Source organism: Rhinoraja longicauda, chromosome 28, assembly GCF_053455715.1.
Source record: "Rhinoraja longicauda isolate Sanriku21f chromosome 28, sRhiLon1.1, whole genome shotgun sequence".
NCBI classification, from domain to species: Eukaryota; Metazoa; Chordata; class Chondrichthyes; order Rajiformes; family Arhynchobatidae; genus Rhinoraja; species Rhinoraja longicauda.
The window spans coordinates 29005508-29061484 of NC_135980.1; the positions used below are offsets into that span (position 1 = coordinate 29005508).

Genomic DNA, 55977 nt, shown 5'->3' on the forward strand with positions numbered 1-55977 from the left:
GTACTGAACTGTAATACGCAAAGGTGTAGCGACCATGGAGAATGGTCTAGGTCGTCGAACCCTCGGATTGGCCAGCGAGGTCACGTGGGAACGCGACCATGGGGATTGGTCCAGGGAAGGACATCGCTGATTGGTCAGCGATGTCATGGGTGCGTTTGGCGCCCGATTGAGTTAGTTCGTTTGAGTCTTCAAGGAAGACAGTAAGTTTATATTGGTTGTCCTGCGACTTGTTGTTTTGATTCTGTATTCGTGTATTGCGGTTGCAATAAACTTCATCCACAACTACAAGTCTCGGACTCGCCATATTGGTGACCCCGAACGTGATCTGGACGATCACCGACTGAGAAAAACCCGACGCCTCGTTGACGATGACTGAGCAGGGCACACCGGAGTCAAGCGCGGCGGACGTTCATCTTCCGTTATTTTGGACGTACGCTCCGCAAGCTTGGTTTATCCACGCCGAGGCCCATTTCCATATAAAGAAGGTGTCGGATGATTCCACGAAGTATTTCTACCTCGTCAGCGCGCTATCGCCGGACACAACCAAGCGCGTGATGCGGTTCATAATAAATTCACCTGCGGAAGACAAGTATGAAACCATGAAGAAGGTATTACTGCGGACCTTCGGGTTAAAAAAGCATGGTGGTGCGGCAAAACTTCTGCACCTACCGGAGCTTGGAGACAAACTGCCTTCCGTCCTCATGGCCGAAATGATGGTGCTAGCCGGTGAGCATACGGATTGCCCGATGTTTGAGCAGGCATTCCGCGAAAAACTCCCCGAGGATGTCCGATTGCTGCTTACGGATTGTTCTTTTAAGGACCCTGAAGCATATGCAGCGAAAGCGGACGCGCTCATAGCGGGAAAAAACAAGGCAGGGGATTCCATCAACAAAGTCTCGACCTCGGCGACCACGCCACAGCGACGGCAAGATGGCGCCACGTCTCCCGCCAATTCTCCGAAAGCCCGCCAAAAAGATCCGCACAAGCGCGGCTGGTGCTATTATCACCTACGATGGGGTAACGAATCCCGCAACTGCCGTTTGCCTTGTACCTTCGCGGGAAATGCCTCGGCCGATCGTACATAGGGGCAGTTACGATTGGCCAGAACCGGCGCCTCTATGTCCATGATCGATTCACGGACACAGAATTTTTGGTAGACACGGGAGCCATCGTCAGCATAGTGCCGCCGACCGACCTCGAAACCAGATCGGGTAAGACAGGTCCCACCCTCATCGCGGTGAACGGCAGCCCAATTCGCACGTTCGGTACACGGAAAATGTCCCTGGGTTTAGGCCTCCGCACGTACGAATGGCCATTCATCATAGCTGACGTCAAACAAGCGATCCTGGGCGCAGATTTTCTCTGGGCTTTTTCACTGGTTCCTGATGTCCGCGGTAACGACCTCCGACCTTCCGCCGGAGAGGAGCCCGTCGCTCCGACAATCGCCTCCTCGCTCAGCCCTACTGTCCAGGCCGTCGTCGCGGCCCCCGACTCATATGCTGCGATTCTGGCCGAGTTCCCGGAGCTGCTCGTTCAACGTTTCGACGCACCTTCGGCTAAACACGGTGTGGTCCATCACATCCACACCGAAGGCCCTCCCGTTTTCGCTCGGGCCAGGAGACTGCCGCCCGACAAACTGGTGGTGGCAAAGGAGGAGTTCAGGAAGATGGAGGAAATGGGAATTGTCCGTCAGTCTGACAGCCCGTGGGCCTCGCCGTTACACATGGTCTCCAAGGCATCTGGGGGGTGGAGGCCATGTGGAGATTATCGGCGTCTCAATGCTGTCACCACGGCTGATCGCTACCCCATACCGCACCTACAGGACTTTTCATCTGGGCTGGAAGGTGCGGTAGTGTTTTCCAAAATCGATTTGGTGCGAGGATATCATCAGATTCCGGTGCGACCGGAGGACATACAAAAAACTGCAACTATAACTCCGTTCGGGTTGTTTGAATGGTTGCGTATGCCTTTCGGTTTAAAGAACGCGGCACAGGCTTTCCAGCGACTGATGGACCGCGTGGGCCGGGGTTTACCCTTTTTGTTTATCTATCTAGACGACATCCTGGTAGCTAGCCCCTCAGTGCAGGAACACCAGGCCCATTTGCGGACCGTGTTCCAGCGGCTCCAAGACCACGGGCTCATTATTCAACCTTCCAAATGTCAATTTGGCCTCCCTGCTCTCGATTTTCTAGGGCACAGAATTACCTCTGCCGGCGCTGCCCCTTTGCCAGAGAAGGTGGAGGCTATTCGGGCTTTCCCCAGGCCCACCACAGTAAAAGGGCTGCAGGAGTTCGTTGGCATGGTTAATTTCTACCATAGATTCGTTCCGGCAGCGGCGCGAGTCCTGCGCCCGCTTTTCCAATGCCTTGCAGGTAATCCAGTAGAATTGTTGTGGTCCCCGGCCGCAGAGTTGGCTTTTACGGCAGCTAAGGCAGCCTTGGCAGACGCCACCATGTTGGTCCATCCGAGCCCCTCAGCCCCCACGGCCCTGACGGTCGACGCCTCTGACGTGGCGGTGGGTGGAGTTCTGGAGCAGCAGGTTGGTGGCCGTTGGCAGCCTTTAGCGTTTTTCAGCCGGCAACTAAATTCGGCCGAGCTGAAATATAGCGCATTTGACCGAGAGCTTCTAGCTCTCCATTTAGCTGTCCGTCATTTCAGGTATTTCCTCGAGGGCCGCCCATTTGTGGCATTTACGGACCACAAGCCATTAACATTCGCTTTTTTGAAATTGTCTGACCCATGGTCGGCCCGCCAGCAGCGGCACCTCACGGCTATCTCAGAATTTACCACAGATGTCCGTCATATCGCGGGTAAGCTGAATGCCGTTGCTGACGCCCTGTCTAGACCTGCTTTTCCCCCTATTTCGGCGGTGGACTGCGAAGTGGATCCCCAGGAGCTTGCGGAGGCACAGGAACCATTTTAGTAAGCAAAACCCGCCGTTCGCTATGCCTCTCACAGTGTAATCAGTGTTTTGGGGGAACAGTATGTGTGATGATACCATTAAAATGCAGAATATATCTCATCCATCAACTCACAGATTTTTGTTATTTTTCTTTTTAAATGTTTCTGCAAGTTTCTGCCTACTAAAATGGCGCCGTGACGTACTATGGTTTTTAGGGTCGAGTGGTCTGTCTTGCTCCTCTAGTATCTTTGGGTTGGGCAAAGCGTGAATTACGTTGGGTTACGTTGAGGGCTGACGTGATCACGTTGGGGGCTGACTTGATCACGTTGGGTTCGTTGGGGGCTGACGCTGGGTTTCGTTGGGAGCTGACGCGATCACGTTGGGAGCTGACGTGCGTTACGTTGGGGGTTGACGTGATTACGTTGGGTTCTGACGTGATCACGTTGGGAGCCGGCCTGCTCTCCCCGGGTCAACATGTCCTCTGCCGGCGCCGACAAGGGATTCGACAGCTACTGGGACTCGACCGATGGCGACCAGTGTCCGACCAAAACCTGGCAGATGACGCGGCTCGGGGCTGGCCTCGGTAGGTGCGGGCCCAGGCAATGGCGGGCGGGGGGGGGAAGTCAGAGGATGGACAAGGGCAGGCAGGGAGGGGGCGAGGGAGAGAGAGAGGAGGAAGAGGGAGAGAGGAGGGGGAGATAGGGGGAGGGTGTGAGAGAGGGGAGGGAGGAGAGAGGGGGAGGGAGGGAGAGAGGGGAGGGAGATAGAGGAGGGGGGAGAGAGGGAGGAGGAAGAGGCAGAGGGGGAGGGAGAAGAAGAGGGGGAGGGAGAAGGAGGGGGAGAGAGAGAGGGAGACAGGGAGGGAGAGAGAGAAGGAGGGGGAGAAGGAGAAAGAGGAGGAGAGGGGGAAGATTGCAGCTGAAGCGTGTAATTTGTTTAGAAGCAAAACACAGTGATTTTGGAGTATAGTGATTTGCTAAATATGTCCTTGCCGGTAATTCACCGATTTGACAGATCCAATAGACAATAGGTGCAGGAGGAGGTTGTTCGGCCCTTCGAGCCAGCACCGCCATTCAATGTGATCATGGCTGATCATTCTCAATCAGTACCCCGTTCCTGCCTTCTCCCCATACCCCCTGACTCCGCTTATCTGAAGAAGGGTCTCGACCCGAAACGTCACCCATTCCTTCTCTCCCGAGATGCTGCCTGACCTGCTGAGTTACTCCAGCATTTTGTGAATAAACCGCTATCCTTAAGTCAAGTCAAGTCAATTTTATTTGTATAGCACATTTAAAAACAACCCACGTTGACCAAAGTGCTGTACATCTGATTAGGTACTAAGGAAAAAAAATGAAACATACAGTAGCACGCAAACAGTTCACAGCGCCTCCTCAATGAGCCTCAAACGCTAGGGAGTAGAAATAGGTTTTGAGCCTGGACTTAAAGGAGTCGATGGAGGGGGCAGTTCTGATGGGGAGAGGGATGCTGTTCCACAGTCTAGGAGCTGCAACCGCAAAAGCGCGGTCACCCCTGAGCTTAAGCCTATACCGCGGGATAGTGAGTAGCCCCAAGTCGGCCGACCTGAGGGACCTGGAGTTAGAGAGGGGGGTTAGAAGATTTTTGATGTAGGGGGGGGGGGAATGTCCATTTAGGGCTTTATACGTGAATAGGAGGAGCTTGAAGTTGATTCTGTACCGTACAGGGAGCCAGTGGAGAGAGGCCAGAATCGGGGTGATGTGCTCCCTTTTACGGGTACCCGTCAGGAGTCTCGCTGCGGCATTTTGGACCAGTTGCAGGCGGGACAGGGAAGATTGGCTGATCCCAGTGTATAGGGAGTTGCAGTAGTCTAGGCGGGAGGAAATGAAAGCGTGAATGATTTTTTCTGTGTCGTCGAATTGGAGGAAAGGTTTGATTTTAGCAATGGTTCGAAGTTGGAAGAAGCTGGCTTTTACCACAGCGTTGACTTGCTTATCAAATTTTAATGCCGAGTCAAATATCATGCCGAGGTTTTTGACATGCGGTTTGACTAGGCAGGATAGACTTCCAAGACTGCCTGTTATCGATTTGATGGAGTCGGGGGGGCCGAATAGGATGACCTCAGAAGGATGGGGGAGTCCGGAACCAGGGTGCTTGGATGCTTTCAAGAGAGAGCTGGATAGAGCTCTTAAGGATAGCGGAGTGAGGGGGTATGGGGAGAAGGCAGGAACGGGGTACTGATTGAGAGTGATCAGCCATGATCGCATTGAATGGCGGTGCTGGCTCGAAGGGCTGAATGGCCTACTCCTGCACCTATTGTCTATTGTCTATTGCTCTCATTAAGAGCTTAAGAGCTCTTAAGAGCTCTATCTTGCTCTCTCTGGAATGCATTCAGAGAATTGGCCTCCACTGCCTTCTGAGGCAGAGAATTCCACAGATTCACAACTCTCTGACTGAAAAAGTTTTTCCTCATCTCCGTTCTAAATGGCCTACCCCATACTCTTAAACTGTGGCCCCTGGTTCTGGACTCCCCCAACATTGGGAACATGTTTCCTGCCTCTGCCTCTTAATAATCTTATACGTTTCGATAAGATCTCCTCTCATCCTTCTAAATTCCAGTGTATACAAGCCTAGTCGCTCCAGTCTTTCAACATATGACAGTCCCGCCATTCCGGGAATTAACCTAGTAAACCTACGCTGCACGCCCTCAATAGCAAGAATACCCTTCCTCAAATTTGAAGACCAAAACTGCGCACAGTACTCCAGGTGAGGTCACACTAGGGCCCTGTACAACTGCAGAAGGACCTCTTTGCTCCTATACTCAACTCCTCTTGTTATGAAGGCCAACATTCCATTGGCTTTCTTCACTGCCTGCTGTACCTGCATGCTTCCTTTCAGTGACTGATGTACTAGGACACCCAGATCTCGTTGAACATCCCCTCTTCCTAACTTGACACCATTCAGATAATAATCTGCCTTTCTATTCTTACTTCCAAAGTGAATAACCTCACACTTATCTACATTAAACTGCATCTGCCATACATCCGCCCACTCACACAACCTGTCCAAGTCACCCTGCAACCTCATAGCATCTTCCACACAGTTCGCACTGCCACCCAGCTTTGTATCATCTGCAAATTTGCTAATGGTACTTTTAATCCCTTCATCCAAGTCATTGATGTATATTACAAATAGCTGCGGTCCCAGCACCGAGCCTTGCGGTACCCCACTAGTCACTGCCTGCCATTCTGAAAGGGACCCATTTATCCCCACTCTTTGCGTTCTGTCTGTCAACCAATTTTCTATCCATGTCTGTACCCTACCTCCATCCATTTGTGATGAATGAATAAATCTGTTTCCTGGCATTGGACATAGGTGTGACTTTCTCCTGTCTCTGTACAAGCTTCTGTGCCTAACTCTGTGTGTATTCTACCCCCTATAAATACGATAGAACATTATTTATTCCAGGAGGGAAATTATTTATCCCATGAGGGAAATAATATTTCAATCCATTATCATTTCTAGCTGTTTTTTTTATAACCAGCACCTCAGGGATGCCTTTAATGTTCTCTAAACACAGAATGTAATCTCTTGCTGCTTCTCTGATGGCACCCCATTTGACCAATACAAATATAGTTGTTCGTAACAGGTAATACATTTTTATTTGCAATAGGAAGCACAAAGTGTTTTTCATATTTGTGCATGCAAATTTCAGTGCACAGAATGTCAAAAATAAGGTTAATCTCTGTTTACACTTTAATACATATTTGGAGTTTGATAATTAATTCTCACTCAAAGATGTCAGGTGGAATGAAGTAAACTTGGAATTATGTTGTATAGTGGTTAGTGATGGGAGTGTCTGTCAGTATTTAAACAAAAAAGTTTAATAAAAATAAATAAACTGGATTATCTCTCATATTTCCACATTATATTCTGTTTAATATGTCCATATCTATTAACTTAGCCTGTTAGAAGCGCCCCATAACCCTTCTAAGAAATAATACGTCTACTTAGCTTCTTATCATAAGGTCATATTATATTACGTATATATAAATAAATAATATCGATATCACAGGAGCAGAATTAGGCCATTCGGCTCATGAAGTCTAATCCGCCAATCGATCATGGCTGATCTATCTCTCCCTCCTAACCCCATTCTCCTGGCTTCTCCCCGTAACCACTGACACCCGTACTAATCAAGAATCTATCTATCTCTGCCGTAAAAATATCCACTGACTTGGCCTCCACAGCCTTCTGTGGCAAAGAATTCCATAGATTCACCACCCTCTGACTAATGTAATTTCTCCTCATCTCCTTCCTAAAAGGAATTTAGAAGGATGAGGGGATCTTATTGAAATGTGTAAGATTATTAAGGGGTTGGACACGTTAGAGGCAGGAAACATGTTCCCAATGTTGGGGGGAGTCCAGAACAAGGGGCCACAGTTTAAGAATAAGGGGTAGGCCGTTTAGAACGGAGATGTGGAAAAACTTTTTCAGTCAGAGAGTTGTGAATCTGGAATTCTCTGCCTCAGAAGGCAGTGGAGGCCAATTCTCTGAATGCATTCAAGAGAGAGCTAGATAGAGCTCTTAAGGATAGCGGAGTCAGGGGGTATGGGGAGAAGGCAGGAATGGGGTACTGATTGAGAATGATCAGCCATGATCACATTGAATGGCGGTAGTGGCTCGAAGGGCTGAATGGCCTCCTCCTGCACCTATTGTCTAATGTGTTGGCCGCAACCATTGTGCTGCCTACATTCGCTCTGCCTGAAGTGAGTGATAAAGTGACACTCTAACAAGTAGAACACAAATGACAACCTGCCATTTAAATAGGTCTGTCCCAGGAGAGTAAAAGGCAGTTGTTAATAGCCTCCAAGCCCCCAAATCACATGAACAGCCAAAACCTGGAGCATGAGGGACTATTTCAGGAGCGCAGGAAATGTTAACACTGCCACTCATTGAGTGTGACTAGAGTAACATACTACACTGTTAATTTATTTCATTTCCATACATTGGATGCATCCCAAAGTCATCAACTGTGTGTATCTGACCTAAACTCTGAAACTCTCTCGCACCCATTCTTTACTCTCCATTACCACACATTAAGCCGATACTTCGTTTTGTTAGTTAGATCATAAGGTCATAAGTGATAGGAGTAGAATTGGACCATTCGGTCAATCATGGCTGATCTATTTCTCCCTCCGAACCCCCTTCTCCTGCCTTCTCCCCATAGATGGCATGCAGTATCTAGTTTTTCCCCCTCTTTGTTGCACAGACAATTTAGTAGACCATCCAAAAATGTTATTTTAGGAGAAAATAAAACTTAAAAGCGATGCTGTTTTGGATATTACCACAGATAGGTTGTGAGAGATATTTATATCCTGTGGAATTACGTTGAGCTTAGAGATACAGCGTGGAAACAATAGGTGCAGGAGTAGGCCATTTGGCCCTTCGAGCCAGCACCACCATTCAATGTGATCATGGCTGATCATTCTCAATCAGTACCCCGTTCCTGCCTTCTCCCCATACCCCCTGACTCCGCTATCCTTAAGAGCTCTATCTAGCTCTCTCTAGAATGCATTCAGAGACTTGGCCTCCACTGCCTTCGGCCCACCGAGTCCGCGCCGACCAGCGATCACCCTGTACTCCAGCACTGTCCTACACACACTAGGGGCAATTTACAATTTTTACCGAAGCCAATTAACCTACAAACCTGCACGTCTTTGTAGTGTGGGAGGAAATCAGAGCACCCGGAGAAAACCCATGTGGTCTCAGGGAGAACGTACAAACTCCGTACTGACGGTACATGCAGTCAGGATGGAACCCTGAGGCAGCAACTCTACCGCTGCGCCACCGTATTATTTTAATTCAGTTTTCTGGGAACAATAGCTGTTAAGACGAAACTCTCAGGCAGTACCACAGAATGACAAACTTTGATGTGATTATCTTTTCAGGACTTGTTGGGTCAGCATATCATATTGTGGCATTGCCTCCTAATAATGTCATTGATGCCGTTCAACGAGGGGTCAATGGCACCTTGACAATGGGTGAGAACAGTTTTTGATATGATACATACTACTTTAATATTATTTGCAAAGACGAATGCTTTGCTCAGTTTGTTTCCTGAAAATCAAATTTTCAGTAATAACTTTTATTGCTTTAGTGCTGTAACTTTTGGGGTTGTGCGATCCTGGGGAAAATAGTTAAATTGAGGAGCTTTTATCTTTGGGAACCTGTGTCTCACAAGGTGCTTTAATCCCCAAACCATTGCGATTGGATTAATGATTAGTGTGGGTGATTAGTACGGGTGTCAGAGGTTATGGGTACAAGGCAGGAGAATTGGGGTTAGGAGGGAGAGATGGATCAGACATGATTGAATGGCATAGTCGACTTGATGGGCCGAATGGCCTAATTCTGTTCCTAATATGACATTAATGAGGGTATCATGGTTTTAACTGTATTGTAAAGAAGCAAGAATATCGGTTAAGCTGTTACAGTATTAAGAAAGGGAAGATGGACACAAAATGATGGAGTAACCCAGCGGGACAGACGGCATCTCTGGAAAGAAGGAATGGGTGACGTTTCAGTCTCGACCCGAAGCATCACCCATTCCTTCTCTCCGGAGATGCTGCCTGTTCTGCTGGATTACTCCAGCATTTTGTGTCAGACTTCCATTGCAAAAGAAAAATCCAAGCATTAAGAAATGTTTATCCAGGATTATGGTAGGATTAATTATTATGCAATGTTATTCCTGCACTGCCTTCCACGTGTGTTCAACTTTCAAGGATGCTATTTAATTTGTCTAATCGGTGTAAAGAATACGTTTAATTTTCTTAATGTGTATCTTAGTTTTTTGTAAAGTTTAGTTTTGGGATACAGTGTGGAAACAGGCCCTTCGGCACACTGAATCTGCGCCACCCAGCAATCCCCGTACACGAGCATTATACTACACACTAGGGTCAATTTACCGAATTCAATTAACCTACAAGCCTGCACGTCTTTGGAGTTTGGGAGGAAACTGGAGCACCCGGAGAAAACCCACGCGGTCACGGGGAGAACGTGCAAACTCCATACAGGTAGCACTCGCGGTCAGGATCGAATCCGTGTCTCTGGTGCGGTAAGGCCGCAACTCTAACGCCGCGCCACTGTATCGCCCACTGTATCAACCGAGCTAAAGTGCTGTTTAATGCAAAATAAATAACATTTATAAACAGCATGGAGCGCAGCTGTAGAGTTACAGCGCTTGCAGCGCCAGAGACGCGGGTTCGATCCTGACTACGGGCGCTGTCTTTTTGGAGTTTGTACGTTCTCCCTGTGACCGCGTGGGTTTTCTCCGAGATCTTTGGTTTCCTCCTGCACTCCAAAGCCAAACAGGTTTGTGGTTAATTGGCTTGGATTTTTATACTTGGTATCAGTGTAAATTGTTCCTAATAATAATAATAATATATTCCTTTATTCGTCCCACACCGGGGAAATTTACAGTGTTACAGCAGCAAAGTGGATAGCAAGAGATCATTCATTATAAATAAAAGATACATAGATTGTCATCAGTTTTCTGTGTGTTCTTAGCTATTATTGTTGACTGACTGCTTGGGAGCAGTGCTGGTTGTGCAGTCTCACAGCAGTGGGAAGGAAGGACCTCCTATATCTCTCCTTCACGCACTTGGGGTGAAGGAGTCTGTCACTGAAGGAGCTACTCAGTGCAGTGACAGTGTCCTGCAAGGGGTGGGAGTCGTTGTCCAGCAGCGATGTTAGCTTAGCCATCATCCTCCTCTCTCCCACCACCTGCACTGAGTCGAGGGGGCAACCCAGGACAGAGCTGGCCTTCCTGACCAGCTTGTCGAGTCTCATCCCTTCCGCCGCTGAGATGCTGCTGCTCCAGCAGACCACTCCACAGAAAATGGCCGATGCAACCACCGTGATGTGCAGGATAGTGTTAATGTGCGGGAATCGCTGGTCAGTGCGGCCTCGGTGGTTTGAATGAAGGGCCTGTTACCGCACTGTATCTCTAAAACTAATATTATTAGTAAGCCTGAGCTTGCTTTTCCTTTTTTTCTAAAGGTTCTCTACAGAGGAACATAATAACTCCAAATTCATTTGCTTGATTTTCAGCTGCAGTTGGTGCAATTTTCGGGATAACTACCTGCTTAACTGCACATTTCCGAGACACCAACGACGATCCATTGAATTATTTCCTTGGCGGTTGTGCATCGGGGATCTTTCTTGGAGTACGAGGTGAGTTTAATGGTGCTTCAATTCTTTGAGAAATTTCCAGTCCAGGAGCTCCTCAGATTACCATGGGATTCCGTTCCGAGAAACCCATTTCAAACCGAAAATATTGTGCGTCGAAATGCATTTAATAAACATGATCAGGTGGCCGGAAGCCAGCGGTGGCTCGCTGCCCATCGCTGGTGTTTACACCATCGCAAAGTCGAAATATCGCAAGTCGAAGCATCGTGAGCCAGAGAGCACCTGTATAGGTTTTTAAAAAAAATCAAAACTACCTTCATCCAAGTTATAGTGGGATTAGCTTTCATACAGTATTGTCCTACATCACCTTCTAAATTGGAGAATCCTAATTGCTGCCTATTACAGGGGATGCTGGTGAACGCTGATGGTTTTGCCACAAACCTCAACATAATCCAATTTGCGCTGGACCTCACTCTGACAATGGAGGAGGCTCAGGACAGAAAAGTCAGTGGGAATGGGAGGGGGAGTTAAAGTGTTTAGCAACCAGTAATTTAGCAATTGGAGGAACAGCACCTCATATTTCGCTTGGACAGCTTACACCCCAGCAGTATGAATATTGACTTCTTTAACTTCAAGTAACCCTTGCTTTCCCTCTCTCTCCATCCCTCCCCCTTCCCAGTTCCCCGACCAGTCTGACTGTCCCTAACTAAACTTTATCTGTGTTTGCTTTTCTTTTACTTTCTCCGAGCTAGCAATGATCTACATTTTCCCTGATCTCCACACCCTTTGATGTCTCGTTCTCATACCGTACACTTCCTTAACTGTGTATCTCCCCCTCCTCTGACTCTAAGTCTGAAGAAGGGTCTCGACCCGAAACGTCGTCCATTTCTTCTGTCCAGAGATGCTGCCTATCCCGCTGAGTTCCTCCAGCATTCTGTGTCTACCTTCGGTTTAAACCAGTTTCTGCAGTTCCTTCCTACATATTAAGTCTTCTCCGCCATTCAATCATGGCTGATCTATCTCTCCCTCCTAACCCCATTCTCCTTCCTTCTCCCCATGACCCCTGACACCCGTACTAATCAAGAATCTGTCTATCTATTGACTTGGCCTCCACAGCCTTCTGTGGCAAAGAATTCCACAGATTCACCACCTATTATTGAATGCTAATTTTCCCACACTTGATATATTCACTGTTACAGATAGCGAGCAGCACGTGAGGTTCCATCATGTCTCCCTCCAATTCCACGTGCTTTAATTTTGTTGAATAATCTCTTTTCTACATCATAAATCCTTTATTTTGATCCGACATTATTTTAAATGTCTTTTGTGATGCACTTGCGGCTAACATTTTCCTGTTAGGTTTTTGTGTCTGGGAAAGATATACATCTGTTGTAAACTATTGACACTTTTAAAAAAAGACACAAAATGCTGGAGTAATGAATGGGTGATGTTTCGGGTCGAGACCATTCTTCAGGTCTGAACAAGGGTCTCGACCCGAAACGTCACCTATTCCTTTTCTCCAACGATGCTGCCTGACCCGCTGAGTTACTCCAGCTTTTTGTGTCTATCTTCAGTTTAAACCAGCATCTGCTGTTCATTCCCTACACACCTCTTGATCAACCTGTCCAAATCATTGTCTCTGCTAAGTGCATGTTAGCTGAGGTGTTTGCTAGGTTACGGTAGTGAGGGCGCTGTAAATGTAATTGGCTTTGTTGTTCTTTGGTGTATATTGAAGTAATGATAAACGCTTTATAAATGCACACTTATTAACCAAGGAGTGACTGAGTTATGGGTGCTACAGCATCTCATGAGAAAAAGGATGGGTGGCATTTCGGGTCTTGACCCTTCTTCAGACTCTGACCCCAAATGCCATCCATCCTTTACCTCCAGAGATGCTGCCTGACTTGCCGAGTTACTGCAGGATTTCCATCTTTGGTAGAAAACCAGTCTCTGCAGTTCCTTCTTTCTACTTGTAATGGATGCTGCCATTCCCACTGATGACCACTAGACAGCAGCAGATGTCTGAAGAAGGGTCTCGACCCGAAACGTCACCCATTCCTTCTCTCCTGAGATGCTGCCTGACCTGCTGAGTTACTCCAGCATTTTGTGAATAAATACCTTCGATTTGTACCAGCATCTGCAGTTATTTTCTTATACTAGATAGCAGCAGATGTTTTTCTGAAAACGTTACACTCGAACATAATTGGGTCTCAAGTTTATTTGACATGCCTTGTGAATTTAACAAAAAAAGGAACAATTTTAAAAATAGGTTGATTTTTTTTGTTTTCAATAATGTTTCCCATACGCATCAAAGCAATGGGCTCTTTTAGCCCCAGGTACTGCTATGTGCAGTGTGGGGGTCACAGCTTTGAAGTATTTGTCGATCTCTATATTAGTTTTTAGGTTTCTTTTAGTTTTGAGAGATACAGCGCGGAAACGGGTCCTTCGGTCCACCGAATCCACGCCAACCAACGATCCCCGCACGCTAGCACTATCGTGCACACACCCAGCTCAATTTACAATTATACTAAGCCATTTAACCTACAAACCTGCACATCTTTGGAGTGTGGGAGGAAACTGGAGCACCCGGGGAAAACCCACGCAGGTCACGGGGAGAGCGTGCAGGCAGAACCCGTGGTCAGGATCAAACCCACGTCTCTGGCTGCCACCTTGTTCTGCCAACACGTCGTTGTTTGCGCGTGCAGTGCTTTGTGTAGGAAGAAACTGCAGATGCTGGTTTAAATCGAAGATAGACACAAAATGCAGGAGTAACTCAGCGGGACAGGCAGCATCTCTGGAGAAGGAATGGATGACGTTTCGGGTCGAGACCCTTCTTCTACTGTTCTAATTTGTTTCATTGGGTTGTTTAAATTAATACTGACTAGCTAATTAATTTATTGCATCGTATGGGAGGCGCATTCCCAATCTCGTTGTACCCCTGTACAATGACAATATAGATATATTGTATTGTGTTGTATTCAAGGTGCTTTGTGTCTGGTAATCTCTTCAAGGTTAATTAAGATTTGATTCTATCAGTGCTTTTGTGTATAGCAGATGTGGCGCGATGGGCTGAATAGTCTCCTTCTGAGCTATGAGTATTGCATGATTCTGAGGGAATAATGAGGGCGTGCACTGTTACAGCATTAACAAAATGCCTTGTGTTCCCTCCACAGCTCACAGCTACATGACTGGCACAGCCGCCTGTCTGAGCCTAGGTGCTGTTGCGGCTCTCACAAAGATTGGCAAAATGGAAGGCTGGCGTTTATCTGGACCTCCCAAACTCTGAAAACAGCTGAAGCAGCACAAACCTGTAATATAATATTTCTTGTCCATTAAAACGAATGTAAATTCTGCTCTAGTGTTTCCTCATGGCAGCAGTCCTAACGCTTCGCTAACCTCTGGGTTTTGTGTCTGAGCTTTCTGAGGCTCAGGAGAAATCCAGCAGGGAATTTCAACCCCATCTCCATCCTGTAAATCTCTGCCTGGGATTTGTATGTTTTACTGAGGCTGATTCTCGTGCTCCTGGAGTTGGAGATTATAATCTCCGTACTCTTTCCTGGTACACCAGACCTCCCATGACATGAATCAGTATGGGGTACCTTTGTTGCATTCCATCTATTAGAAAGAATGTTCCCTCTGAGGTAGGGAAACCAAACAGGCACATAAGGTCTTCCCAGAGTCATAAATAATCTCACTATTCTTCCATCTACTTTTACTCAAAACTACTTTTACTAAATTGCTCAATTCTTTATCAAAGAGATTACTCTTTCAGCTGTAAACCTTATGTGCCATCTAAACTGTTTGCCACAGCTAACAACATTTAATTCAGGCTAAATATTACCATATTTTTCGACATGACCTTTAATGGCTAAATTTAGTATACTTGTGTGAACAAACACTGATATAATTCAACAGCAAGTTGCTGCGGGTGCTGAAAATGTGTAATAAAACAAAAATAAAGTCTGATATACTTAGCCAGACAGGCAGCATCTATGAGGGAAGAAAGGGTTAATTCTTCAGGTCGCTAACCTTTTAAATGTTTAAAATATCAAGTTTTAAATAACAAACAAAGTGGGGAAGAGAAGAGAAAATAGAAATGAAACTGCTTGGCTGGATATCAGGTGAAATAGACACAAATGGAAGTCCAAAGACGTACAGGTATGTAGGTTAATTGGCTGGGCAAATGTAAACATTGTCCCTAGTGTGTGTAGGATAATGTTAATGTGCGGGGATCGCTGGGCGGCGCGGACCCGGTGGGCCGAAGGGCCTGTTTCCGCGCTGTATCTCTAAATCTAAAAATCTGATGGTGGTGCTAAGAGTGGTCAAGATCAGTTAATAACAAAATCTATCTCTGCAGGAGGTGTAACGAGATGGCAAATTAAATCTAAAACGCAAGGAAAGAGGAGTGAAACGGCTTGTACACAATGTGTACACGCAGTCGCTCAAAGATTGTTCGGGGCAGCATTGGACAGGTTGAGGTAAATGTACAAGTATCTCAGTCATCATGCTTTCTGGGCGGCACAGTGTCGCAGGGGTAGAGTTGCTGCCTCACGGCCCCAGAGACCCGCTTTTGATCCTGACTACGGGTGCTGTCTGTACGGAGTTTGTACGTTCTCCATGTGACCACATGGATTTTCTCCAGGTGTTCTGGTTTCCTCCCACATCCCAAAGACATGCAGGTTTGTAGGTTAATTGGCATCAGTAAATTGTCTCGCATGTTGGATAGAACTAGTATAGAAATAACATTGAGAAAAGAACATGCTGACTTGTTCTTGGCGTGTACGATAGAACGGTGGCACAGCGGTAGAGTTGCTGCCTTACAGCGAATGCAGCGCCAGAGGCCCAGGTTCAATCCCAACTACAGGCGCCATCTGTACGAAGTTTGCACGTGCTCCCCGTGACCTGCGTGGGTTTTCTCCGAGACCTTCAGTTTCCTCCCACACTCCAAATGTAAAATGGTCCCTAGTGTGTATAGGTTAGTGTTAATATGCAGGGATCGCTGGTTGGTGCGGACTCGGTGGGCCAAAGGGCATGTTTCCGCGCTGTATCCCTAAACTAAACAAAAAACTAAACTACAGATGCTGTCTTTACGGAGTTTGTACGTTCTCCCCGTGAACACGTGGGTTTTCTCCGAGATCTTCGGTTTCAGTCCACACTCCAAAGGCGTACAGGTATGTAGGTTAATTGACTGGGTAAATGTAAAAATTGTCCCTAGTGTGTGTAGGATAGTGTTAATGTGTGGGGATCGCTGGTCGGCGCAGACTCGGTGGGCCGAAGGGCCTGTTTCCGCGCTGTATCTCTAAACTAAAATCTAAACTAGTGTATGGGTGATTGCCAGTGTACAAGTCAGTGTGGACTCGGTGGGCCAAAGTGCCTGTTTCTATGCTGTATCTCTAAAATAAAATAAACTAAACTATCTGCCTCACTGAGCACTTGCCAGGCAGGGTATTGCCAAATGGCACCAGCAGCTGACGGAATCCTGTGCATTTTGATCACCAGGCGGAAATTTATCTGTATGCATAATTCTCGAATAGCTGGTCAATTTCCATGGCCATCTGGATTTTGACATTCTCTCATGCCCCGAAACAAGACAGCATTGTGCAGCAGTGTTTAGAAATAAGAGGAACCTGTCAGATCATGCCAAGTAATTGTCTGGAAGCCAGTGAAGAAGATTTCACCTCATTATTACTGCAGTTATAACATTTGCTTATTCGTTTGCGTTTCTTCTTAGCTATCAACCGCTGCCTGCCGCCGCCCTGGCGTCCATGGACAGAGCTCCACAGCTCCAAAGTGGATCAACTGATTGTAGAGGTCGCACAGCGGTGGAGTTGCTGCCTTGCAGCACCAGAGACACGGGTTCGATCCTGACTACGGGTGCTGTCTGCATGGAGTTTGTACGTTCTCCCTGTGATTGCATAGGTTTTCTCCGGGTGCTCCGGTTTCCTCCCAACATTGTAAATTGCACCTAGTGTGTAGGGCAGTGCTAGTATATGGGATGATCGCTGGTTGGTGCGGACTCTGTGGGCCGAAGGGCCTGTTTCCATGGTGCATGTCTAAAGTCTGACAATTTGCAATGATGTCTGTCCAATGATGGCTTCTGGTAACTAATTTTGAAATGTTGTTGGTGAATAATGACATAACCTTTCTGGACTTTATCTTGCACTAAACGTTATCCCCTTTACCCTGTATCTGTACATTGTGGATGGCTTGATTGTAATCTCTTGCTGACTGGATAGCACGTACGCTGTAGCTCGGTGCACGTGACAGTAGTCTAAACTAAATAACTAATATTAGCATTGCAATGAGGTATGAATGTTTCTAACTGCTTTAAGACTATGTTCCTCACAAACTTACGTGTAAAAAGAATAGTTCCATTGCTTTTCCTGTTTAGTTTAGTTTGGAGATACAGTGCGGAAACAGGCCCTTTAGGCCCACCGGGTCTGCACCGACCAGCGATCCCCGCACATTAACACTATCTACCCACGAGGGACAAGTTTTACATTTACCAAGCCAATTAACCCACAAACCTGTACGTCTTTGGAGCGTGGGAGGAAACCAAAGATCTCGGAGAAAACTCACACAGGTCACGGGGAGAACGTACAAACTCCGTACAGACAGCACCCATAGTCGGGATCGAACCCAGGTCTCCGGCGCTGCATTCGCTGTAAGGCAGCAACTCTACCGCTGCGCCACCGTGCCGTCCAAACCGGATAGAATCTGATAAGAGTTGTTTTGAATTCTGTGCTGGAGAATGTGGATGGTATTGCTCTGTCTTGAAGAGGGATTTCTCCTGCTTAGTGTTCCCGTGGCTCAGGATTTCAAAAGGCATAGAGTTAGTAGGGACACGTACATATCCCAAACAGATGTCAGTACCATCTGGGGACCTGGGATTATTAAGATGGGATTCTGAAGACTAGTTCCAGAACAGGCAAAAGTGAATGCCAAAAATAAAAATCTGGCTTGGTTTCAATGGTGGATGCTATACATAAATCCCTTCTCACAAATGGCCCTTCGTACAAACATTCACCAAGCCACATTTTAATTATAGTTCCTTGCTGAATATCGGTGGCCCTCACAGCAGCAGATATCCGAGACATTCATATCTTGATGAATCATTTCATCCGTGCCGTCCCTGGACTGACTTGATCGTGACATCCAAGAGGAGTTGTAGTGTTGATGCTGCTGGAGAAAGATCAAGCATTAATCCTTCAACCTCATAGGGCCATCCTGTAGAAATTGAGCCTTTATTAGTGTCTTGCAGCGTATATTACTAAAACTCTCATCTTGTACGTTTGTATATATGTTTGTTTGTATATATATATATATTTGTTCCTGAAATGCAGCCAAAGTACACGATAGTGCAACAATTTTAGGCCCACCGTACTCACCATTGGCCTGTGGTTCAAATGATTGTTATATTTTAAATGTTATTCACTTTTTAAACTTGAATAAATCACTTTTTAAACTTTAATAAATCATTCCCACGTACCTTGCCCGTCAGCCGCACCTTCGCAGTAATACCGCTGTGTTCGATGTCAAAATGGGAACCCAACAGGTCCACGCCTGCGCAGTTGGGGCCCGTTGATCTAATACTTACGTGTTCATCTTGCGTCACAACGGTAAAATGGCCGCCGGATCCGCGCGCGCCCGCAGTTGGGGGAGGGTCGCCATTTTGAGATCGCCATTTTGAGGTCGCCATTTGATTGGCTCTACCACCTCCCCCCCCACGTGGGGTCCGGTGCGTCCTGATTGGCTCCTGCCCAACGTGATGGCTGGCCGGGGTGAGGGGCTCCCTCTCACTTTTCCTCTTCCCCCTCGCCTGACCCTGGGGGAGGGTTGCCGGGCCTGCAGGAGAGGTTCGGACCCAACGGGTTCACGGTCATCTAGCATGAGCTTTACAATGAACTGACCAAATGTAATTTGAAAGGGAAGGTGTGAGGAAGTACCTTTTATTAATCTCCCTGCAGCTTATTTGGGAGAATGAGCTGGGGGAATCCCGAGTATGCGTGTCTCCACTATCTTAGTTTAGTTTAGAGATGGAGTGGAACCAGCCCCTTTGGCCCACCCACGTCCACAAGTCATTCCCAGTAGACTAGTTCTATCCTACACACCAGGGCCAACATACAGAAGGTAATTAATCTACAGAGCCACAAGCCTTTGGGATGTGGGTGGAAACCGGAGCACCCGGAGGAAACCCACTCGGTCACAGGGAGAGCATATAAACTCCACACAGACAGCACCCGTGAGCAGGATTGAACCTGGGTGTCTGGCGCTGTGAGGCGGCAACTCTACCGCTGTGCCACTGTCTCAAAAACGTATTCAGAAATGAAAGTGTTATATTTAGTGTGTGTGTAAATTGAAACATCTTTATTTCTTAATTATCTCAGACTCAACATTCTTGGCCACGAGGCCAGTAGATTGATTGTGTAGTTGAGTACTGTTGCCTTGCTTAGCAATTAAGGATGCTGTAACAGGATGTCCTAACTCCCGTTCCCAGTACCCTGACTGATAAAGGTAAGCATGCAAAATGGCTGTGTCGTTAATGGAACTGTGTACCTGCACCTCTAGGTTTCTCTGTTCTATTACACTATGCTGCACCTTACCAAGAATTATATGTAGAGCAAAGGTTAGACCGGAGGTGAGCGGATATTGGACTATTTAGGGTTGCAGGAAGGTTTAGTTTAGAGATACAGCGCGGAAACAGGCCCTACGGCCCACCGAGACCGCACCGGCCAGTGTTTCCCGCCCATTAACACCACCCTACACATACCAGGGACAATTTAACATTTATACAATTATACCAAGCCAATTCACCTACAAACCTGTATGTCTTTGAAGGTGTAGAGATAGGGAGGAGAAATGGCAGATGAGCATTTAAAAACAAGATAAGAATTCGTAAATAGTGTTTTATCTGCGTATTGAAGTTGTGCGCGCTCAGAGCTCTGGTGGCTGGAGAGACAAGAGACTGCGGGCAATGGAATCTGGAGCATAAAGCAAAACCCGAGAGGAACTCGGCGGATCCAGCAGCATCTGTGGAGGCAACAAGGATGTTTCAGGTTGTGACTGAGAGTGTGGAGGGAAGATGACCAACATGAAGATGAGAGAGGGAGGGGTGAGGCGGTGGCTGGTGGGTGATGGGAGGAACCAGGTATGGTGGGAGAAGACAGGTAGAGTTAAGAGAAGGGCTGGGGAGGCGACACTGGTTGAAGATCTCGTTCTCATCTCTTCATGATGAGATTCATCTCTACCTTCCCTCTACACTCTCGGTCCTGAAGCAAGTTCTCTATCTAAAGCATTGACTATCCATTTGACCCCACGAGGGATGCTGCTTGGTCCACTGAGCTCCTCCAGCAGTTTGTTTTTTAAACTCTGGTTTAGTTTAGAGACACAGCGCGGAAACAGGCCCTTCGGCCCATCGGGTCCGCGCCGACCAGCGATCCCCGTATATGAACACTATCCTACACACACTAAGGTCAATTTACATTTACCAAGCTAATTAACCTACATACCTGCACGTCTTTGGAGTGTGGGAGGAAACCGAAGATCTCGGAGAAAACCCACGCAGGTCACGGGGAGAACGTACAAACTCTGTACAGACAGCGCCCGTATTGAGGATCGAACCCGGGTCTCCGGCGCAGCATTTGCTGTAAGGCAGCAACTCTACCGCTGAGCCACCTGGTTTGCACTTAATTCTATACCATCGTACAGCTTGGCCTGAGGGTTTAGGATAGGGTTTACCATTACATTTTGGCAATGGCATCATGGTTAATTGTACTTGAGGTGCACTGCTAGTGATATATACATGTGTTACAACAGATTTCTGGCGTCTATTAACAAAATACCACGGCTCGTATAACAGCCAAGAATCCATCTTCAACAACCCTACTGATCCTCAGAGCCTCAGGCATCGTAACGTAAACAAAATGTGGGGGCAGGATGGAAAAAGAAAATACTCCTACAAGAGTATGAACCGTCTTGTTCCGAAATCGATTGGTTCCCCCAGTAGAGGGCGATCTTTTGTTGGTCAGTGTCTTGGTCTTCTCTGTGTGGGAAGGAACTGCAGATGCTGGTTTACAACGGAGGTAGACACAAATGCTGGAGTAACTCAGCGGGTCAGGCAGCATCTCTGGAGGAAAGGAATAGGTGACATCTCGGGTCGAGACCCTTCAGTCTTGAGTCAGGGGAGAGGAGAACGAGTAGTAGCTCGACTCAATAATCAAAAGTCTGTAGCCTCCTTTTGCTCTGGTATTTTATTTCATTCACATGTTTAAACTATAATGTTCTATTCTTAATGCTTTAATGTTTTTTGCTTTATTCTTAACTGTTTATTGTATGTTTGTGTTGTTACCTACGAGCGGAGCACCAAGGCACATTCCTTGTATGTGTACATACTTGGCCAATAAACTTATTCAATTCAATTCAACTAAAAGTATGCAAAGGTTCAGAACCAACCAGAGCCGGCACCGACGACCAAGGAAAGGTGGAGCCCACAATGGTCCATTGTTGGCGGTGAAAGAGGTGATAGGGTTAAAATGTGGTCGAAGAGCATGAGGAATCACAGAGGGGGAGCAGAGAGAGTTGGTGTTGCAGAACTCTGATCTCCCACTGAAGATAGACTCAAAAAGCTGGAGTAACTCTGCGGGACAGGCAACATCTCTGGAGAGAAGGAATGGGTGACGTTTCGGGTCGAGACCCTTCAGACTTCTCATGTCTCACTGCTCCCCCTTTGTGATTCCTCCTGCTCTCCAGCTTTACGACCACGTTTCAACCCAGACTCTATCACCGCTTCCACAACCAACAATAGACCATTGTGGGCTCTGCCTTTCCTTGGTTTTGATCTGTCCAAAATCTTTTCATACCTCTAGTTTCCCTCTCCCCTGACTCTCAAGTCCGAAGAAGGGTTTTGACCCGAAACGTCGCCTATTCCTTTCCTCCATAGATGCCTCCTGACTTGCTGAGTTACTCAAGCTTTTTGTCTCTGTCTTGTCTGTTATTTCTACTGGATATTTTCTAATTACAAATGTCCACAATTTGGGAAGATGGCCTGTGTGAAGAAAGCAGAGGCAAACTGAGAGGAGTAATGGTAGATGCAGGATTCTTCAGTTGAGTAATGTCAAACTCAATGGCAGCACAGTGGCATAGCATTTGAGCTACTGCCTTACAGCGCCAGAGACCCAGGTTCGAATCTGACTACGGTTACTTGTCTGTACGGAGTTAGTATAGAAACAGAGAAAATAGGTGCAGGAGTAGGCCATTCGGCCCTTCGAGCCAGCACTGCCATTCAATATGATCGATGGCTGATCATTCAAAATCAGTGCCCCATTCCTGCTTTCTCCCCATATCCCTTGATTCCGTTAGCCCTAAGACCTATATCTAACTCTCTCTTGAAATCCAGTGAATTGGCCTCCACTGCCTTCTATGGCAGAGAATTCCACAGAAGCACAACTGTCTGGGTGAAAAAGGCCTTTCCTCATCTCCATCCTAAATGGCCCACCCCTTATTCTTAAACTGTGACCCCTGGTTCTGGACTCCCCCAACATCGGGAACATTTTTCCTGCATCTCGCCTGTCCAATTCCTTAAGAATTTTATATATTTCTATAAGATCCCCTCTCATCCTTCTAAGTTCTTCCCGTACGTTCTCCCCGTGGCTGCATGGGGTTTCTCAGAGAATTTCTATGAGTTTCCTCTCATATTCCAAAGACGTACAGGTTTGTAGGTTAAATGGCTTGGTATTTATAATTGTATAAATGTAAAATTGTCCCTTGTGTGTGTAGGATGGTGTTTGTGCACGGGGATCGCTGGTCGGCGCGGACTCGGTGGGCCGAAGGGCCTGTTTCCGCGCTGTATCTCTAAACTAAACTGAACTCTGATCAGAGTGACTCTGACTTCTAGCACTGGCCTGTGAGGTCTGACATTGACACCGAGTGTGGGTGGTATTCCAAAGAGCGGCTGTAATATGAGGGATCATTGCCTTTCATCCATTTGGTAATTGCAGAGTCCAGGCATTCAAAATAATCTCTCCTTACAATGTTGTAATTAAGAATGACAGAAACACAAATAAACTCTAACCTCGTGTGTTAGGTTGGTGTGAACAGTTATTGCATTACCACCTGTTAGTTCATTGACTTCACATTGTCGATGGACCATTGTAGGTCCAATAATGCCTCTCACAATTTGGTTCCATTATTTGGTTCTGCTTCCGTTTCCACAAATTCCTTAGGTGTACTTGGGTTCTTTGGATTATTTTCTGTTTAACATTGGTTTAAATGTTATTTTATCTGGCTCTGGATTTTCCATTTCTAAATTTTGTTTCCCGTAAATCCACATTTTCTTGTTGGACGCTCTCTCTGTTTGTTCAAAAGCCTTTCACAAGGAAGGCACCAAAAGTGGTCTTATTCCATTCGCCTCTATGACTACGTGGACTCGGTGGGCCAAAGTGCCTGTATTAAACCGCTGTATCTCCAAACTAAATTAAACTAAAAATCCACAGAGCCACTCATTTTCATGAAGGTTAAGGGAATTAGATTTTTAAATTCAATCTGAAGAGGTGTCTCGACCCGAAACATCATCCCTTCCTTATCTCCTGAGATGTTGCCTGTCCCGCTGAGTTACTCCAGCAATTTGTGCCTCTACTGAGATTTTTTAAATTGATGCGTCAAAAAGCAGTTATATGCCAGAAGATGCAGGATATGGATAGGAAAGGTTTCGCGGGATATGGGCCAAATGCGGGCAAATGGAGCTTAGATGGGGCATCTTGGTCAGCATGGACAAGTTGAGCTGAAGGGCCTGTTTTTCTGCTGCATGACTTTGATTATGACATTGTATCTTTCACATCAATAACTTGCATTTATTGGAATATTCAAAATTGTGTATTTGGGCAGTTGCATCTCCAAATGCATGTTTATGTTACAAATATCTGCACAGATATTTCAGATGCTGACTACTTCTGTAAAGAATCACAATTGACGAATGTGTTTGTATCACCCAGTATCTGTTTGTAATAGAAGGATGAGAGAGGATCTTAAGAAACAAAGTGGAATCTAACTACTACAGCTCGGACTCCAGACACATGTGGAGTGGATTATGCTGCGTCACAGACTACAAAGGGAAAAACAGGAGCACTGTCCAGCCGACCGCATCGCTCTCGGACGAGCTTAACACCTTTTACGCCCGGTTCGATGCAGACAACACAGCGCCCACCATGAGTCCACAGGTGTGTAGGGGGACTACCACACTGTCCTTACAAACGGCAGACGTGAGGCGGTCCTTCAAAAAGGTCAACGACCGCAAAGCTCCAGGGCCGGATGGTATTCCAGGGCGGGCTCTCAGAGCGTGTGCTGATCAACTGGCAGAGGTGTTCACCAACATCTTCAACCTCTCTCTGAGTCAGTCTGTGGTTCCCACCTCCTTCAAAGCATCCATCATCGTTCCTGTTCCAAAGAAACCAGTAACCTCCTGTTTAAATGACTACCGTCCTGTCGTAAACAGGCATCATGAAGTGCTTCGAGCGACTTGTCAAAAGTAGGATTCTTGCACAATTCAATTGCAAGAAGCACTTGGCCTGTGTTTTCTAAGAGATGGATTCAGAGAATCAGCATGACTTAAGGTAAAAGTCACTACCAATATTCAGTTGGAAATTCCATCCAGTATCAACTTACTATTGGGTATCAAAGAGGTGAGTGCAGGAAAGGTGTTTCACGTGCATGTCTTAATAAATGGTCCTGATAATGTTATACATTTTGTGGGGTTTCCCTCACCATTTAACTCTTCAGAAATGCTGCTGGTTAGGAAGAATCTGTTTGCTATGAGATCACACAAGTTTGAAGCGAATAAGTTGTAGAAACAAAATCATTAGTTTAGAGATACAGCGCGGAAACAGGCCCTGTGGCCCACCGAGTCCACGCCGACCAGTAATCCCTGCACACTAACACTATCCTACACAAACTAGGGACAATTTTCAATTTTACCAAGCTAATTCACCTACAAACCTGTACGTCTTTGGAGTGTGGGAGGAACCCGGAGATCCCTGGGGAAAACCCACGCAGGTCACGGGGAGAACGTACAAACTCCGTACAGAGTCACTGTACGGCGCGGCCTGAAATAGGCCGCGGGATTTTCTCTGCCCGGCGGGGGCTTCAATGTCGGGAGCCCCGACCGCCCCGACGTGCAGCGGCAGCGTCTTCGTCCGCCCTGAGTCGCGGGGCTTGGGTCGGCCCGCTGCGGACCTTTCACCGTCCGGCGCGGCCTGGAACGTGGCAACTTCAACAGCCTGACCGTGGGAGAAGACGGCAGGGGAAGAGAAAAGACATTCTGGCCTTCCATCACAGTGAGGAGGCGTCTGGAGGAGACTCACTGTGATGGATGTTTCTTTTTGTTTGATTGTGTGTGTTATTGCTTATTGTTATTACTCTTACTGTTGGACTGTGGGTAATCTTTCATTTCACTGCACATTTATGTGTATGTGACAAATAAACTTGACTTGATAGCACCAGTAGTCAGGATCGAACCCGGGTCTCTAGTGCTGTAAGGCAGCAGCTCTATTGCTGCACCACCCTGCCGCCCTACTCTAAAACTAAAACTAAAATCCATCCCTTGGAAAACACGACCAAAGTGCGTCTTGTAATTGTGCAACAATCCCATTGTCAATCCTACTGTGCCTGTCCTAGTTTACCCATCTATCAATCCTCACAGCTAACTTTCACCTTGTAATCTTCTTCAAGCTTGTCATTATCTTCATGTTCAGCAGATACTGAGGACTTTTAGTTTTGGCATTGTGGCCCAGCGTAGTTGTGGAGGGAGTTCAGTTTTTGATGTGTTGTAGACTTAAAAGCAGTTGCCATGGTATTAGGTTTTTTTTGCAACACAATGTGAGACAGCAGAATAATTACATCTGCTTCCAGATTAACAAACATCTGATCCAAGTGCTAATTCCAAAGACCCACCTCACCTCCCAATGATCCTTTCCTGGACAATCATTGATCCAAGCATCATATTAATATGATATATTAATATAAAATGCTGACAAAACTCCCAAGGTTGGAAGTCCCCAAGGTTCTCCGGTATCATTGGTGGTTGACTGGTTGTCTGCCAGCTGTTATCACCAGATAGCCCATGACATCTGAAGCTGAGCCAGATCTGCGTGTTTGCTCAGAGGTTTGCGATGTTTTGTCTTTTGGCTAAAGACGTGTAACATTTCCAAATTTGATAGCTCAGCTAATTTGCAGGAATTTTAGTCATGTCTTGGCAAACCTGGTTGATTTATAGAGATGATTATTAAAGTTTGCAAACTTGGTTCTGATGGAGTCACAATTAACAGACTGGGCAAGAATTTGCACCCATTTTTGGATGAGATATGGAGAAAATACCGAGCAATGTGTTTTATCCAGTCCAAAACCACAACAAACAGACTGAGAATCAATGAATGGCAAGAATTTGACATGACATGAGTCTCGAAGTTGTCAAGGTCATGTTGCAGTTGTATAAAACGTTGGTGAGGCCGCATTTAGAGTATTGCATCCAGTTTTGGGCACCATGTTACAGGGAAGATGTTGTCAAGCTGGAAATGGCACAGAGAAGATTTACGAGGATGTTGCCTGGACTAGAGGGTCCGAGCTGTAGGGAGAGGTTGAGCAGGCTGGGACTCTATTCATTGGAGCCCAGGAGGATGAAGGGGTGATCTTATAGAGGTGTATAAAATCATGAGAGGAATAGACCGGGTAGATGCACAGAGTCTCTTGCCCAGAGCAGGTGAATCTAGGACATAGGTTCAAGATGAAGGGGAAAAGATTTAATAGGAATCTGTGGGGTGACTTTTTCACACAAAGGGTGGTGGGTGTGTGGAACAAGCTTCCAGAGGAGGTAGTTGAGGTTGGGACTATCCTAACATTTAAGAAACAGTTAGACAGGTACATGGATAGGACAGGTTTGGAGGGATATGGACCAAACGTTGGCAGGTGGGAATAGTGTAGCTGGGACATGTTGGCCGGTGTGGGCAAGTTGGGCCGATGGGCCTGTTTCCACGCTGTACGACTGACTTCACAGGAGGAAATTCAGAGTTTTATCCTGGTTTGTCCGCATCTTTAGATTGCGATTGGGTAATAATATTGGCCGCACCACCACTGGGGAAGCAACGGAGATAAATCACAGCTGACCGAGCGATCCCTCCCGCACTCTGTGGGAGAGCAGCCTTCAGATAACGGTGGACGAAGACCCAGCTGTGATGTCTTTCTCCCAATACATGAGGAATGGTCACTTGGGCGAGGGTTCAGAGCCTTGTCAACACATGTGGGACCACAGCACTGAAAGACAAGGCGCTGCACAGGAGGCCAGAGAGAGAGCACTGGTTTATTTGGCAATCTTTTGCTGTGGCCTTGATGAACTTTGTGTCACGAGTAACGTTAAACCGAACAGCGCGACTTAACGGTGGCTTCAACGAATCCTGATGGAGTCAAACTTGTTTCTGTCTTTAGTCCAGATTGAGTGTTTTTGTGCAAGGACCAATAAGTGCTGAAGCATTCCTGGAATTCTGTGAGCTTTGTCTAAGTGCTTCCAGAGCTTTGGCTCACGGCGCACCTGGGCCTAATAATGGTTCCCTTTATACCCCCTTCAACAGTCACACTTCCTGCCTCAGTAAGGCGCGACGGGCCCGACTGCACAGAACAGGCTACGAGACCTATCCACCCTACATGAGACGCATCGCACGACTCAGTGACCTGTGGGGAAATCTGCGGCGAATATGGAAACGTTTTTGTTATTGTGAGAGCCCAGTGTCCTGGTGCTGGACAATAGCAAAGCTGAGGAAAATTAGAAATTAAAAGAACACAGATGCACTCTCAACTCTCAGAGGCAGAAGTTGTTTTGAAGGTCCAAGAAAGATCATAGAAAATAGGTGCAGGAGTAGGCCATTCGGCCCTTCGAGCCAGTGCTGCCATTCAATTGACAATGGACAATAGGTGCAGGAGTAGGCCATTCGGCGCTTCGTGCCAGCACCGCCATTCACTGTGATCATGGCTGATCATCCACAATCGGTACCCCCGGGGGTTCCTGCCTTCTCCCCATACCCCTTGACTCCGCTATCTTTAAGAGTTCTATCTAACTCTCTCTTAAAAGCATCCAGAGAATCGGCCTCCACTGCCTTCTAAGTCAGAGAATTCCACAGATTCACAACTCTCTGTCTGGGTGGAAAAGTTTTTCCTCAACTTTGATCTAAATGGCCGACCCCTTTTTCTTAAACTGTGGCCCCTGGTTCTGATCATGGCTCATCATCCACAATCAGTACCCCGTTCCTGCTTTCTCCACATATCCCTTGATTCCGTTAGCCCTAAGAGTTTGGAAGCGTACCAAGTTGGAACACTAAACTATGAACGAATTTTAAAAGCTTAGAGAAGTCATACAGGCACTTGTCTCATAATTGTCTCATGAGACTCGTAGGTCACACAGTGGCTTACAGGCACTGGGCCTGTACTCGCTGGAGTTTAGAAGGAAGGGGGGGCAGGGGGGGACCTCATTGAAACTTACTGAATAGTGAAAGACCTGGGTGGAGTGGATGCATGAAATGAACTGCTGGTGTTGGTAGTTGAGGCAGCTACTATTGCAAAGTTTAAGAACCATTTAGACAGGTGCATGGATAGGACAGGTTTGGAGGGATATGGACCAAGCGCAGGCTGATGGGACGTGTAGATGGGACCTGTTGGTCAGTGTGGGCAAGTTGGGCTGAATGGCCAGTTTCCACATTGTATGACTCCATGATTCTGACTGAAGAAATTCCTCCATATCTTTTCTAAAGGCACATCCTTTTATTCTGAGGCAGGCAATGCGTTCATTTGTTCTAATGATGCCATCCTTGAGTGGTATCAATTTTTCCCCTGTTGGCCCTTCTGTGAAGCAACTGTGATGTTTAAAGCTTTATATATAAAAGCCTCACAGAGCACCATGTTGCTTTATAATTTTTAAACTTTCTCCATCATCTGGTTTGCATGCGATTGTGAAACTCGGCATTCGAAAAGACTGCAATGAAGCCGCTTCAAAGCCAAAAAGATCGCGATCGGACTCTTTTATCCCAGAGGGTTATGAGTCTTTGGAATTTGCATCCAGTGAGTCAAGGATGCTGACTCGTTTAGTACATTTAAGGCCGTGACAGGCAGATTCTTGGACTGTGGTGAGAATCAAGGGTTGTGGGAATCAGGCAAGAACATAGAGCTGAGCCCAACGGCCAAATCAATCATGACCGTATTGAAAGGTGAAGGGGGCTTGAGGGGGAGAAGGGTTTACTCCTTCTGCTTGTTTCTAATCTCCTAAATGTTATTAAAATATCCAATGTGTGTGTTTGGGACATGGATGGAGGTTGGTTACTGTCCGGTCATTCTCTAGACTTTAGACTTTAGAGACAGAGCACAGAAAGCACGGCTTTTATATCTATATACTAAAACTCTCGTTTGTTTGTTTGTTTGTTTGTTCCTGAACTACAGCCGAAACGGTACAGGGCAGCGCGACAATTTTAGGCCCACCTTACTCACCGTCGTCCCTTTGGTGCTAATGGAAGAAGTTTCATTGAAATCGGTGTTATATTTTTAAAGTTATTCACATTTTAAAGTTTAAAGGGAGGGAGGGGGAGGAGGGAGGACAAGGGGAGTTGAGGGGGATGGAGTGGGGTGGGAGGGGAAGGGGGAGAGGAAGGGGGAGAGGGGAGGGGGAGGAGAGGGTGCTGCACCAATGCAGGAGAGGATTGGGCCCAACGGGTCCACTTGGTCTAGTAAAGCATTAAATCTGTCAGTCGTTTCACAAAAGTGCCCTTGGGCCAACCAAATCCACGCCAACCAGTGATCACTGTGTACGCCAATGCTGTCATGCACAACAGGGGCGATTTTTTACAACTCGCGGAAGACAATTAGCCTCCAAACCTGTACGTCTTTAGCATGAGGGAGAAAACCGGAGCACCGGGGAGAACGTGCAAACTCCGTACAGACAGCACCCCGTAGTCAGGATGGAACCCGGGTCGCTGGCGCTGTGAGGCAGCAACTCTACCGCTGCGCCACCGTGCCGCCCAAATCACCAGTCTGATCACCACTTGTGGTAAATGATTGCAGCACATGGTTTGTGTAGGAAAATAACTGCAGATGCTGGTACAAATCGAAGGTATCACAAAATGCTGGAGTAACTCAGCAGGTCAGGCAGCATCTAGGAGAGAGGGAATGGGTGACATTTCGGACTGATCGGACTGAAGGATCTCGACCCAAAAGGGGTTGGACAGGCTAGATGCAGGAAGATTGTTCCCGATGTTGGGGAAGTCCAGAACAAGGGGTCACAGTTTAAGGATAAGGGGGAAGTCTTTTAGGACCGAGATGAGAAAGTTTTTTTCCGCACAGAGTGGTGAATCTGTGGAATTCTCTGCCACAGAAGGTAGTTGAGGCCAGTTCGTTGGCTATATTTAAGAGGGAGTTAGATGTGGCCCTTGTGGCTAAAGGGATCAGGGGGTATGGAGAGAAGGCAGGTACAGGATACTGAGTTGGATGATCAGCCATGATCATATTGAATGGCTGTGCAGGCTCGAAGGGCCGAATGGCCTCCTCCTGCACCTATTTTCTATGTTTTCTATGTTTCTATTTCAAAAGATCACCCATTCCTTCTCTCCAGAGATGCTGCCTGTCCCGATGAGTTACTCCAGCACTTTGTGTCTATCTGTGGTGTAAACCAGCGTCTGCAGTTCCTCCCTCCACACCAGGTTACTTGTAATTGCTTGAACCAACTTAACTCTTGAAACGTAGCGTCGCTGACTGCCGTTGTTGTGAATGGCAGATGGGGAACACACCACTGTTTGAAACGTTGCCACTCGGTGGAACAATCCCACACGCTTCTCATCATGTTTGGCTCAGTTGGCAACTTTCCATTTTTATAATGGAAACAGACATTCTGGCGAAGCATTATGGATCTTGCAGCAAACACCTTACCAGCCTGACGTTAGGAAACGCTTCTTGGTAGGTGTTTATAAGTTGGGCGCACGGATCACAGAAGTTAGTGAAAAAACACATTCCAGGTTCTTTAATGACTTACTTTAACAAAACTTTTATAGATCTACTTATTGTTGAAAGAATAGACTTGTACCTTTTGCCCATTACCACCAGAGCTTTGCTCCCAGGTATCCTTCAAGAAAACTTAATTAGATACAGGCAGGCTGTTTTATTTTTGTCTGAGTGGTCTGTTTTGTGTAAAAAGGCGGTGGAGGTTTGAACGGGTGTCAGGGGTAACTGGGTGAAGGCAGGAGAACGGGGTTGAGAGGGAAAGATAGATCAGCCATGATTGAATGGCGGAGTAGACTTGATGGGATAATTCTGCTCCTAGAACTTTTGAACTTTTAGTTATAAAGAACAGCGAATGTCCGACCTTTCTCAGTTTCGTCTTGACTCCATTAACTTCAAACTGGTCCAGAGATTTGGACCATTACTCATTTTAGTTTACTTTCGTTTAGAGGTACAGCGCGGAAACAGGCCCTTCAGCCCACCGAGTCCGCACCGACCAGCGATCCCCGCACATTAACACTATCCTACACACACACAAGGAATAATTTGTACCAAACCAATTAACCTGGAAAACCTGTACGTCTTTGGAGTGTAGGAGGAAACCGAAGAGCTTGGAGAAAACCCAATGATTCTAATAGTCCACTGCAGGGACAAACGGCCCAAAGAATAAAATGTCGCAGGATTTATTGCAGTGGTGTCATTGTGTCATCGTGTGCTATGGGAATAAATTAGCCTTTGATTGCTGGTGTTAAGTGCATTTAGGAACATCGGCTGCCTTTTGTTGTCACCCAAGTAGCTTTTGCTCCATTGGCGCCAGTGTGTGGGAAATGAGCGCAGCTGTATAACTGCTGGCTGAAGATGTTACACAGGAATGACACCAGAGCCAAGAATTAATTTCTCACTCTACACTCTCCAGTGGAATTCATTGCTACGAAAGGCTGTGGAGGCCAAGTCAATGGATATTTTTAAAGCATAGATAGATTCTTGATGAGATACGGGCATCAGAGGTTATGGGGAGAAGGCAGGAGAGTGGTGTTTGAGAGGGAAAGATAGATCAGTCATGATTGAATGGCAGAGTAGACTTGATGGGCTGAATGGCCTAATTCTGCTCCTATCACTTATGAACTTATGAATTACTATTGAGCATTGGCCTTTAGAGACCCGGGTTCGATCCTGACTACAGGTGCTGTCTGTACGGAGTTTGCACTTTGTGTTTGTTTTCAGTATAAACCAGCATCTGCAGTTCCTTCCTTAAACAGGAATAGTTTACTTTGTGTACCTGGAGACATTGTGTATTCGGGCGGTCACGGCGCAGCGGTAGAGTTGCTGTCTTACAGCAAATGCAGCGCCGGAGACCCAGGTTCGATCCCGACCATGGGTGCTGTCTGTACGGAGTTTGCACGTTCTCCCCGTGACCTGTGTGGGTTTTCTCCGAGATCTTCGGTTTCCCCCCACACTCCAAAGACGTGCAGGTTTGTAGGTTAATTGGCTTGGTAAAAATGTTTTTAAAAAGAATTGTCCCTAGTGGATGTAGAATAGTGTTAATGTGCGGGGATCGCTGGTCGGCGCGGCCCAGTGGGCCAAAGGGCCTGTTTCCGCGCTGTATCTCTGAACTAAACTAAACTAAACTAAACCAAGTATCTCCAAATATATCAGCTACAACCCATTTTTCCTTGGACCTGCATATATTGCTGAAAGCACCACAGCTCACTCAACACCAACTGAGTCATGGGGAGAAGCATAGAGTCCTACTGCATAGAAACAGGCAAACAGTTCGGCCCAACTTCGTTTTGGAACGTAGTTTAGTTTACTATTGTCACCGGTACTGAGGTACAGTGAAAAGCTTTTGTTGCGTGCTATCCAGTTAGCAGAAAGACAATACATGATTACAATCGAGCAATCAGAGTGTACAGATACATGATAAGGGAATAACGTTTAAGGATAGTCCGAGGGTCACCAAAGAGGCAGATAGTAGTTCAGCACTGCTCTCTGGTTGTGCTAGGATGATTCAGTTGCCTGATAATAGCTGATAACTTGCCCAAATTATTGTTATCACATCTGTGGTATCAAAAAATGCTGGAGTAACTCAGCAGGACAGGCAGCATCTCTGGAGAGAAGGAATGGGGTGATGTTTCGGGTCTGGACCCTACTTCAGACTGGTGTAGTTGTGCTTTAAATTCCAAAGTGAGCCAAAAAAAATCATAATTGTGGTGTTCCTGGTTCTTTGTTGCATTGTTTGTAGTATGGAAGTGAATGCAAGTGCTTCTGCCTAAATGTCCTGGTGAATTCAGTGTGGGGTTGCCAACTGTCCCGTATTAGCCAGGACATCCTGTATATTGGGCTAAATTGGTTTGTCCCGTACGGGACCGCCCTTGTCCCGTATTAGGCCCAGGGGGCGCTGTAGGCCCGGGGAGCGCTGTAGGCCCAGACACTGTAGGCCCGGGGGCAGCTGTAGGCCGGACACTGTAGGCTAACGGCGTGTGTTCGGGGAGTGGGGCTGAGTGTGTTCACCTAACGGAGGTCGTGTAGCCATTGGTGGAGCGGGAGCACGTGGCCGCTGGCTGGGTGAGGTCACGTGGGGCGCGAGGCGGTGGCGTCACCTTTTGTCCCTTATTTGGGAGTTAGAAAGTTGGCAACCCTAATTCTGTGAGTTGACCCATATTTTCGGCCATGTGTTGCAAAAGTCACCTGGGATTTCGGGCAAGTTTAGCAAAGTTGTTCTCGTCCCTGGGTGGGGAAGCTTTCTCTGTTTAATTGCTTGGAAAAAAAAAGTTTAAATTACGGTGTTATTCAAAATAGAAAAGCGACTATCTCACTAACAGCTTGTTTATCCCTCCGAAGATCTTGTTAAAAGCAAATGTCATGAAAAACTATTATTAATCCCTGGAGGGCTATATAAAAGTACTTTACATTCCGAAGAGCCTTGAGATCTGGCAAGCATTAACAGAAACACGGGGAAGATTCAGAAGTGTGAGCTGTGCGTTGCCAAATGTGTTCTCCTTCAGCGGTCTGAATCAGGCAGAGGGGTGCTGGGCTATTAAACAGATGTTACGTACCACCTTACACATGACATGTTGTAGGATCCATCTGCCTTTAGGCTTAGTTTTTTGTTTCAGCGTGGAAACAGCCCCTTCGGCCCACCGAGTCTGTACCATCACGCTAACTAGGGTTGCCAATAGACAATAGACAATAGGTGCAGGAGGAGGCCATTCGGCCCTCCGAGCCAGCACCTCCATTCAATGTGACCATGGCTGATCATTCTCAATCAGTACCCCGTTCCTGCCTACTCCCCATACCCCCTGACTCCGCTATCCTTAAGAGCTCTATCTAGCTCTCTCTTGAATGCATTCAGAGAACTGGCCTCCACTGCCTTCTGAGGCAGAGAATTCCACAGATTCACAACTCTGACTGAAAAAGTTTTTCCTCATCTCCGTTCTAAATGGCCTACCCCTTATTCTTAAACTGTGGCCCCTGGTTCTGGACTCCCCCAACATTGGGAACATGTTTCCTGCCTCTAATGTGTCCAACCCCTTAATAATCTTATACGCTTCGATAAGATCTCTTCTCATCCTTCTAAATTCCAGTGTATACAAGCCTAGTCGCTCCAGTCTTTCAACATATGATAGTCCCGCCATTCCGGGATTTAACCTAGTAAACCTAGTTGCCAACTTTCTCACTCCCAAATAAGGGACACTATGTGATGTCACCACCCTGCGCCCCACGTGACCTCACCCAGCCAGCGGCCACGTGCTCCCGCTCCACCAACGGCGGCCGCCCGGGCCGGGAGGCGGGTTGCATAGCAATCCGTAGCAATGCGTGGCTACGCAACCCGCCTCCCGGCCCGGGCGGCCGACATTGGTGGAGCGGGAGCACGTGGCCGCTGGCTGGGTGAGGTCACGTGGGGCGCGGGGCGGTGACGTCACCCTTTGCCCCTTATTTGGGAGTGAGGAAGTTAGCGACCCTACTAATACGGGACAAGGGCGGTCCCGTACGGGACAAACTAATTTAGGCCAAAATACGGGATGTCCCGGCTAATACGGGGCAGTTGGCGACCCCACTCGGAATGCATCACAGCTTGGTTTGGGAACAGTTTCATCCAAGGCCGCAAGGAAATTGCAGAGAGTTGTGGGCGCAGCCCAGACAATCTCGCAAACCAACCTCCCTTCATTCGACTCCATCCACACCTCACGCTGCCTCGGCAAGGCCAGCAGCATAATCAAGGACCAGTCTCACCCCGGCCTCTCCCTCTTCTCCCCTCTCCCATCAGGCAAGAGGTACAGAAGCATGAAAACGCACACCTCCAGATTCAGGGACGGTTTCTTCCCAGCTGTTATCGGGCAACTGAACCATCCTACCGCCAACTAGAGAGCGGTCCTGACCTCCCGTCTACCTCATTGGAGACCCTCGGACTATCCTTAATCGGACTTTACTAGACCTTATCTTGCACAGTAAAACCGTAGGTGAGACAAGAAAGCTGGGTTGCAAATTCAGAAATGCTGCCAGTATTAATGCCAGATCACTAAATGTACCCAGATGGAATGGAAACGATGGAAAGCAGAACATGAGTCAATTTAAAAAGGACTAGTTGCTCTTCACACTTCCATGCCGAAAACAAATTTGCTTATAAATCGCTGATGGACTTAATTAATAAGCATTATCAGTCTGAAGAAGGGTCTCGACCCGAAACGTCACCCATTCCTTCTCTCCCGAGATGCTGCCTGACCTGCTGAGTTACTCCAGCATTTTGTGAATAAATCGATTTGTACCAGCATCTGCAGTTATTTTCTTATAATATTTAACATCTCAAGGTATCTCTAACATCAATTGCCCGGGGAAAACCATCAACAAAACGGCATTGTCACATTGTTACTTGGCCCCCAGGTCCAGCAGCATCCACCATTGTATCGTCTACTCTAAGCATGGCACGGTGGCGCGGAGGTAGAGTTGCTGCCTCACAGCGCCAGAGACCCGGGTTCAAACCTGACCACGGGTGCTGTCTGTACGGAGTTTGTACGCTCTCCCCGTGACCTGCGTGGGTTTTCTCCGGGATCTCCGGTTTCCCCCCACACTCTAAAGACGTGCGGGTTTGTCGGTTAATTGGCTTGGTATAAATGTAAATTGTCCCTAGTTTGAGATTTTTTAAAGATTTTTTTAGATTTAGAGATACAGCGCGGAAACAGGCTCTTCGGCCAACCGGGTCCGCGCCGACCAGCGATCCCCGCACATTAACACTATCCTACACACCCTAGGGACAATTTTTACATTTGCCCAGCCAATTAACCTACATACCTGCACGTCTTTGGAGTGTGGGAGGAAACCGAAGATCTTGGAGAAAACCCACGCAGGTCACGGGGAGAACGTACAAACTCCGTACAGACAGCACCCGTGGTCGGGATCCAACCAGGGTCTCCGGCGCTGCATTCGCTGTAAGGCAGCAACTCTACCGCTGTGCCGCCGTGTGTTTGTAGGATGGCGTTAGTGTGCGGGGATCGCTGGTCGGTACGGGCTCGGTGGAGGAAGCGTCACCCGTTCCTTGTCTCCAGAGATGCTGCCTGACCCGCTGAGCTACTCCTGCATTTTGAACCAGCATCTGCAGTTCCTTCCTACACATTTCCCTTCAACTCCAAACAGGCTGCCCAAACCTCACATGCTGTGAGGAGACTTCCTGGTACATTTGAGAGCAGGTGGAAATGTGGATTATGATGCAGCGCTAAGGGTCGATAGAACAAGTCGGATCAGCAGTGTGTAGGAGCAACTCAGCGGGTCAGGCAGCATCTCTGGAGAAAAGGAACAGGTGACGTTTTCGGTTCTGAAGAAAGTTCTCGACCCGAGACGTCACCGATTCCTTCACTCCAGAGATGCTGCCTGACCCGCTGAGTTGTTGCTCCAGCTTTTTGTGTCTATCTTAAGTAAGATCAGCAGGTTGGATTATTCCATTGGAGCGAACAGCTACACTGAGGGAATTTGAACGCATTAATATTTGGCTAAGGTTTACCATCAATCACACAGGAAGCCTCCTCAGGGCTTATCTCAGGCCCTGATTATCCAATGCTTCCCTACAACTCCACGTCTGCTGAAATCATTCTCAGAGGAGCTCCTGCAAGGGCATGTTTGCAAGCAAGCTACAAAATGCTGCTCAGATATACTGTGCAGATGGAAAACCTTCCATCTGAAACATAGGAAATATAAGAAAACCTTCTACTTACCGAATATTGAGAGTGGATGTGGAGAGGATGTTTCCACCTGTGGGAGACTCTAGGACTAGAGGGCACAGCCTAAGAATTAAAGGACGTTCCTTCAGGAAGGAGATGAGGAGGAATTTCTTTAGTCAGACGGTGGTGAATCTGTGGAATTCTTTGCCACAGAAGGCTGTGGAGGCCAAGTCAGTGGATATATTTAAGGCGGAGATTGACAGATTCTTGATTAGTGCGGGTGTCAGGGGTTATGGGGAATAGGCAGGAGAATGGGGTTAGGAGGGAGGGATAGATCAGCCATGATTGAATGGCGGAGTAGACTTGATGGGCCGAATGGCCTAATTCTACTCCTATGACCATATCAACTTCATGGAAGTTTTCGGTGGAGAAGGGGAGGGTCGAGGGGGAATAGGATTCCACATCGCTTCGGCCAGCCCACAACAGGCTAGAGACTGCAAACCACATCCCGGCTGTGTTTGTTAAAGCTGACAAGGTTGCTGTGTGGGTAATGAGGGCAGGTTTACTTTCGTTTATGTATCGTCAAGTGTACAAAGATACAGTGAAAAGCTGGTTCTGCGTGCTATTCAGTCAAATATAGTTTAGTTTAGTTTAGAGATACAGCGCGGAAACAGGCCCATCAGCCCACCGGGTCCGCGCCGACCATCGATCCCCGCACACACCAACACTATCCTACACACACCGGGGCCGATTTACAATTTTACCGAAGCCCAATTAACCTACAAACCTGCACGCCTTTGGAGTGTGGGAGGAAACCGGAGCACCCGGAGAAAACCCGCACAGGTTTTACGGGGGGAGAACGTGCAAACTCCGTACAGACAGCACCCGTGGTCAGGATGGAACCCGGGTCTCTGGCGCTGTGAGGCAGCAACTCTACCGCTGCCCTAGTTCTGCCAATTGAATTTCAAAAAAATTAAATTCTTTAAATGCTTTCCTTCGAAGCCACAATGTTGGAGCTGTTATATTCTCAGAAGGAAGAAAAATGTTTTACTTGCCAACACCTTCACTGTTACGTCCAATCGAAGACATGAGCTGGAAGCAACAGGGCAATTTGTTTTAATTGTAAGACTTTGCAAAGTTTGGAGAGATCTCTGTCAGCCCACCCGCTTGCCGACCGACCCTCCTGGGGGCCAAAAGAAACTCGACCAAGGAATGGCTGAACTGTCCATTTTGAATCCAACAAGGCAAATTGGAGTGTTTTCAACTTTGTGGGGAACTACACACAGTGAAAAAGCAAAGGGGTTTGGATATCAATCTACCACAGCCGGTGATAGACACAGAGTGCTGGAGTAACTCAGCGGGTCAGGCAGCATCTCCTGAAATAAGGAATAGTTGACGTTTTGGGTCAAAATCTTTCTTCAGACTCCTCCTCTCAGTCTGAAGAAGGGTCTCAAAGAAACATAGAAACATAGAAAATAGGTGCAGGAGTAGGCCATTTGGCCCTTCGAGCCTGCACCGCCATTCAATATGATCATGGCTGATCATCCAACTCAGTATCCTGTACCTGCCTTCTCTCCATACCCCCTGATCCCTTTAGCCACAAGGGCCACATCTAACTCCCTCTTAAATATAGCCAATGAACTGGCCTCAACTACCTTCTGTGGCAGAGAATTCCACAGATTCACCACTCTCTGTGTGAAAAGCCTGAAACATCACCTATTTTGTGTGTAGGAGCAACTCAGCGGGTCAGGCAACATCTTCGGAGAAAAGGAATAGGTGACGTCTCGGGTCTGAGGGAGGGTCTCAACCTGAGACGTCACCGATTTCTTTTCTCCAGAGATGCCGCCTGGACCGTTGAGTTACTCCAGCATTTTCTGTCTGTCTTTGGTATAAACCGGCATCTGCAACTCTTTGTGTCTAAATCCAGCCTTTAGATCTCATCAGGTTTTATCTAAGAGTCTTAAAAGAAGTAACTTCTGAGGTGATTGATGTGTTGGTTTTGAGTTTTCAGAATCTGGGGGATGTTTCCATGAGATGGGAAAATAGAAAAGAGGTAAAAATAGTGAAGATAAAAATCCTTTATTAAAAAGTAGGGAGACAGAGAGCAGGAAACTATGGGCCGGTCACCTCAACATCCCTTGGAAATGCGAACATATTATCACAAGAGACTTTATAGATTGCCACTCAGTAAAATTCAAGATAATCGGCCAGAATCAACATGCTTTTATGAAAGAGAAAACATGTTTGACCAGTTTATTGGAGTTCTTTGAAGTGGCGATGCCTGCTATCAATAAAGGGATCAGGCAGAAGTGCTAAATTTAGATTTCCAAAGGCGTTTGATCAGGGCGGCACGGTGGCGCAGCGGTAGAGTTGCTGCCTCACAGCGTATGCAGCGCCAGAGACCCGGGTTCGATCCCGACCGCGGGTGCTGTCTGTACGGAGTTTGCACGTTCTCCCCGTGACCAGCGTGGGGGTTTACTCTAGCATCTCCGTATTATGGAAACCAGAAGTTGATAGTGGAAGATTACCTGGAAACAGACTAGGCATTAACAGGTCTTTTTCCAGTCGGCAAGATGCAATGATCGGTGTGCGGGAAGGATTGGACTTGAGGCCTCTATGTTTTACAATTGATATCAATGGCTTCAAGATGTGTAGGAAGGAACTGCAGATGAAACGCGTAAGAAGGAACTGCAGATGCTGGTTTAAACCGAAGATAGACACAAAATGCTGGAGTAACTCAGCGGGGCAGGCAGCGTCTCTGGAGAGAAGGAAAGGGTGACGGTTTGGGTCAAGACCCTTCTTCAGACTGAAGAACTGCAGATGCTAATTTAAAACAAAGATAGACACAAAAAATCTTTCAACGGCTTCAGTGAAGATCTGTTCACTAAGTTTCGTGCCACAGGCGGACGTGGAGGCCGAGTCAATGTATATATTTAAGACAGAGATCGACAGATTCTTGATTAGTATGGGTGTCAGGGGTAATGGGGGAGAAGGCAGGGGAATGGTGTTGAGAGGGAGAGATAGATCAGCGAAAACAACACATCGATACGTTATAGCAACTCTCTGCCTAAATCATAGCAGATGTAGGCCACTTGGCCCATCAAGTCTACTCCTCCGTTCAATCATGGCTGATCTAGCTCTCCATCCTCACCCCATTCCCCTGCCTTCTCCCCAAAACAAGCTTTCTTTCCTGACACCCTGTCCACAATCAGTCTTTTGAGTTGCAGCCCTTCAGCCCAACGAGCCCATGCCGACCAGCGCGATCCCACACACTAGCACGATCCCACACACGAGGGACAATTTACACTTACACCAAGCCTGTATGTCTTTGGAGTGTGGGAGGAAAGCAACATCTCGGTGGAAACCCACGCAGGTCACGGGGAGAACGTGCAAACACCGTACAGTTAAGCACCCGTGGTCGGGATCGAACCCGGGTCTCTGGCGCCGTGAGGCAGCAACTCTACCGCTGCGCCACCGTACCAAAGTTGAGAGGTGTTTACAATATTAAAGATTCGAAGCTTTCACGAGTGAGAATGTTAGAATTTTATTAGGTCTGGGCCTGTGGCAAAGGTTAGGAGAAGTGATTGAAAGTCGTGTGTTATTTTGAAAGACGTTGCAGTGTTAATTTAGCCTGGCTCAGCTCCCAGTCTAGTGCTTCTGGCAAGAGGCTCAATTCCTTGCACTTCCAATTTTCAAGTCGTTTATTTTAGTTTAGTTTAGTTTAGAGACACAGATTTTGAGATACAGTGCAGAAACAGGCCCTTCGGCCCACCGAGTCCGCGCCGACCAGCGATCCCTGCACACTAAAGGTATCCTACGCAGATAGGGTTGCCAACTTCCTCACCCCCAAATACGGGATAGGGAGCACGTGGCCGCTGGCTGGGTGAGGTCACGTGGGGCACGGGGCGGAGACGTCACCCTTTGTCCCTTATTTGGGAGTGAGAAAGTTGGCAACCCTACTAATACGGGACAAGGGCAGTCCCGTATGGGACAAACCAATTTAGCCCAAAATACGGGATGGCAACCCGGCTAATACGGGACAGTTGGCAACCCGGCTAATACGGGACAGTTGGCAACCCGGCTAATACGGGACAGTTGGCAACCCGGCTAATACGGGACAGTTGGCAACCCTATACACAGGAGAGCCAATTTACACTTATACCAAGCCAATTAACCTGCAAACCTGTATGTCTTTGGAGTGTGGAAGAAAACCAGAGATCCCAGAGAAAGCAGGAAAATCAACGCAGGATTTTAAACGTCGACGCATCTCAGTTTTGTTGGTCTACCGCTTGTTTGTTTTAGTTTTTAGATTTAGAGATACAGCGCGGAAACAGGCCCTTCGGCCCACCGAGTCCGCGCCGCCCAACGATCCCCGCACATTAACACTATCCTACACACACTAGGGACAATTTTTACATTTTACCCAGCCAATTAACCTACATACCTGCACGTCTTTGGAGTGTGGGAGGAAACCGAAGATCTCGGAGAAAACCCACGCAGGTCACGGGGAGAACGTACAAACTCCATACAGACGGCGCCCGTAGTCAGGATCGAACCTGAGTCTCCGGCGCTGCATTCGCTGTAAGGCAGCAACTCTACCGCTGCGCCGCCGTGCCGCCCAACATTTGTTGTGGAACATGTGGCTACATGCAGCTTTGTAAAACGTGCTTACATAGGCGGCAAAACAAAATGCTTCTTTTGCAGAGAACTCTCTCTCAAGTTCAATCAGAACGGCGCGGTGGCGCAGCGGTAGAGTTGCTGCCTTACAGTGCTTGCAGCGTCGAAGAACCGGGTTCGATCCCGACTACGGGTGCCGTCTGTACGGAGTTTGTACGTTCTCCCCGTGACCTGCGTGGGTTTTCACCGAGATCTTCAGTTTCCTCCCACACTCCAAAGACGTGCAGGTTAGTAGGTTAATTGGCTTGGTATAAATGTAAAAATTGTCCCTGGCAGGTGTAGGATAATTTTAATGTGCGGGGATCGCTGGTCGGTGCGGACTCGGTGGGCCAAAGAGCCTGTTTCCGTGATGTATCTCTGAAACTAAAAAAAAACAAAAAAACTTAAGGAGAGTTTTCAGGGCTGGCTTGTTTGGAAAAACTCCAGAGTTGAAGTGATGTATTCCACTGTTCCATCTCACATCCATACTATTTGCTTCTGTAAATAAAACATTTCATAAGTAAATATATATCTAACAAAGTGGACTGTTACTAAAAATAGGCCCGGGACGGGTGAAGATATATCTTCTCAAAGTCCACGAGATGCAGTGGAATCCGACAATCCATCCAGTAGCATGTTTATACTGTCCTCCACTCCGACCCTCAAGCTTAAGACTACCAAACGTGTGGGAAGGAACTGCAGATGCTGGTTTAAAGCAAAGATAGTGCGGAAAGATAGTCACAGACCGTCATCTTGTTTGTCTTTGTATCGCGCTGTGGATGTGAAATGAATTAGTATTGGGTGTGCACCCAAACGCAGCATAAACTTCGCAAGAGGAGTTGAGGCAGGAATTCGCTTTCCTTGCTTTCAGTTGGACTGGGAGCCCGACAAACTCTTTGCACATGACCTTTGAATGTTCCAAAATATCTTTCCAGTGTCCACTGATCCAGAAATTTCTCGCGGTTTCTGTTACATTCCCATTATTCTGCCAAGGGTCCTTTTTAATCAGCAGCCCCGTTCCCAGCAGCCTTGGCAGTAGTGTAGAGTTTAGTCAAGAGTCAAGACAGTCGAGAGTGTTTATTGTCAAAGAAAAGACTACACAGCTACATGATTTCAGTCAAGCCATTCACAACGGATAAAGGGGGCAATATTTAGGGCAGGATAAAGTCTAAAGATAGTCCGAGGGTCTCCAGTGAGGTAGATGGAAGGGCGGCACAGTGGTGCAGCGGTAGAGTTGCTGCCTTACAGCGCTTGTAGCACCAGTGACCCGGGTTTGATCCCGACTACGGGCACTGTCTGTACGGAGTTTGTACGTTCTCCCCGTGACCTGCATGGGTTTTCTCCGAGATCTTCGGTTTCCTCCCTCACTCCAAAAACTTGCAGGTTTGTAGGTTAATTGGCTGGGTAAATGTAAAAATTATCCCTAGTGTGTGTAGGATAGTGTTAATGTGCGGGGATCGCTGGTCGGTGCGGACCCAGTGGGCCGAAAGGGCCTGTTTCCGCGCTGTATCTCTAAACTAAACTAAACTAAAATGGCCGCTCTCTAGCTGGCGAGAGGACGGTCCAGTTGCCTGATAACAGCCGGGAAGGAACTAAGCCTCAGCGGTCACCTCAGTGATTTCACTGTGTTGTACTTGTATCATCTACATCTGCTCAGTGAAATGTCTACTTCTGAAATTAATGGAAGTCATATTTTGGGCAGTCAGAATTCTGAACCCTGCAGAACAAGAATCTATATAAAACCACACAGATTGAAAAACCACAACATGAGGTATCTCCCACTGTGTGGGAAGGAACTGCAGACGCTGGTTTACACCAAAGATAAACACAAAAAGCTGGAGTAACTCAGCGGGACAGGCAGCATCTCTGGAGAGAAGGAACGGGTGACGTTTCGGGTTGAGATCTTTCTTCAGACTAGAAGAGTCTCGACCTGAAACGTCACCCATTCCTTCTCTCCAGAGAAGGTGTCGCCCACTGTTCCCTTGTGCTGTAAAGGTACTGTAAATACACTGTGCGCTGTAAATGGCTCGATTGGAATCGTGTATTGCCTTTCGATGACAGGTTAGCACGCAACAAAAGCTTTTCACTGGACCTCGGTACACGTGACAATAAACTAAACAGAATTGAACTCCAGATCCAGTTATTTTCAAGAAAGTGGCTGGTCTTTCTTCATGTTCATGTTCATGAGTAATAGCAGCGGAATTAGGCCATTCGGCCCATCAAGTCTATTCTGCCATTCAAACATGGCTGATCTATCTCTCCCTCTCAACCACATTCTCCTGCCTTCTCCCCATAACCCCTGACACCTGTACTAATCAAGAATCTATCTATCTCTGCCTTAAAAATATCCATTGACTTGGCCTCCACAGCCTTCTGTGGCAAAGAATTCCACAGATTCACCGCCCTCCGACTAAAGAAATTCCTCCTCATCTCCTTAATAAAGGAACGTCCTTTAATTCGGAGGCTAGTTACTAGCCTCTGTTACTAGACTCTCGCACTAGTGGAAACATCCTCTCCACATCCACTCTATCCAGATCTTTCACTATTCATTGGGATGAGAGTGAACACCGTACCACGCAGAAAGCAAACAGGTTGAGTGAATTTCATGGTAGATAGACCAGTTACTGGCCCTGTGCAGTTGAACGTCTGAGTGCAGTATCTTTATCATCCAGCTGATGCCAGCAGAGTTATACTGATCTGCAATTCTAGACGTCTGCAAAATAATAATTTTCTTACCCTTGACTTTACTGTTTTAGTTTAGTTTTAGTTTAGAGATACAGCGCGGAAACAGGCCCTTCGGCCCACCGAGTCCGTGCTGACCAGAGATCCCCGCACACTAACACTATCCCACACACACACACCAGGGACAATTTACAATCACACCAAGCCAATCAACCTACAAACCCGCACGTCTTTGGAGTGTGGGAGGAAACGGAAGATCTCGGAGAAAACCCACCCAGGTCACGGGGAGAACGTACAAACTCCGTACAGACAGCACCCGTAGTCGGGATCGAACCCGGGTCTCTGGTGCCGTGAGGCAACAACTCTACCGCCGCGCCACCAACTTCATAGAAACATAGAAAATAGGTGCAGGAGTAGGCCATTCGGCCCTTCGTGCCTGCACCGCCATTCAATATGATCATGGCTGATCATCCAGCTCAGTAACCTGTACCTGCCTTCTCTCCATACCCCCTGATCCCTTTAGCCACAAGGGCCACATCTAACTCCCTCTTAAATATAGCCAATGAACTGGCCTCAACTACCTTCTGCGGCCGAGAATTCCACAGACTCACTACTCTCTGTGTGAAGAAATGTTTTCTCATCTCGGTCCTAAAAGACTTCCCCCTTATCCTTAAGCTGTGACCCCTGGTTCTGGACTCCCCCAACATCGGGAACAATCTTCCCGCATCTAGCCTCTCCAACCCCTCAAGAATTTTATATGTTTCTATAAGATCTCATACTCAAATCATCTTGCTATAAACACTATTATCTGTCTATCTAATTGCTTGCTGTATCTGCTTCATAACTTTCAGTGACTCACGTACAACGGCTGCCAATTCCCTCTGAACACCAAGACCATTTAAACTCACGTCAATTAAAAATGTTCTGAGTTTTTATCTTTTCATCTAAGTGTATGACCTCAATTTTGACCTCATCCATCTATCTTTCACACAATCTACACTGTCGCCTAACGTTGCATCAACAGAAAACATGGATGAATTGGGCACGATCTCCTCTGACCAGTGATTATTTCATTGTGGTGCCCCACCACTGATCCAGGTTAGAGTCATGGTCATAAAGCATGCAAACAGGCCCTTCGGCCCAACTTGCCCACACCGCCCAACGCCTCAGCTACACAGTAAGAAGGGTCTCGACCCGAATCGTCACCCATTCCTTCTCTCCAGGGATGCTGCCTGTCCCGCTGAGTTACTCCGGCATTTCGTGTCTATCTCCCAGCTACGCCAATCCCACCTGCCCCGCGTTCGGCCCATATCCCTCTAAACCTGGATAGGCACAAAAAGCTGGAGTACCTCAGCATCAATTATTTTGCTGGGCTCTTCTACAAACAGATCAAAAGGACATCAATAAGGCATTAAGAACGTGTACATAAGGTCGCCAGTCAACTCATGCAGATTTTCAAATGCAATATATTACGATGACACGGTCTGCTTTTGACCTGGTTAACAGGACACAAATATTAGGAACATGGAAAATAGGTGCAGGAGTAGGCCATTCGGCCCTTCGAGCCTGCACCACCATTCAATATGATCATGGCTGACAATCCAGCTCAGTAACCTGTACCTGCCTTCTCTCCATACCCCCTGATCCCTTTAGCCACAAGGGCCACATCTAACTCCCTCTTAAATATAGCCAATGAACTGGCCTCAACTACCTTCTGTGGCAGAGAATTCCACAGACTCACCACTCTCTGTGTGAAGAAATGTTTTCTCATCTCGGTCCTAAAAGACTTCCCCCTTATCCTTAAGCTGTGATCCCTTGTTCTGGACTTCCCCAACATCGGGAACAATCTTCCCGCATCTAGCCTCTCCAACCCCTTAAGAATTTTATATGTTTCAATAAGATCCCCCCTCAGTCTTCTAAATTCCAGCGAGTATAAGCCTAGTCTATCCAGTATTGTATCATACACGCTTAAATCTTGGTCGTGCTTGTCAATGTCGGGGTGCCCGACCGCCCTGACGTGGCAACTACAACAGCCTGACCGCGGGAGAAGACGGCAGGGGAAGGGAAAAGACATTCTGGCCTTCCATCACAGTGAGGAGGTGACTGGAGGAGACTCACTGTGATGGATGTCTCTTTTTTTTTTGTTTTGTGTTGGTTTATGATTGCGTGTGTTATTGCTTATTTTTAACGCTGTTATTGTTGGACTGTGGGTAACGGAATTTCGTCCAAGAGACTTGTTTTTTTGGATGACAATAAAGGTTATTCTGATTCTGATTCTGATAAATGTAGGAAATGACTTAATTATCTGCTTGAGAGCTCCATTTTCCTGTTGCAATGCTTCGCACAGAATGCAGTGAAGATCCATGAAGTTGTGCCAAGATGGTGTTGTGCAACACGTTTACTTAAACCCGCATATATCCTCTTTACTGTCTCTCAGGTTCAGCGCACGGGTGATGCCGCATTTATTTTCAATGACTCCACAAGTCTTTAAGAAGCATTGAGACCTGTGTCCCATCAAACATCCTTCTAGGAGACCAGAAAATGGACGTCGCGATGGCCCAGTGGCAGAGTTGGTGCCTCCCAGCGCCAGAGACCCGGGTCTCTGATCACATTGAATGGCGGTGCTGGCTCGAAGGACCGAATGGCCTCCTCCTGCACCTATTGTCTATTGTCTATTGTCTTAAATCTTAAATGATGAACTGTTCATTTGCAGTGTGGGATAAAGTGCAGCCACATTTGGAATTAACTTGATTTTTCTCCAGATATTAAGCCAGCAGATCACTTATAGAATAGCACTGATCACAGTGAGATACATAGAGTGATACAGTGTGGAAACAGGCCCTTTGGCCCAACTTGCCCACACCGGCCAACATGCCCCGTCAACACTAGTCCGACCTGCCAGCGTTTGGTCCATATCCCTCCAAACCTGCCCTATCCATGTACTTGTCTAACTGTTTCTTAAACGTTGGAATAGTCCCAGCCTCAACGACCTCCTCTGGCAGCTTGTTCCATACACCCACCTCCCTCTGTGTGAAAAAGTTACCCCTCAGATTCCTATTAAATCTTTTCCCCTTCACCTTAAACCTATGTCCTCTGGTCCTCGATTCACCTACTCTGGGCAGGAGACTCTGTGCATCAACCCGATCTATTCCTCTTATGATGTTGTACACAATCTGAGTGTTTTTACCAACAGCTTGCGTCGTGCTCCAGGGATCAGTTCCCACCCGGACCACCCGCAATTCCATGTATTTAACAACTCAGTCTTCCTCGTCCTTTTTGGTCTCACAGGCTTGGATGTTCCATTAATCTTTGAATTGGCTGGAATGCTTCTTAATGGATTAATGTTTCCAGAACCAGGGGCCACAGTCTAAGAATAAAGGGGAGGCCATTTAAAGCTGAGATGAGAACAACTTTTTCACCCAGAGAGTTGTGAATTTGTGGAATTCTCTGCCACAGAGGGCAGTGGAGGCCAATTCACCGGATGTATTTAAAACAGAGTTAGATAGAGCTCTAGGGGCTAGTGGAATCAAGGGATATGGGGAGAAGGCAGGCACGGGTTACTGATTGTGGATGATCAGCCATGATCACAATGAATGGCGGTGCTGGCTCAAAGGGCCAAATGGTCTCTTCCTGCACCTATTTTCTATGTTTCTATGACCCACTGAGTTACTCCAGCATTTTGTGTCTATCTCCGGTGTAAACCTGCATCTGCAGTTCCTTCCTACGTACATATATACTGTATATAGTCAAGATACTGTGGAGCACATAATCAATTTGAAAATGGGACGTGAGATGTTGGGGAGATAAAGGTGAAGGTAAACAATAATAAGCTGTGTGGTCACGCGGCAGGAGTCAAGAATCGAGCGGCACGGTGGCGCAGCGGTAGAGTTGCTGCCTCACAGCGCCAGAGACCCGGGTTCCATCCTGACTACGGGCGCTGTCAGTACGGAGTTTGTACGTTCTCCCCGTGACCCGCGTGGGTTTTCTCCGAGATCTTCGGTTCGCTCCCACATTCCAAAGACGTGCAGGTTTGTAGGTTAATTGGCTTGGTCTAAATGAAAAAATTGTCCCCAGTGGGTGTAGAGAGGATAGTGTTAGTGTGCGGGGATCACTGGTCGGCGCGGACCCGGTGGGCCGAAAGGGCCTGTTTCCGCGCTGTATCTCTAAAGATAAATCACCAATATGGAGCCATCCTCTCACCAACTCCCATCTTCCTCACTGGAGAGTTTCGAACAATATTTAATCAGACTTTATTTGGATTTTATTGGACGTAATCTTGTGCTAAACATTATCACCTTTATCATGTATCGGCACACTGTGAACGGCTTGATGGTAATCACGTATTGTCTGTTTGCTGACTGGATATCACACGCAATAAAAAGCCTGGTCAGCATTACAATAATAAACTAAACAAATCCAAAGTAGCAAAACTGGAGCGACTAGGCTTATATACACTGGGATTTAGAAGGATGAGAGGAGATCTTATCGAAAAGTCAGGGGGTATGGGGAGAAGGCAGGAACGGGGTACTGATTGAGAGTGATCAGCTATGATCGCATTGAATGGCGGTGCTGGCTCGAAGGGCTGAATGGCCTACTCCTGCACCTATTGTCTATTATCTATTGTCAGACTCGGTGGGCCTGTTTCTGGATTTTGGAGTATAGTGATTTGCTAAATATGTCCTTGCCGGTAATTCACCGATTTGACAGATCCAATAGACAATAGGTGCAGGAGGAGGTTGTTCGGCCCTTCGAGCCAGCACCGCCATTCAATGTGATCATGGCTGATCACTCTCAATCAGTACCCCGTTCCTGCCTTCTCCCCATACCCCCTCACTCCGCTATCCTTAAGAGCTCTATCCAGCTCTCTCTTGAAAGCATCCAACGAACTGGCCTCCACTGCCTTCTGAGGCAGAGAATTCCACACCTTCACCACTCTCTGACTGTAAAAGTTCTTCCTCATCTCCGTTCTAAATGGCCTACCTCTTATTCTTAAACTGTGGCCCCTTGTTCTGGACTCCCCCAACATTGGGAACATGTTTCCTGCCTCTAATGTGTCCAATCCCCTAATTATCTTATATGTTTCAATAAGATCCCCCCTCATCCTTCTAAATTCCAGTGTATACAAGCCTAATTGCTCCAGCTCCAACATACGACAGTCCCGCCATTCCGGGAATTAACCTAGTGAACCTACGCTGCACGCCCTCAATAGCAAGAATATCCTTCCTCAAATTTGGAGACCAAAACTGCACACAGTACTCCAGGTGCGGTCTCACCAGGGCCCGGTACAACTGTAGAAGGACCTCTTTGCTCCTATACTCAACTCCTCTTGTTATGAAGGCCAACATTCCATTGGCTTTCTTCACTGCCTGCTGTACCTGCATGCTTCCTTTCAGTGACTGATGCACTAGGACACCCAGATCTCGTTGAACATCCCCTCTTCCTAACTTGACACCATTCAGATAATAATCTGCCTTTCTATTCTTACTTCCAAAGTGAATAACCTCACACTTATCTACATTAAACTGCATCTGCCATGTATCCGCCCACTCACACAACCTGTCCAAGTCACCCTGCAGCCTTATTGCAATTTCCTCACAATTCACACGACCCCCCAGCTTAGTATCATCTGCAAATTTGCTAATGGTACTTTTAATCCCTTCATCTAAGTCATTAATGTATATCGTAAATAGCTGGGGTCCCAGCACCGAACCTTGCGGTACCCCACTGGTCACTGCCTGCCATTCCGAAAGGGACCCATTTATCTCCACTCTTTGCTTTCTGTCTGTCAACCAATTTTCTATCCATGTCAGTACCCTACCCCCAATACCATGTGCTCTAATTTTGCCCACTAATCTCCTATGTGGGACCTTGTCGAAGGCTTTCTGAAAGTCGAAGTACACCACATCCACTGACTCTCCCCTGTCTATTTTCCTAGTTACATCCTCAAAAAATTCCAGTAGATTTGTCAAGCATGATTTCCCCTTCGTAAATCCATGCTGACTCGGAATGATCCTGTTACTGCTATCCAAATGCTCAGCAATTTCGTCTTTTATAAATGACTCCAGCATCTTCCCCACCACTGATGTCAGACTAACTGGTCTATAATTACCCGTTTTCTCTCTCCCTCCTTTCTTAAAAAGTGGGATAACATTTGCTATCCTCCAATCCACAGGAACTGATCCTGAATCTATAGAACATTGAAAATGATCAGTACTGATTGAGAATGATCAGCCATGATCACATTGAATGGCGGTGCTGGCTCGAAGGGCCGAATGGCCTACTCCTGCACCTATTGTCTATTGTCTATTGTCTATTGACGATAGCTGTATATTTAAAAGATAAAAACATGCATTGATGGAGTTGCTTCCTCACAGTGCCAGAGACCTGAGTATGATCCTGACCTCGAGTGCTGTCTGTACGGAGTTTGCACGTTCTCCCAGTGACCGCGTGGGTTTTCTCCGGGTGCTCCAGTTTCCTCCCACACTCCGACAACGTGCAGGTTAATCAGCTTCTGTAAATCGTCCCTAGTGCGTGGGATAGAACGTGTGCTCACTGGTCGGCGTGGACCCGTTGGGCCGAAGGGCCTGTTGCCATGCTCTACCTCTAAACTAATTTAAAACCAAACTAAATATGAGTCAGTAGGATAAGTAGCAGTTCCAGACTCCATGTAGGCACAAGGAACCACAGATGCCGGTTTAAGGAAAAAGACACAAAGTGCTGCACCAAACGTTCACTTGAATGTTAGACACAAACTGCTGGAGTAACTCAGCGGGACAGGCAGCATCTCTGGAGAGAAGGAATGGGTGACGATTCGGGTCGAGAAACTTCTTCAACTCTACCAATGCATGTTATTATCTTCTTCTGAAGAATGGTCACAACAATAGACAATAGACAATAGACAATAGGTGCAGGAGGAGGCCATTCGGCCCTTCGAGCCAGCACCGCCATTCAATGTGATCATGGCTGATCATTCTCAATCGGTACCCCGTTCCTGCCTCTCCCCATATCCCCTGACTCCGCTATCCTTAAGAGCTCTATCTAGCTCTCTCTTGAAAGTATTCAGAGAATTGGCCTTCACTGCCTTCTGAGGCAGAGAATTCCACAGATTCACAACTCTCTGACTGAAAACGTTTTTCCTCATCTCAGTTCTAAATGGCCTACCCCTTATTCTTAAACTGTGGCCCCTTGTTCTGGACTCCCCCAACATTGGGAACATGTTTCCTGCCTCTAACGTGTCCAACCCCTTAATAATCTTATATGTTTCGATAAGATCCCCTCTCATCCTTCTAAATTCCAGTGTATACAAGCCTAGTCGCTCCAGTCTTTCAACATATGACAGTCCCACCATTCCGGGAATTAACCTAGTAAACCTACACTGCACGCCCTTAATAGCAAGAATATCCTTCCTCAAATTTGGAGACCAAAACTGCACACAGTACTCCAGGTGCGGTCTCTCTAGGGCCCTGTACAACTGCAGAAGGACCTCTTTGCTCCTATACTCAACTCCTCTTGTTATGAAGGCCAACATTCCATTGGCTTTCTTCACTGCCTGCTGTACCTGCATGCTTCCTTTCAGTGACTGATGCACTAGGACACCCAGATCTCGTTGTAAGTCCCCTTTTCCTAACTTGACACCATTCAGATAAACAGTCTGAAGAAAAGTCTTCGATGCGAAACGCCGCCCATTCCTTCTCTCCAGAGATGCTGCCTGCCCCGCTGAGTTACTCCAGTATTTTGTGTCCATCTTCGGTGTAAACCAGCGTCTGCAGTTCCTTCCAGCACGTGTCACGTGGATACCGCTGTCCTCGATGATGCTGTGTTAATGGAATCCATTTCCAGTCTGATGTTTGTGTGACACGCACATTTTAAGTTGGTGAAATGGCTCTTGAACAATCTTCTTTTATTGCAAACGTCTAGCTTCTCCGCCCATGAGGACATTAGTACAAAAAATGATAATTTGGGATATTTCGGTCATTATTATTCAAATACCGCAGAGGCTGCCAGGATGAGTCAGTGAGTTTCAGCAGCCAAACATCTGAAAAGGAGAGACTTAACAGGCCCATGTTTATTGATAACGGAGACAGATCATTGGAAGGCATCCTTGAGATCAGAACTGAGCGCCACACACAAATATTGACCGGCTTGTAAAAAACCTGGAAAGAATTTGGTTCTGAACCAAGCGTCTGAAGTCATCGTGGAGCTGAGAGAGACACAAAGTGCTGGAGTAACTCAGCGGGTCAGGCAGCATCTCTGGAGGTAAAGGACCCGTTTCGGGTCGGGACCCTTCATCAGACTCAAAGGAAAACTCCAAAACGTCACCCATCCTTTTCCTCCAGACATGCTGCCTCACCCGCTGAGTTACTCCAGCACTTTGTGCCTATCCATGGTGTAAACCAGCATCTGCAGTTCCTTGTTTCTATCAAAGCGTAGCCGGTTGAGGCGAGAGTGTGTAGTTCCATCGTCCTTACACACTGTGATAGACAAAAAATGACGTTGATGGGCTTGATTAGTACGGGTGTCAGGGGTTATGGGGACAAGGCAGGAGAATGGGGTTAGGAGGGAGGGATAGATCAGCCTAATTTGAAGAAGGACATCCTTGCTATTGAGGCATAGTTCAGTGTTGGTCCACCAGGTTAATCCCCGGGATGGCGGGACTGTCATATGTGGCAAGAAGGCAGGAACGGGGCATTGATTGTGAATGATCAGCCATGATCACGGTGAATGGTGGTGCTGGCTCGAAGGGCCGAATGGCCTACTCCAGCACCTTTTGTCTATTGTCTATTTTCTATTGAAAGATTGGAAAGACTGGGCTTGTATTCACGGGGAATTTGGAAGGATGAGAGGGGATCTTACAGAAACATATAAAATGATAAAAGGACTGGACAAGCTAGATGCAGGAAAAATGTTCCCAATGTTGGGGGAGTCCAGAACCAGGGGTCACACAGTCTAAGAATAAAGGGGGAGGCCATTTAAAACTGAGATGAGAAAAAACGTTTTCACCCAGAAAGTTGTGAATTTGTGGAATTCTCTGCCACAGAAGGCAGTGGAGGCCAATTCACTGGATGAATTTAAAAAATAGTTAGATGGAGCTTTAGGGGCTATGGAACCAAGGGATATGAGGAGAAGGCAGGCACGGGTTATGGACAAACCTACAAACCGGTATGTCTTTGGAGTGTGGGGGGAAACCGGAGCACCCGGAGAAAACCCACGCAGGTCACGGGGAGAACATGCAAATTCTGTACCCGTCTGAAGAAGGGTCTCGACCCGAAACGCCACCCATTCCTTCTCTCCCGAGATGCTGCCTGACCCGCTGAGTTACTCCAGCTTTTTGTGATACCTTCGATTTGTACCAGCATCTGCAGTTATTTTCCTGCACAACTCTGTACCCGTAGTCAGGATTAAACCCGGGTCTCTGGCGCTGTGAGGCAGCAACTCTACCGCTGCGCCACCGTGCCGCCCAAAATAATGCCTGGATGTCTGGAGCTACTGCCGAATTGTGAACTCAAGGTTAGCTCAATCAAAACAGAGTCAACATTAGTCCGTCGTAGGGCTGGGACCATGAAGATAAATTGGTGACATTTACCCGAGAGAACTCATGGACCTGGGTCCTGTCTCCCATCCACATATTTATCAGCTCACTACAGTATAGGAATGTTCTCATGAACTGGATGGACGTCTATAATTAAAGAAGGAAAGCAGGTTTTATAACGTGGGAATCACAAACTGCTCATCGGACATCAGTTTAGTTTAGTTTAGAGATACAGCGTGGAAACAGGCCCTTTCGGCCCACCGGGCCCAGGCCGACCAGCAATCCCCGCACACTAACACTATCCCACACCCATTAGGGACAATTTTTACATTTACCAAGCCAATTAACCTACAAACCTGCACGTCATCGGAGTGTGGGAGGAAACTGGAGATCTCGGGGGAAACCCACGTGGGTCACGGGGAGAACGTACAAACTCCGTACAGACAGCGCCCGTAGTCGGGATCGAACCCGGGTCTCCGGCGCTGCATTCACTGTAAGGCGGCAACTCTACCGCTGCGCCACTGGGCCACTCAAAGTTATGGGCAAGGCACTTAAAAGGACGATCGGAGAGGGTCCATTGCGCGATGACTCAGAAGCCGCGTTTTTAATCGCTGATTCACAACGCGCAGCTTTTAGCAAATGCAGGGCCTGCCTCACCAACGTAATGGAGCTGAGCAAGTTGGGCCGGGCGAGGAGAGGGACGTGGGGTGCGAGCGGCGACCGGAACGGGGAAGACGACTGCAATGGGTCTTTGTGGCCATCCGCAGGTGGGACTGGGAAAGGGTGCCAAAAATGGCGACTTTTTGCATTCAATTATGGCTGATCTATCACTCCCTCTCAACCCCATTCTCCTGCCTTCTCCCCATAACCCCAGACACCCGCACTAATCAACAATCTGACAATCTCCGCTTTAAAAATTACCCAATGACTTGGCCTCCACCGCCGTCTGTGGCAATGAATTCCACAGATTCACCCTCCTCTGACTAAAAGAACCGGAAGCAGGTTCCACACCTCCCCCTCATCTTGGGACCGTACCTATAACAGCCCTTGGATTGTGGGTCCTTGATCTCGCACAAGTTCACAAGTTATAGTAGTAGAATTCTAGAAAAATACCCACTGGCCTGGTCTCCACGGCTAGGGTTGCCAACTTCCTCACTCCCAAACACGGGACAAAGGGTGACGTCACCGCCCCGCGCCCCACGTGACCTCACTCAGCCAGTGGCCGCGTGCTCCCGCTCCACCAATGGCGGCCGCAGAATTAAAGGACATTCCTTCAGGAAGGAGATGAGGAGGAATTTCTTTAGTCAGAGGGTGGTGAGTCTGTGGAATTCTTTGCCACAGAAAGCCGTGGAGGCCAAGTCAGTGGATATTTTTAAGGCAGAGATAGATAGATTCTTGATTAGTACAGGTGTCAGGGGTGATGGGGAGAAGGCAGGAGAATGTGGATCGGAGGGAGAGATAGATCAGCCATGATTGAATGGCGAAGTAGACTTGATGGGACGAATGGGTAAATTCTGCTCCTATCACTTATGACCTTATGAAAACCACACAGTCGGGTGATTTTTACAGGATCGTGGCTGGGCCGATTCAGCCCAGTCTGAATTGGCCCATTGGCTCGATTGCAATCTGTAATTGTCTTTCTGCTGACTGGTTAGCATGCAACAAAAAGCTTAGCACTGTACCTCGGTACACGTGACAATAAAAACTAAACAGTGAACTGAGCTGAGGCGAGTCTGTGGGCCGCTTGTTCTGGATGTTACTTGTTGCTTTGGCCAACAGATACTGAGCAGGCGTGCACAGTCCGACGGAGGTCAGTGTGTTTACTGAACAGAAAGGCTGCCTCGATTGCCAAGAAAATGTTTAAATTGAAGACGCAT

General features: G+C 47.2%; 1 protein-coding gene across 3 annotated transcripts; it reads left to right on the plus strand.

Annotated features, from left to right (window-relative positions):
• The first annotated feature begins 3276 nt into the window (after positions 1–3276).
• Positions 3277–24799, plus strand: ndufa11 (NADH:ubiquinone oxidoreductase subunit A11). 3 transcript variants are annotated; one of them, XM_078423521.1, is made up of 5 exons: positions 3277–3485; positions 8830–8922; positions 10988–11110; positions 14239–14375; positions 24055–24799. In XM_078423521.1, the coding sequence occupies exons 1-4, from the start codon at positions 3377–3379 to the stop codon at positions 14349–14351; spliced, it is 438 nt and encodes a 145-aa protein (XP_078279647.1). In that variant the 5' UTR covers positions 3277–3376; the 3' UTR covers positions 14352–14375; positions 24055–24799. The 3 variants fall into 3 exon arrangements, with proteins under 3 accessions (XP_078279647.1, XP_078279646.1, XP_078279645.1); XM_078423520.1 differs by lacking the exon at positions 24055–24799 and adding an exon at positions 16797–20413; XM_078423519.1 differs by lacking the exon at positions 24055–24799 and having other exon boundaries at positions 3279–3485; positions 14239–14418.
• Positions 24800–55977: the final 31178 nt, after the last annotated feature.

Excerpts from the sequence above, each read along its gene's own strand:
- ndufa11 (XM_078423521.1), top strand. The coding sequence starts at position 3,377 with ATGTCCTCTGCCGGCGCCGACAAGGGATTCGACAGCTACTGGGACTCG. Across the intron at positions 3,486-8,829 it reads GCGGCTCGGGGCTGGCCTCG|GACTTGTTGGGTCAGCATAT; the intron begins GTAGGTGCGGGC and ends TTATCTTTTCAG. Across the intron at positions 8,923-10,987 it reads CAATGGCACCTTGACAATGG|CTGCAGTTGGTGCAATTTTC; the intron begins GTGAGAACAGTT and ends CTTGATTTTCAG.